The 72089-nt window shown below is 38.4% G+C and overlaps 2 long non-coding RNA genes across 2 annotated transcripts; both read right to left on the bottom strand.

Moving 5' to 3' along the window:
* Nucleotides 1-46330: 46330 nt before the first annotated feature.
* On the bottom strand, nt 46331-65946 carry LOC113918176. The gene is made up of 5 exons (XR_003518461.1): nt 65741-65946; nt 62863-62963; nt 60552-60674; nt 47668-47746; nt 46331-46831 (listed from the first exon to the last, which is right to left on the bottom strand). It is a non-coding gene; the product is annotated as an uncharacterized LOC113918176 (long non-coding RNA).
* A 306-nt stretch (nt 65947-66252) lies between these two features.
* Nucleotides 66253-71294, bottom strand: LOC113918178. Its single transcript, XR_003518463.1, has 3 exons — nt 71207-71294; nt 70775-70892; nt 66253-66295 (listed from the first exon to the last, which is right to left on the bottom strand). It is a non-coding gene; the product is annotated as an uncharacterized LOC113918178 (long non-coding RNA).
* Nucleotides 71295-72089: the final 795 nt, after the last annotated feature.

The raw sequence follows: 72089 nt of genomic DNA, 5'->3' as shown, positions 1-72089 counted from the left end.
GTATTGAGTATTTTCAGTTATGGCACGCTCCCTTCATTTAAGGACATATATTTATTATTTAAACTTTTCATGGAAAATTTCAAACATATACAAAAGACAAGAGAATCACACAATAAATCACCATGTACCCATCTGTCAGCCGCAACAGTTAAATCCATAGGTAATCTTGCTTGGTTTGCCCTTGACCTGTTTCTTCAACTTCAGATTACTTTGAACCCAATCCTATGCATCATATCATTTCACTTTTAATTTTTGCAGTTCTTTTGAATCACTAAAATATAAAGATTCTTTATAAAAATGTAACCACAATACCATATTAATGGCTTAAATACTATAATAATTTCTTAATTAACTAAACTACTTAACTATTTAATCAGTGCTCTAATGCCTCTGTTGTCTCATTTTTTTTTTAATATAGCTTTCTTATTCAAATCAGGAATCAAAAGATCTATGCTTTGGAAATAGTTGATACGTTTCCTAAGATTTCAAAAAGTTCTTTGATTTATAGGCTCTATCACCATTTTATTTTTCCTTGCAAATTATTTTTTGAGGAGTTCAGATTTTTTTCTTTTATTGTGAGACTTTCAGGCTGGATTTTGGGGCTTGCATTCCCATGGCAACATTGAACACATTTCTCTATCCCCTCGATTTCCTGTAGGGTGAAAGAGGCTTCAGCAGATACTGGTTCAACTTTTAGAAAGGACAGGATTTGAGGATATATTTATTTTTAATAAACACTCAAATGTCTTTCAGAGTCTAGTGTGATGAGAAAGATGGGGTGCTGAATAATATAATTTTAAGGGTGTATCTTAGAAGAAATGTGACTCAAGAATAAAAAAATTTGTTTACTCAGAAAGAGACCCATAAATACAAAGAACAAACTGGTGATTGAAGAGGGGAGAAAATGGGGAGAGTGGCAAAAGGGGTGAAGGGGAGTGACAGGTATAGGCTTCCAGTTATGGAATGAATAAATCATGGCGATGAAAGGCACAATATCAGGAATATACTCAGTAATAGTGTTATATGGAGATTGATGGTGGCTATACTTGTGGTGAGCATAGCATAACTTACAAACTTGTTGAATCACTGTGTTATACACCTGAAACTACTGTAATATTGTGTCAATTTTACTTCAATTAAAAAAAGATTTCTTTACTCATTTTACTCAAAAATATTCTCTCCAAGCAATTCTGAGAATAGTTGCAAAGACTTTTTTTCTAAGCAATAGCCGTATCATTGAAATAAATATAAAATGGTCCCAGGATAATGTTATCTTTTTGTGAGGTATGAAGTTCCCTGTATGTTTGAAAAATAGTTCTTATTGCTGTTGCTTTAATATATTTTATTACCCTGACTCTCAAGAACTTAAAACCTAGTTTGCAACACATTGTAGATACAATAAAACAATCAAAGAACACAAACTAATGCATGAGAAATTGTTATAAAATGTATTTGGAGGAGAGGATTTTCACCTCCCCCCCCAAAAAAAAGTATTTTCTATATTTGGGAAATATAAAATACTATAAAGAGCTTGATAATGAAGCCAAATTGGGAAACATATAGTCAGGGGCAGGAAGTGATATTTAAGGATAGAGTCATTTGATGACTTTGGACAGAAACAGAATGATAGGGAAAAAAACTGTTGGAATAATTTGATTTCCCAAAATTCAAATGCTTAAACAAGTTACACCTGTGCTTGATTTTAGATTTCTATAGGACAGACTTCAGACAGGTGCAATCCTGTTCTGTTCTGTTGAATGTAGCAAAATTATTAGCAAATAAGATTGCATAGGCTGTGGATACACAAATTGGTTGTGATTTTAATAACTTAAGAAAATGGTTAGGAAGTAATTGGTTAGGAAACATCATTGTATGTTCACAGAATAATAGAGTCATTTCCATTTATAGAATCAGAGTGTGTGAAAATGTGTTTATAGGAAGTTATGGGTGGATTAAGCTGATCAAAAAAAAAAATCAACAGAACTTCTCATCTAAAGACCTTTCTCTATTGAGATTTCTATTTAGGAATTTTCACATAACACATTCTGAAAATAACAAAATATGCCTTAACGAGACATGTTGATTAATGGAATACCAAATGTATCACATGGTAAAATATCAGGTGATTCTACAGTAAGACTCAGCTCGATGAGATGAGATGTATCAATGAATACAACTTAACTTGAAAATTGCCTAAAAGAGTTTTGTGTGGATAAAATACAAACCATGTTTGTGTTACCCCATTTCCCTCTCTCGTCATGGATACTATGAAACGCCCCTGGATTTTGTCCACACGACATCACCTTATATTGTGGTGCAATAAGAGTTCTGAGTATCAACCTACAGTAATCATGACATAAGAAGAAAGCATATGCATCTGTTTATGTGTGTATGTTTGTATAATTATTTGAGATGTAACTGTGACTATTAAATCTTATGCCCACTGAGAATTTACCTAAACTTTTCTTTCTGACATGTCATGTGGCAAAAAGAGATCAGGTGTTTAATTTACCCTCCTGACATTTGCTCAAACGTATTTTCCAGTGATCATGGCAATACATTTTAGCTAATGCATCTTGACCTACCAGCAGCTTTTAATACAGTTAATTTGACACTCTTATTTATTGAAATTCTTCTATCCTGACTTCCAGGATGCCACTTCTCACCTCCCTTTGCATTCTCTTTTTCCTGACTTCTCATCCCTCTGACTTCAAAACATCAAAGTGCCCCAGGGATTGAACAACCTTCAGATTTTTTCTTTATCACCAGTCATGCCCTTGGTGATCTCATTCAATCTAGTAACTTTATTTTTTTTAATGATTTTTTTTTTTTTTAATGTTGAGAGAGAGAGAGCACATGAGAGCAGGGGTAGGGAGGAGGGGCAGAGAGAATCTTAAGCAGACTCCAAGCCCAACAAAAGCCTGAGCTGAGGCTTATCATGGGGGTTTCTCATCATGGGGCCTCATTGCAGGGGCCTCATTCAGGTACTCAAGGGGGAGGGGCCTCGTCACAGGGGCTCCACCCAGGGCTCAATCTCAGGACCCTGAGATCATGACCTGAGCTGAAATCAGAAGTCGGAGGCTTAAGCAACTGAGCCACCCAAGTGCCCCAACAATCCAGCAACTTTCAATACCATTTGTATGCAAAGACTCTCAAGTTCAGACATCCAGCCCAGATGCTCCTCATAGTGCCTCTTTGGCACCTTTATTTGGTGCAACTGCATTCCTGGTTTCCAGCTCCCACCTGTCCCCCTGCATTGTTCTCCATCTAGTAAGTGTGGCACCATCTTTCCAATTGCTCAAAGGACCACTAGAGTCAGTCTTGGCTCTTTTTTTCCTCCCAAACCCTAAATCCAATCTCTCAGCAAATCCTTTTGGTTCTAGTTTCAAAGTATGTCTAGAACTATTTCTCTCCACTTCCTAGGCCCTAGTTTGGAACCATTCAGGTCCAAACCACAGTCATCTCTCACCTGGACTAATTCAGGAGCCTTCTTACTGGTATCCCTGGTTCACATTTTGGCTACCTCTCCTCTCACCCCATCCCAGTCTGTCCCCAGTTCAGGGGCCAGAGAGACACTTTTACAACTATATCCTGGCATGAAACTTGTCTGCTCACTTTTTTTTTATTATGTTATGTTGATCACCATACATTACATTATTCGTTTTTGATGTAGTGTTCCATGATTCATTGTTTGCATGTAACACCCAGTGCTCCATGCAGTACCTGCCCTCTTTAATACCCATCACCAGGCTAACCCAACCCCTCACCCCCCACCCCTCTAAAACCCTCATTTTGTTTCTCAGAGTCCATAGTCTCTCGTGGTTCCTCTCCCCCTCTGATTTTCCGCCCTTCATTCTTCCCTTCCTGCTATCTTCTTCTTCTTCTTCTTTTTTTTTTAACATATAATGTATTATTTGTTTCAGAGGTACAGGTCTGTGATTCAACAGCCTTACACAATTCACAGTGCTCAGCATAGCACATACCCTCCCCAATGTCTATCACCCAGCCACCCCATCCCTCCCACCCCCCACCACTCCAGCAACCCTCAGTTTGTTTCCTGAGATTAAGAATTCCTCATATCAGTGAGGTCATATGATACATGTCTTTCTCTGATTGACTTATTTCACTCAGCATAATACCCTCCAGTTCCATCCACGTCGTTGCAAATGGCAAGATGTCATTCCTTTTGATGGCTGCCTAATATTCCATTGTATATATATATATACCACATCTTCTTTATCCATTCATCTGCTGATGGACATCTTGGCTCTTTCCACAGTTTGGCTATTGTGGACATTGCTGCTATAAACATCGGGGTGCACGTACCCCTTCGGATCCCTACATTTGTATCTTTGGGGTAAATACCCAGTAGTGCAATTGCTGGATTGTATGGTAGCTCTAATTTCAACTGTTTGAGGAACCTCCATACTGTTTTCCAGAGTGGCTGCACCAGCTTGCATTCCCACCAACAGTGTAGGAGGGTTCCCCTTTCTCCGCATCCTCGCCAACATTTGTCATTTCCTGACTTGTTCATTTTAGCCATTCTGACAGGTGTGAGGTGGTATCTCATTGAAGTTTTGATTTGGATTTCCCTAAGGCCAAGCGATGTTGAGCACTTTTTCATGTGTCTGTTGGCCATTTGGATGTCATCAACCCAGAATAACATCATTCTGGAGGAGTGAGGAAAGAGATGAGCAGCAAGAAAATGGAGTTGGGAGCAGATGATGGGGGCTTCAAAGGCCTTGGTGAGAGCTTGGGATTTTACTGTGGGGGAGAAGGGAAGCTTCACAGTGTTTGAGTGGACCATACATTGTATTTCAGATGATGCTAGCAGCTCTAAGAAAATATAAAGCAGGGAAGTGGGGAGGAGGGAGTGCCGGGGAGAGACAATCGTAACATGATGCTGGCTGCATCAAGAACGTCTGAAAACTCATGAGGGAGCAAGCTGTGTGGAGGTCTGGGGGATTGTTCCAGGTAGAAAAAAAATAAGTATAAGGGCCCTGATTTTTGAACATAGCTTACTTATTCAAAGGTTTTTAAGGACAATGTTTCTTCAAACCAACCAGAAATCCAATCTTTTACCCCCGTAGAATGTAGGTTTCATTAGGCTACAGATTTTTTTAAAAAAATTTTCCCACTTCTGTATCCTTAGATTCTAGAAAAATACCTCACATGATACACATGTAATAACAAATTGTTGAATAAAGGAGCAGATGGCTCTAAAGTAAGGTGTAATTACATATACTAACCCAAACTTGAAAATTATATTCTGTGGTCTGATTCCATAATTAATGAAATCCCTGTCCATAGCCCAGGATGCCCTGGCTTTCCCGTGGCACTAGCTGAAGAGAACAGAGAATTGTCTGAGGACACATAACAGAATCCTTTCCTGCCCACCCCCATCCTCCCGGCCTGGATAAAGTGCCCTTTCTGTGCTATTGCTCTACTCTCTATTACACTTAATCTTAGCACTCATTATACTGAATGTACGTGTGCCTCTTCCTGCTACTGAGATTATAGGGTTTAATAAATAAATTCTTCTTTGCGCAAGAAAGAAAGATAGACACAGGAATCAAACAGGTGAAGATTTTAAAATGTCAGTTTTATTACTGCCTTTAAAAAAAAAGAGAAAAACACTGGAATGAGGGATATGGCTAATGTATTGGAGCAAATGGTCATGATATAATTCACCACTGAGTTAGATATATGGCACTCACTCTACTAGCTGTCACAGCTGGACAGTTATTGGCTCCTGCCTATGTGGAAAATGTCCCTTTTACCACATAACAGAGAGAAGATCTGTGTTCTTGCTTTTTGTAAGCAGAAAGATTATAATCTGGTGGTTCCAGAAGGGTAAATCCATGCATGCCCCGTACCCAATCCTAAGCCCTCCATCAGATAAACCACTTACCCTCCTCTGGGGAAGTTTGGTAAAAGGGTAGAATATATTCAAGATTGATCATTTTTCTCCTACTTGAAAATATGAAAACTAGAAGAAAATTGGCCTGTCTAACCTCTGATACCCACTGAACTATAAATCATAGATGCTTGTCTGTCCTGTTCTCCATTTAATCCTCGGTGCTTAAGACAGAGCCTGGTGTATGGAAAGTGAAAAAATAATTAGATAAACTAAATTGTTGAAAGATCATGTTCAAGAATTTGATATTATAGCCTTCCAAAAAATAAAATAAAATAAATAAATCAACCAAAATCATCCAGAGGAGGCAGGGAGATAGGATATATGCTTAAACTTCTTGCTTGGTTTCCGTTGGGCTCAGGAAAAATTGCCAGAACTTACTTTTTTATGTCTAGTTCAAAATTAATCACTAGTATAGAATTTCTTATCCATGCAGAGTAACCACACACTGAAGACAGTATCAGGACATATTCTCCTGTTCTGGACAAGTAGGAGCCAAAAATTGGCCAGAGGGTATGGAATGGGCCATCGGGATGATCCAGTACAGCACAGACAGAAGAGTTGTAGCATTCAACTGTGGAGCCATTCTAAAGGAACCAGGCAGAGGCACAAATCCAATTTTAAGACAACAATTTAAAAGCTAAGAATACTAAAACACAGCACAAGAGAGGAGGCAGGAAGAATAGGAGATGATGTCTGAAGAGAATCCCACTCAGATAATCGAGGGACGTATTGTTTGTGCCCTCAACCCTCCAGATTCTTACAATTGTAATTAGCAAAGATTTAAATCCATAGGCACTTGCTTCTCCGCAAGGAGGAAAAGATCCAAGAAAAAGATCTTTCTTCAACGGGTCTTTCTCTTCTTTCTTCAAGAAAAAGATCCACAAAGAAGGACGTGTTGTTTCAATTGAATGATTACTGACACACTGGAAATCATTTTACAGGTTTATGTGTGACCTCCTTTCTACCGTATGGGGTCTTATTTATGACAGAATGGCAGGGGTTGAGCTCTTAGCTTTTCTTCAGTTTTATTTTTCGTCTCCAGCATGTCTGCAACTAAGCATGTTGCGGAGTAATTAAGTAATAATCTCCTGGCGTTCTTGTCATTGGTATCCTCTGTGTAACGTAGATTCTGCTCTCCTGTCTCAGAGATTTTGAGTTTTTCTTTCAAATTTTCATAATCTTGACTATGATGCACTTCGATGTGGCTTTCCTTGCATTTATTCTGCTTGGGGTCTCTGAGCTTCGTGGGTAAGTGGGTCGATGTTTTCTGTCAAAGATGGAAAAATTTTAGCTCAATATTCCTTTAAGCTATGTGCCACCCCGTTGTATCACTCCTCTTCTGAAACTCAAATTACAGAAATGTTTCAACTCTTAAAACTGTCTCACAAATCACTGATGTTCTGTTTACTTTTTTCAGTCTTTCCCCCCAATCTGTGTTTTAGTTTCAATGAAGGCTACTTCCTGTTTTCAAATTTATTGATTCTTTTACCTGCTGTGTTCAGTCTGCTTCTAATATCATTCAGTATACTTTAAAAGTTTCCAATGGTACATTTTTAGATCTTTGATTTCAGTTGATTTTTCTTAACGTTTTAAAAATATCTCCTGGACTGTCCCCTCAATTCACTCATTCTTCAAGTCTTACTTTAACATACTTCTGACAGCTGTTTCAAATTCCTTGATTGATCATTTCACCATCTGGGTTATCTCTCAGTCTGTTTCCACTGACATTTTTCTGATTTTTGCGTTTTTTTTTTTTTTTAATTTGGTGCTTAGTAGTGTATCTAAAAGAATAATAAAGGTCTGGCTATGACACACAGACTTCTAAGGTGGTCCCCAATTATGTCTAATTTCTGGCATCCTTGCCCTTGTATAATGATCTCCTGTTGAGTATGGGCTTGACTTTGTGACTTGCTTCTAACCAACGGAATTTCTGAAGGTGATGGGGTAGCACCAGGAGAGGAGTGTGACTTCCATCTAGATAACTGAATTTATCTATTGAATTCTTGTCTTGCACACCCTGATGAAGCAAGCCGTCATTTAGAAAAGGCTGTTTGAGAAAGGCGCACGCACATGACAATGAACTGAAGATTATTTTGGTGTTTGGCAATATTCTAGACTCACATTCAATATTCAGCACACAGGTTCATCAACAGTTTGGGTGGTTTCTCCTTCTCTGAGCAGACAGTCCTTCTCCCATTCTCCCTGGTCGCCCTCCTCCAACATGAAAAACTGGATGCAAATATAAAACTATCCAGTGTTGCTTACCTATTTAGGAAAGGCTTGTCCCTATTGGAGTTTTGCTACTTTAGATTGATTTGTGCACGGAATTCTTCAGTGAGATTTTTAAATGTAATTTTTTGGGGTTTCTCTTTTGATTTTCACTGTGTCCGCAAGAATGAGGGTCTTTCATGTCTTTCTCCATTGTATCCAAAAGCAAAACACTCTTGTACTCATTCCTGAAATTGTAAATTCATTAAAGTAAGTTGATTCTCTTTTATCTACATTAGCTACGTACCTATACAATCACTAATTGAAGTAGATATTCAGAACGTTACGTTAAAATCTTAAGATTAACATATTCTGTTTGCTGGAATATGTGTTAGGTATAATGATCTATTCTAGCTCAGACTTTGTACTATGTTAGCCTAAATAAGGATGGAATGAAATTTATTTTTTCATTCTTTTAAAAAGCTCTAGAGAATCCAGCAGAGGCTTGTGACTGGGCTTTAAACATGGAAACTGGTCATAAAATATCTTTTGTCTGATTAGTTAATCTCACCTTCTATTTGTATAACAGGAATGAATCAAACAAAATAAACTGAACTACTATAATCTAGTTTCAGAGTTTTTAAGTACAGTACATTCTCAAATCAAATTGATAAAATCCATTTCTAAAATTTCTCTGTGGAATCATGAATTTATTGTGAAATCAACTTAAGATTTAAAGGATTTTCTCAGTTTCAGATATATATATTTATAAACAAGGAATAAGTTTTACATTTATTTATTGAGAGGCAAAGAAGTTGATTACCATTTTAGATGAAATATACTTATATATTTTCTTTCTTTAGTATAATATCTTAATACCCTTTGATCTGATGTAATTATGGTGAACTTTCTTCTGGAAAATAGTTTTATTGTAATTTTTTTTCTCCAAAGGACATGGTAAAAAGGTAGGGAAAGGTCATGATTATGTAACTTAAATTGGAAACTTTTATTTTTAAATCAAATAATTATATTCTAACAGTGGTCAGCGTTCAGAATAAAAACATTTCTGATAAAATATCACAATATGACATTGCTTTTTTCCCTGTATTTGAAATCATAAAAAGTACAGAAAATGAATAGCTATTTTGAAGATTCTAAACAAGAGAGGAGTACCCTCTTACAAATTATCGGATAATTTTACTTATTTTTCAATTGCAAATTAGAACTGAAGTCCTTATTAAGAAGCAGCAAGACAAACCAAAAAAAGGTACTCAGATTTGTCAATTTATAATAAAAAAGTGATAGAGTTTATAATATAAGTTTGCAAAACTTACATCAAAAAATCTATTCAAAAGATCAGTTAAACGGTATCATAAAACATGGAAGAAATTGGAGAAAGAGCAAAGAACTCTTTGAGAACAGATATTTCAGTTTCCTATGAATTCTGGAAGATTTACTAATAAAATTATTGGGGCCCATTTTATTATGATGTATGTTTGAACTAAGCTAACAATAAGAGGGAAACATTCACAGCATTTCAAAGGTCTTTGGCTGTTAAGTGATTTATTTATTTCTTTTTCATTATAATTTTTCACCAAGTGAAATAATTTATTAGGATTTTGTATGTATCAGAAAGCTTATAGAGAATACAAATATTGTTATCTTCTTATATGCATCATTCCCATAATGAAACTCAAAATGAATGCACCACACTTTTCACTTAGTTATTTAAATATTACGGAAAGGGAAAATCGCTATGCTGGTCTAACGTTGATACTCTGAGTTGAGCTCAGTTCGGAGTTAGCCCATTTGGCAACTTCATGAAATGGTCTGTAAGGCTTTAAACTAGGCAAGAATGGTTCATTATCTCTGGACCTCAGGTTGATAGCAAACTTTTCAGTCTTAGCCTTTTAACCTTCTCCAAATTTTAAAGGATATAATCACACTTCAAATTTTCTATACTCAAAAAGCACTCTAAATTCACATGCCAGGATTCAATACCTGGATAATTTTAGCCTTCCACCTACTTTTATTTGTGGGTCAAAGAGCCTTTTACTCTCATTGTTTTCTTCTTTTTTTTAATTCTAAAACTTCCCTTCAATCCACTTCCAAATAAAGACTAACCCCAGATTGACTTTGCAAAAGCTTCCGACTTTTCTTTTTTTAAAGATTTTATTTATTTGACAGAGAGAGAGAGACAGTGAGAGAGGGAACAGAAGCGGGGCGGGGAGTGGGAGAGGGAGAAGCAGGCTTCCTGCTAAGCAGGGAGTCCGATGCGGGGCTCGATCCCAGGACCCTGGGACCATGACCTGAGCCGAAGGCAGGCACTTAACGACTGAGCCACCCAGGTGCCCTGGCTTCCAACTTTTTAAAAGATGAATAAACATTACCTTTGATAACAAAACATCTGGATCACAAAACATCTGGGCAGTTTTAGAACAATGATTTAATTTCTAATACATCCAAAACATCTGCCTTCCTTAAAAAGTTAACCAGTAAAAAGAAAATGAGAAGCCAGAATACACATCTGCATGTCACAATAATAAAAGCAATAAAATGTTTTCAAATGTCTCAGCATGCATCCCTCCTGTATTTAAAATGAAGGCCTATAACACAGAAGCAGAAAACCTAGATTTTGGGACGCCTGAGTGGCTCAGTTGGTTAAGCAGCTTCCTTCAGCTCAGGTCATGATCCCAAAGTCCTGGAATCGAGCCCCACGTCCTGGGATCGAGGCCTGTGTCCTGGGATCAAGCCCTGCGTTGGGCTCCCTGTTCAGCGGGAGAGTCTGCTTCTCCCTCTCCCTCTGCCTGCCCTGCCTACTTGTGCTCTCTCTCTCTCTCTGTCAAATAAATAAATAAAATCTTAAAAAAAAAAAAGGAAAACCTAATTTTGCCACCGCGTATTAACAACCTTGAGGTAGAAAGCTACAATTCTTCTTGATGCCCCAAATTCTGATTTCATGTGTCCCACACATCAACAATAATGTAATATGCACTGATGAACTCAGAGGGCGATTTTCTTTCTAAATCAGTGGTGCCCTCAGATGCATTGTCTCTCCATTTTTGGTTCACATGGGCTACCTTTATCTTGTCCCATCAGCTTCCAATTGTAAAGACTCTCAAACTCCTAAAAAAATTATATGCTTCATTTTCTATCAGTATAGTTTTAAAAAGATGAAATCATATTCAATAAAAAGGACAGCCACTAAGGGATCCAAAATTTACAAACTGGTCATCTAAGAGGATTTTGTACTGATAAGACTTATGCATAACTTTTTGCTATGGAATAAGTATGGCATAAGTTTAATGCCTCAATTAGCAAGTTTGAAGCTTCCCCTGTTTGTCTTTTCTCTAGCTGGTAGATCCTTTCTCTATTACATACATTTAAGTCAGTGTGGTTTAATTTCAGCTAAACCCAACAGAAATATATTGAACATCCAATGCATGCCACAGCTACAGATAAGCCTGGTACTGTTCTTGTTTCAAAATTGCTTAATATTTAGCAAGAAACAAAATATGTATAAGGCAGATGTCAAGACTGACTTAAAAACTGTGGTGATTCATCAGCAAGAGAGAGCCTCTTCTCTGTACAGGTTGACAAGCTAAGACACTAATGGATTAATTCCCTGCCGAACACTACCATAAAACTTGGACATAATGCAAAAAGCAGCTCACTACCTCTGAAGATACTAGAGAGCAAACAGAAACAGATTCCCTCAGAAGTGCAAAATAACTCGAGGAAGAAAGATAGAAGTATGTCTACAAGGCTTTTCACCTTGAACTAAATTCAGTCCACACTGCTTACAGAGTGGCAACCAACACACATACCTTAAGACCCACGGTCTTCCTAACCTGAGGAACCAAAATACTGAAGCCAGAAAACCGTAAATGCTGAAGGGGGTTGATGGAGGATCCCAAAAGGGGAGATGATGTGAATTTTTAGTATTCTAAAACTCCTCTCTCTGATATCTATCACTTGACTTCTCAACATTCCATTTTTCTGAACACCTTATGGATGAAAGTAGGGGAGGATCTGTATTTAAAGCTGGTTTGCTATATCACACTTTGCAACTGGGGGCTGACGTCTCATATTCCAAGCAGTAATTTTCTTAAACATCAGCTTCTGAAAACAAAATTTAAGACTATCCTAGGAAAGATATAATTTTGTGAAGCTTTGGGATATAAACCTTAAGATAAACATGTTAGACGGGATGACTAAGAGTTTTACAATGCTACATAAACAGTCATTGACCAGTTCTGACCCCGTTTTCCTAATTTCTCCAGAATCCTGACAAAATACAATCGGAGACAAAAAGAAATCATTTCTCATCCGGCTCCCTGGTGATGTCTTGTCTGTCATGAATTACTTTATTAAAATGACACCATTCATTGTTATGAGGATTAAGATGACTTGAAATTAAAATTAACCTCCAAGAATCTGCTATTACTTATGTTTATAGGCACTGGAAATCCTAGGAGCTGGGAAACCCACACAATAATGCAGAATTTAAACCAACAAACATCTCTCTGAAGTTACGACTCAGATTTAAAGCTCCGTGGCTGACAGAAAATTTAATAGAATTGGTTTTCCGTAATCCATTACAGGCAAGGAGCAAGGGCCCAGAGCCTACTCTCTGCCCAAACACACCTGGTTCTGTAGCTCACGAGAGCTATCCATCCTCATTTGTACAGGTGGGGAAATGTACAAGACATGCCAGAACTAGAAGGTAATTTTCCAAACCATGATGGGAGTTTTGCGAGTCAAATACCTGTGTTTTAAGATTAAAATTTGGCATCTAGGAACCTCCTAGGATGTGAATGATTTCCCCCAGGTAAGGGAAGGTACAGGTATAGATGGGAGCAGACACTATTGCAAAAGGGCTAAGTGGACACATAGCAGGTATTCAGTAAATTTTTGATTATCGATCTATTCGTTGCACCAAAAGCATTCAAAGGAAAATGGAAAAGATACAATTTCACATGAAACAAACTCACTTTACCATAATATTTGCAAATAACTATAAGTTGCGTATATAATATGGGAACCTTATCTGCAGATTAGAAACTTTATAAAATAATCCTTTTATTAATTCTTCGTATAACTCTTCTGTGGCTTTTTTAAAATTTGCATTTATATTTGCACATGAGACCATTCCCTGTCACTACAGATTATAGAACATTTTAGATAGAGACAGGTAAGGGGTTTAGTTTTAGAAGGAAAAAAAAAAACCATATTACTTCAAATACCAATTATATTTTGAAATAATTTGTTTTAAAGGTAAGCTAGTTTTCCCTGGTGCCCTCTGTAAATGTTAGCAAAATAAATTAATTTTTTAAAATAAGAAACCCTCTCCTCCACTTCTTGACATCATTGCTACCCCAACTATACTGAAGAATATAATTTTCAGCATATTTTGAAGTGCCTATTTACATGAATTGATGCACTTAATCCTCCCAGGCATCGTATTGAGCACCTGCTCTGTGCCAGGCACCATATTAGGGTGTAAGAAATATGACATTAATTGTAAACCGTTTTTAACTATAAATTAAAAGATATGCCCAAGTGATTTTTAGGCAGCACTTTGTTAACCAATTATGAGAAAGCAATATGCTAATAATAAGTTGGAATTTATTTTGTACTAGTTTAAAATTCTTACAGGCCTGGCACCTACCAGGCTGAACTGCTAAATGTATCTGATACCTCCTGTCCTTCTCAGAGTCAGGTCTTCTCGGCCCACCTTCAAGTCCAGTTTTCCAGGGCATCGCCTTTGACAAAGTGTAACCTGATAACCTCCTCTCAGCTCTACCTGAATTTCTCACACCTGTTCTTGGGCTTCTCTGACTCAGCAGCAAGCACTCACACAAATGCAAGGGCCTTCATACCCCAAGGGGCAGGTTGTGAAGCAGTGTGCTCCTCTTGTGTCCCTTGGGTGAGCATTTGGTGAGACAGCTCCTCAGAAGCTCCAACCCTGACCCGCCCCCGCTGCCTTCATGGGGCCTGCTTGTGCCATACCCTGCACTGGCTGATCCTTCTTTCCTATTTCCCCTCATCCCACTCCCGCTCTCCTGGTTCCTAGGGTGACTTCTCCACATAAACTACTTCCCTGCAAACCATTGTCCCAGTCTCTGCTTTCCTAGGGGAACAAGGCTAGGACAGTGTGGTTTCACTAAAGTCACAACGTCCAGTGAGGCTCAGAGCTGCAAATCCGTACACTACTGCAAAAGTTCACCTCTTCTCCCAAAGCTTTCATTAATGTAGTCTTCTATTCACAACTTACCCAATAAAAACCTAAACTTCCTTCCTCATGTTAAAGGATGCCTGATAATCTGCACCTTCACCCCAGCCCCCTCCACGCCACCTTTTTGTTCAGCTAGAACCTTCTTCTAAATATATTCCCACCACCAGTCAAGCATATCCTGCCTTGACCTAGTCTCTAAACTCCCATGGCTTTCATAGCCTATATACCAAGTTTAAAACAATGGCATTGCTTCAAAGTCTTCTTATTTTGGGACTTTTTTTTTTTAACTCTCTCCAATTACATTTTAGCAACTTGAGGGTAGAGATACTAGTTATATTCTGCTTTTACATTTCACAGCACTGAGCAAAATGTCCTTAATAAATGTACACTGTTGATTGATTCACCTTCCAGCATACTTGACAGGATACTAAAAGCTATTCCAATATCAATTGGCCAAGAAAGATAGCCTAGGTTTTCCCCAAGGTAAGACTCATCACTCTGCTTTTGCGAAAGATCAAGGATACGACCAAGTCTGATAGAAATTAGCATGCACACACGCATGCACGCAGGCAAAAATAACTACGAAGCTTCTGCTTCAGGTTAAAACGTCCTTATTTTTTCACTAGAAGTTTTTAATCCGGGTCAGTAACTCAAATTGTTAGGGGGATATAACTTTTTAACTTTCTTGGGGAGTTCCGAGTACAAAGAAAACTGTATCTGTAAGGAATCACCGCCCATGGGTCAGGCCCAGCCTCTAGTTATAGGGCCATTACTAACCCCCTTGGGCAGGAGCTAGAACTTAGGAACATATCATGTAGTTTGGGGAATGATAGTTTCTAAAGTGCTGAAAGTCCCTGACAGGCTCAGACCACAAGGTCAGGATGGGTTTGCTTGCTGTAGCCCTGCAGTCATTGCCTTAGGCCAAGCCCTCATTACTCATTTCCTGGATTAGTATGTAAAACCACTTGGGGACTGTCCCTTGGATAAAATCCAGTCTCCTTATTATGACCTACAAGGTCCTTCCGTGTTTGTTCTCTGTATACTTCTCCAGTCCGATCTTTCACATGCCTCCACCCCTCCAGAACCTAAATTCCGATCATTCAGAATTCATTGCAATTTTCTCTTCTCTGCCTTTATATATTCTATTTCCTCATTCTGAAATGCACCACCTTCCTTCACTTGATTAACTCATTTTTGGTGTTCAGTGCTCAACTAAGTCACTATTTCCTCCAGGGAGAGACCCTTGATGATTCTATCCTAGTTTAACAATTCATCAATATGTGTCAATTATAATTTTACATATCACACCACATTGAATTTGGCTGTTTTTATGTACCTAAGTTTCCTGAAGGTTTGGACTAGTTCATATGTATATTGGTTTCCTCAACATATGATAAGCCCTCAATAACTTTTTAAAGAATAAATAAATTGACATTAAAAGATACTGAAATAAGAGCTAGTATGTCATTACTGTTAAAAAGAAAATTATAAAGCAAAGTTCTTAATTATAAAGAGAAATTTGGAGAAAAAAAGGGACTAAAATGAAGTGAAAAAAATACAGAACAACAATGTGGGGCTAAGGTGGCCACATGAATCCACGACTGGTGATCCCTCAGTTGGGCTGACCAGGATGTCCCAGGGAGGGACAAAAAAATCTCAGACCAGAGATTAAGATAAAAAGCTCCATACCTGTGGCTTGCTGTATGATTTACCCAACTGAAATTCCTTACACTGGGAAGCACCTCTTACATACTAATTGACTCAGTGATGACTGAACTTGGGTATTTGAACTACATTGACAGGTACACATTCTGGATCCGGCATTTACTTGCTGTATATGCTTAACTTTTCTGAATCTGTTTCCTCACCTTTAATGTAGGGTGACCTGCATATGTGGGCTGTAGTGAGAGATAAGAATGATGCATACAAAGAATGTAATGCAGATCTTAACAGAGTATTTAGGGAATAAATGGCAGCTGTATTAGTCAGGGTTCTCCAGAGAAGCAGAACCAATAGGATATATACACACACACACATATACTATACATAAGTGTATATATACACATATGTATATAACACTACACACACACACACACACACACACACACACACACACACACACCACCAGTGGAGACTCTGAAAAACTAGTGGTATAGTCTGAAGGCCTGAGAACCAGGAGCACCAAGGACAGCAGAAGATCAATTTCCCAGCTCAAGCAGTGGGTCAGAGAGACAAGTCAACCTTTCTTTCCCTTTTTGTTCTCTTCAGGCCCTCAGTGGTTTGCATCATGCCCACCCACATTGGGGAGGCCCAGTCCACAACTTCAATTCTAATGTCTTCTAGAAACACTGTCTTGGACACACCCAAAAATAACCTTTAAGCAGCAATCTGAGCATCCCCCAGCCCTGTCAAGTTGATACATAAAATTAACCAGCGCTATTAGCAGCAGGCGTAGTGGTGGTTATTGTTTTCACTTTCGTAGTAATAATAATAATCTTATCTAAAGAGAAAGTCCTTGATTCTTTGGGTGTCTGTAGCAGAACCAGCTGGAGGTAAAGGGGAGCAAGAACTCTTCTACTGAGGAGTCCACTCTGCATTTTCATCATTGGATCTTGGTCATTTCCTCCTTTCCCAAATGGTCTGGGTTAGCTCAAGCATACCAAACTGTTGTATTACAGTTGAAGGCAGAGAGACTCGAGCTACCCTGAGTTCTTCATTACCATATGACTAAGGAGATGCTTGAGTAATCCTCCTTCATGATGAGCATTCCAGTAATTGAGCATCTTCTCACCCCTCTATTTTGAGACCACCAGAAAAAGAGAGAGAGAGAGAGAGAAGTCACAGTAGACTGGATATAGAACTACTTGTTCATTTTTCTTCTACCATGTTTTACATTCTCTCTCAGCCAGCCTTCCTGCTGGCAGCCCCAGACACCTCTAAATCCCTGAGGCTGGGCAAGTGTATTTTTTAAATTGCCTGAAGAGCAAAATATTTTTAACATCACTTCCCATCTTTCTTTCCAAGCAGAGCATATGACTTAGAAACCACCCTCCCTCCTGCTGACTGCCATCCCTCCCTCATCTCAGGATAAATCGGCCACTTTAGTGTCGATCACCACTCCATTTATGTTGGGACTGCCAAATTAAAGGAACACACTTGATGTTTGTGGGCATCCAATTGGCTATTACTAACAAACATGAGATTCTTTTTGAGTTTGATGTGCTCTAAGAGTTTATACACAAAGCTTTGCCAGGATCCTTCTTGTAACTCTCCTTTAATCCAAGTTTGAAGCAAAATATAATAATGAGACATGAGGCTACTGAACAACATTCACTGTCTGATGGCAAAACTCATCAAAAGCCACAGGGCTCTTATGATGAACCAGTACTTTCCTTGACACCAAGACAATATGGGCATGACCTTCTCAAAGAACTAGTTGGAAATATACCTTATCAAAAAGCAGGATCAGATTATGCATCTGCCCACAGAGTATACACAAAATTCATTAGCATTGTGGGACAGCCAAGAAACACCAAACCAACTGCCTACACTAGCATCCATTTAATGATTAAAAAGGAAACACTGCGTTTTGGTGGTAATCCATCCTTACAGCTTTTCCAGCTACCTAATCCTAAACTAACAGCTAGCAAATTCCAAAAATATAAAAGAAACAAATTTCATCTTTAAATTTATGTAAGAGATCCTTTCCATTTTACTATGTTACCTTAGTAAACAGTAGAAATATTTAAAAATAAATATAAAAAGGATATCTTCCCAATGATGCATTTGAATGTAGTATGCATATTCACATAGAGAGGGTACTTTATGGAATTACACTCACTGCTGTACAAATTAAAGCTCAAAATAGGACAACATATTATCAAAGACTTATACTTATTACTCTATATAATTCATAATATAGCAGCTTTCAGGAAAATTACATGTTTCTATAAAAAGCCAACCCACAGTCTTTGCCTGAGATTATTCCTTTGACGCTGCATGTTGTTAAACTGAGGAACTTGGACCGTTAGAATACTATACCTGTAAAATCAAATACTGTTCTTGATGCTACCGCCCAACCAGGATCTTGAATAATCTTCTGATCCCCGATTCCATTTATAGCAATAATGTATATAGCAGCACATTTTTTTCCCTCATTAAGTATAATCATGATTATAATAACACTGACAAAAATATATACTTTTTTCTCATAAGGACATTTAGACATTTATAGATGCATATATTATCCCATGGTCTTGGTAAAATAGGTTGAAGCAAATTATTTATACTTTTCCCCTAGAGAAATGGAGGTAAAAGGATTTTCCTAAGGTTGGCCTTAGTATGACTACATCACGGGTTTTTATTTATCCACAGGTTAAATACTTATCATTTAGCTATCTGCTCCTCTCTCTATAATGTTAACATCTAATCAGAAATAATTTTTCATACACATAATACCTATACTTTTAATTTTTATGGTTCTCACCCATGGTTCCAAAACACCCTCAAATTACAATGAGCTTTTCTGACTTAATATCTACTAGTGTTTTTCCTAACCACTTTATAGTGCCCACTACTTTCATTTATCACAGTTTTTCAAGCCAAAGCCGTTCAGTTTGAGAGGCTCTCTGAGAGGCCTCTGATATGGAAGAGTGACTAAAAAAGGACGCTTAGAAAACCAGGAAAGTGTCCTTCTACATACTAAGTATGGAAATACACACAGTCACACGTTGGTGAAGGTAGCACACTGCTGCTATCACAATAACGGATAGTCTTTGGATTACATGGTGAGGAAAGCATTTTTAATTATATGACTGGCTAACACATGGCAGTTGGAAGAGCTCACTGTGGTTTACAGATAAAAAGTTCACCGTGCCTTTACCTAATTTTCTCTCCCCATCCTCTGACAACCTTTTTAATGGAATGTTGAGAATAGCAGGCTTCAGAAGTGAGTGAGCACATAGCAGGCTTAACTTCTCCTAATGACCTTTCAGTGCAAAGCAAAAGGTCGACGGTTAGTGTTACTCACAGCAAGGCTGACAAAACCTAAATGACAAAGCCTTACTGTTGGAGGTCACTCCTTAATTGACTTTCCTGACATTAATGCTTGTGATAACCCAGGCAACTAGTTTTAAAGTTGCAGTTCTCTCTTCAAAGCCCTTCTTATTATAGGTATTTGTCAAAGACACAGGTCACTGCTTACTCAGTTACATGGATAGTCTATAGAAATAAACCTCCAAATGTTGCTCATTCTTTCGTATTTTGGTACACTTAAACTAAATGGGAGTTTCAAGCTACATCACTAGAACTTTAGGTCCTTGACCTCCCTCAATGTATCAGTTGTGTTAATGCCCTGGGTATGTTCGCAGGGCCTTCTTGGTTCCTGGGCTTTTTCAGGGGGGTGCCATGGTGCTGTGGAATATGGACTGGGCACTCAGCTGATCAGTGCCCACTCTAACACTTACCAACTTAAAAATTGGCTTTCTTTGAGAAGCTGCTTTTAAACTCCAGGGCTGCCTAAAACTTTATATGGGAGTCTAGTAGACAAGGGTCCTGTCACTCACACTGTTGGAGTCTCAAGTCATCTAATTTATACATTTGGGATTTGTATCAGTGATCTGTAATTGCAGCTGCACTGGGATTAAAGTTCCAACATGTTGGTCCTCTGTCACCTTCAGATGAATTATAACAACTCGAACATTCAGTAGCCGCTGGATGTTCATATTAGATTGAAACACTTTGCTCTCCACCACTCTTTCCAATTCGGCACACATTTTTAAAGTACTTTGGACAATCCAGGGCATGCTCATCAGGCTTTCCCAATCAGGGCATCTTTCTTTCTTACGCCCCACAGAAGAAAGAGCTATCCCATAAGTTCAAGTTCAAAGAATCATATAACCTTAGGCTAGGTAACACAGTCACATACTTCAACTATGTTACTCACTGACCCTTCACATCAACTGTGCCCCTGCCAAGGGGTCTGCTAGACCTGGACTGCCCAACAGGGAGTCACTAGCCACATGTAGATGTTTACATTTAAATTAATGAAAATAAATAAAATAAAATAGCTATCCAGTTCTTCGGTTGTATTAGCCATATTTAAAGTGCTCACAAGCTGCTACACGTGGCTAGTGGCTCCCATACGGGGAGTAAAAAAAAGTATAGAGCATTTCTGTCGTTATGGAAAATTCTATTAAACAGTGCCAATTTAAGCTTTATCTTTATAGTAAACTCACTACCTCCTAAGAATATCTACGATATTTTAAAATACTATTTCATTAAGAATTTTTTCCATATGTGTAATCCAACTTCTACCCATTTCTCCGAGCTTCATTCCCTAACATGAGCCTGCAAATTGTATGCCCTTCTACATGGTATTCTTTCAAATATTTCAAGAAAGTTGTCATGGGCCTCCCTCTTCCATTGTGTGTCCTCCCACATGGCTATCTCCTGTATTTTAGGTACATGATAAAATTTGATGACTTGACCCTAAAATTTGATGAGCTAAGTCAAGTTTGCAAACCCAGGTGACAAATATATAAAGGCATAAATATTCTACATGAAAAGAAATAATTATGTTTCCTCCAAATCGTCCCTCTCCCATTCTCATTGCCAGGCATAAAATGGGTAATCAATACATATTGGTTAAGTTAATAAATGAATAAACTTAACCAGGGCATGTTGTTCAAGGCTTGCTTTTCATGTGTAATCTTCTTCATGGAGTAAATTCAAAAATCTGGTTATAAAATAATAATATGCATTATAGATATTATAACCTTGACTATATCCAAGAAAAAGACAACCAAGATGCTACCATTTAGAGATAACTATTAATCTTTCTGTTGCTTAGGTTTTTTAAACAAAGGTGGAGTATATATTCATATTTGATATATTTCCATATATTGTGGGCATTGTTCCATGTCATCGAGGAAACTTCTAATGTCTTCTATTTCTTTATTAGCTGTATGGTATTAGATTATTTTATATTACTTCATTTTGGATGATTTAATATTTACTTTGTGGACTGAATTGTGTCCCCTCCAAACTCAGATGTTGAATGCTTAACCCCCAGTACCTCAGAATGGGACTGTATTTGGAGATAGGGCCTTTAAAAGGGTAATTAAGTTAAAATGGGATCCTTGGTGTGGACCCTGAACAATATGACTTGTGTTCTTATAAGGAGTGGAGATTGGGATACAGACCATGCAGTGGAGGGCTAACCCTTGAGGACACAGTGAGGAGGCAGCATCTGCAAATCCGCAAGTCAACGAGACGGACCTCGGAAAAACTAAACCTGCTGATATCTTGATTTTGAACTAGCTTCTAGAATTTTGAGAAAATTCCGGTTTTTTAAGCCACCCAATCTGATAATTTCTTACGGCAACCCTAGTAAACTAATATACTTTATTTCCAATTTTTCATTTTATAAATAAGTTGTGTGCACATCTCTGATTAATTTCTCACACAAACTTTTTACAAAAAATTGTTTTTGAAAATTCATGAAAAAAATCTTTAATATATATCTTTAAATTTTCTCATTAAAAGCTATACTTTGCAAACATGCAGAATTTGTCCCAATGCAATAAGTGAAGAAAAAAATGTATATTTCTTTATGTATTTAATTTTGCATTTAAAAAAATTCAAGTGAAGTAGAACTTTTTTTTCAAGTAGTTATTGGCCATTGTCTTCTGTGGCAGTGTGATGTGCGAACTTTATAGTCTTTTTGGGTGGGGGGAGGGGCAGCGGGAGAGGGAGATAAAGAATCTTAAGCAGGCTCCACACCCAGCACGGGTGGGGCTCGATCTCACAACCCTGAGATCATGACCTGAACTGAAGTCAAGAGTCAGATGCATAACTGACTGAGCCACCCAGGTGCCCCTCAAACTTTATAGTCTTAATGCACATGTAAATACATACTGATTAGTTCTGTGTGTGTATTTGAACGTATATATTTATATATGATATATGTTCTCTGTCCTTGCTTTTATCACAACACTATTTTGTTATTGACTTGTATGGTACATTTAGTTCATTTTCACTATTTTATACTATTATTTTATATGACTGTATCTCAATTATTCATCCATTCTCTTATCAATGGATTTTTAGGCTATTTGTTTTTAATTTTTTTTTATTATCAACATAACTCTTATAAGCATACTCATCTCTTTACACCATGGGCAAAATTTCACCAAGGGATATGTCAATAAGTGAAATTACTGGATTTATGAGTTGGAAGGGTCAGCAAAATACAATGGTTGAGAGGATGAACTCTGAAGCCAGACTGCCTGAATTCAGTGCTGGTTGTACCAGTCAGGTGTTGTTTGATCTTGGCCAAGGTACCCAACCTCTTTGTGTCAGTTCCTTCATATATAAAATGATTAAAATTACGTACAAACCTTACAATTCTAAAGATAAAGTTAGTATTTGTACAGTTAGGAAAATAATGGGGACATAGTAAACACTCCACAATGTTTATTATATTTCCAAAAATATGAGATAATAATAAACTATTTTCTAAAGTGGTCATATGAATTGATACTTCCACAGTGGTACATATGAGTTCATGCACGATACTGTTGGATATATGTCCAAGATAAAGGCAGATGGCAAGAGTTTTCACTAGTGCTGTTGCGTAGTACTCAATTGTATCCATTTGTCTCGGTTTCATCATTCTCCTTTCAAAGGACTTTTAGACTGGTCTCAATCTAATGTTGCTATCATAAATATATCACTGCTGTGAACATTCCTGTGTGTGATTCCTGGTGTTCACTGACAAAAGCTTCCCCCTGGTGTATGCAAAATACAAATATCTCAAAGACAAGAATGTACCTGAAATTTCAGAGTAAATCAATTACCAAGACCTAGATGATGTAGCTATATGTAAGGTTTAGACTCTAATATCCAATTCCTGAAGATTTCTAGAATTTCACCGCCCCCACCAAAAAATCAGTCTTGATACATACAATATTCCCAAGACATTAAAAACCAATTAGTTTTCTCTCCTTAGAAGGGATTCAGTTGTGGCTGAATTCTGGAAAGGGATAAAGGGTTTGAAAAGAACTTCAGAAATGGAGGAATAAGTGCCACAGCATGCCCATAGTAAATGATAGATAGATAGATAGATAGATAGATAGATAGATAGATAGATAGATAGATAGATGATAGTCGCCTGGGTGGCTCAGTCGGTTAAGTCTTAGGCTCAGGTCATGATTCCAGGGTCCTGGGATCGAGCCCCACATTGGGCTCCCTGCTCTACGGGGAGCCTGCTTCTCCCTCTTCCTCTGCCTGCTTCTCCCTCTGTTTGTCCTCTCTCCCTCTCTCTCTGTCAAATAAATAAATAAAATCTTTAAAAAAAAGATAGATAGATGGATAGATAGATCCTTTATAGATAAATATGTTCAATAGCCTCAGTATTGCAGAGCTGCATTTGCCCTCCACCAGCCATAGCTTCTGATCATTGGACAGCAGTACAAAAGCACTACGGAATAAAGCAAATATTCTAAGCTTATTCCAGAAGGTGTGGGTAAGGTACATGCAGCATCTGAGATTGAGAATCAAAAAGATATTGTTGTCTGCCTTCCCTCCCTGCTGGGATGACACCAATCATCCTCAATATCTTGCCCTTTTATTTAGTCACTTCTTTAGTATTCAACTCTAATAATATGTAACCACAACCTGTCATTATAATCAAAGGACAAAATCAAACATAAAAATGTGAAGAGAGGTTACATAAAAAAAGAATCCATTTGCTCATCACAGAACCCTGGCAGCTGCCTTAGTTCACATTTGGCTCCATCATCCCATTGGCTCTTCCTCAGCCCTGGGGCTCTCATCCTTTCCTCTGCAATGACCAGCGGCATTGGCTTCTTCCACCTTGTCACCTGCAAGGTGGGGAAAGAACATTCACAGGTACAAATGACCTTTCAAGTAATCACTAACTCGAAAAAAACCAAGATGGTAAGAATCTCCACTGGATTAGAGACTAAAATATGTCTTGCAAATTAATTCATACCTAGGCAGAAACAAAGCCAGGTTAAAAATGTCAATGTTACGTTCTTATAAATATGATGAAACTGTAACACAAAGTGAGTCCTCCTTTACAAAGTGCTTAAACTCACTGCTTTCAAATTTCCAATAGTTACAATGCTAGAAGGTTTTTTATTATTATTATGTTCAGTTAGCCACTGTATAGTACATCATTAGAAGTTGTTTTAAGAGATAAGCTCACTCAGTTCATGTTAACATGGCTTAAAGCAATATGGAAAAGTGAAACGAGCAGTAGAATGGAAATCAGGAGGCATGACTCATCTTTTCCAGGCTGTGTTACTTTGTCACTAAATTCTCTGATTTTATATTCTCGCTTTGGTAATAATAAGCATGCAACCCAATAATTATTTTCACTCCATAACCTGAACACTTGCCTCCTTGATCCCTGAAGGAGGGCAAACGGACAGTAGGCAGGAATGCTCCTCTCCACATTAACCAGAGCTAGTTTGATCTGTTCCACCTATTGGATTAGATGATCTCTAAGGTGTTTTGCATGGTCTCTAAATCACCTCAGAAAACATAGCTATTGTTCTCAACCCTGGCAGCAAATTGGAATCTTCTTGGGAGCTAAAGCAATCCCAGTGCCCAGAACACATCCTCAGAGATTGTGACTTAATTGGCCATGGTGGGGCCGTGCCAGCAATATTTAAAATCTCCCCAGGGGATTCTTTGCAACTGGGGTCAAGAAACACTGCTCCCAGGGTTTATGAACACATGACTGGATTGGGACTCCTCCTGCTTTGTCCTTTTACATTTGTCCTCATGCCAAACACCCAAAATTATTCAGTCGGCAAGAAATGGGGCAGCAGACTTGAAAGAAATTGAATAAATATTTCCTCTATTTTTTAATCTCTCTGGCTAGACTTTTCACGGACATAGATTGTTATAAAGTGAATTTGAGCAACAGCAGATGCTGGTGTATTCCACACCACTGAGATGGTGAACAAGGGACTGACTGTCTGGGAAAAGCTACACTAGGATGAATAGATTCAATGAACTTCAGTGCACTTGCTGGAAATTTGGTGAGCCTTTCAGAAAACCTGCAGACTTCCTAAATCAATACCCCAGAGCAGGTTTCAGCAATAACCATGCCAATTTTTCCCACTATGTGTGGGTGAAGCAACAAGAATCCATGTATTTGTGGCAGTTCTAGTCTCATTCAATATACACCTAGTCTGCCCCTGGTTCAACAGCTATGGCCACTCAGCAGACTCCTGTTGGCTCTTTTCAGCTCCAAACTTTGTGACCTCGAAAATCTGTCTTCGGTAGATACACAGCAGCCTGTTCATCAGCTCTTCTATCATTCTTTCCAAGGCATGAATATACATTCATATTTTACAAAGATGTTCTTTGCAAAATTTGCATCAGAGAGCTGAGTTAAATCCATTTCTGTTGCCAAAAATGCAAAAAATTTATTAATCTGTTTCAGACAAAAGTGAGAAAAAACATGAAAATTTCTTTGTAATATGAATGTACCTATTATCAAAACAAGCTTGATTAAATGAAAAGTTGGGTTTTTATTACAGTATGACAGCATACTGATAAGTGATGAATGGGAATAATAATTTATTAATTATTTATATATGATGATATATTAATTATGCATAACCTTATGTATCTAATCTGAAAAATAGCTTAATAAAAGTAGATCGATGATAGCTAAAGATTGATAGATACTCATAAATGGGGTGAAATGGCAGATAATATTAAAATTGAATAGTTTGGCAATGGCAAAAACCAGAATTACATCAGACACCAATGCAAACATCATTACTTTACATCAGGAGCTACTTTGGGGCAGTGATTGGGCCTGGTTCAAGGCTGCTAAATACAATGTCAATTTTTTTACTTAACATCTCGGTGCTCAAATTTCAGGGTAAATTGTTGAGGGTGGAGGAAAAAGTGGTTTGTCCTGTTTATTTGAGAATATAAGTAGGAGGAAAAAAAGCATTAAAATGTAACACCTAAATATAACAATAATAATGGTTATTATCTCAAACCACTATGTGTCAGGCATTAATAGATGCTTCACATACTTGATCTCATTGAATCATGGAAGATGTATATTATTATCCTTGTGTTACAGGTGAAGAAACTGCCTCTTAGATGTGAAATAACTAGCTCAAGAGCATAGGATTCTTAAATGACAGAGATAAATTCAATGACATAATTATTAGAATGCATTGCAATTGATATACAAAGCCAGGAACTGTTCTTCACAAATGACACCAATATCCACCCAGCTAGATACATGGAAGCCATCCTGGTCTCACACCCATGTCTAATTAGGCCATCAAGTCCAACCATTTCCCCTATAAATAGTTCTCATATCTTTTTCTTAATTTCTATCTCACTTACATGCATAAATTCAAGCCCTTATCAATTCTCACCTAGATTATTCTCACCATTCTTTTATCCATTCTTTTCATTGCTATGAGAAAGATCTATCTAAAAAACTAGTATGATCAGTTACATTCCTGTGATTCTATAGGATATATACTATATACTATAATCCAGCGACTCCACTCCTGTGGATATACCCAACAGAAAAGCACACATGTGTTCACCAAGTGACTATACTAGAATGAGCATAACAACTCTATACAAAATAGCCAAAAATTAGAGACTACCTAAATGTCTACCTTTAGGATGGATGAAAACATTGTGGCATATTCACACAAAGCAGTATTATATACCAATGTGAAAAAACAAACTAAACTATCTAGCAATTAAAATGTTTATATGTATAAACATTCGAAAGAAATTCAAAACATGTAAAACTACTAATGATATGTTGGCTAATTGGATTTAAATTAATAAGAAACATGTAAAACTAAGCTACGCTTTTGGAAGTCAATGTGATTACTCATGGGAATTGGTGATGGTGTGAGGGAGAGAGTGATGGTAATGTCCCCTTTTTCTATCTAGGTTCTGATTACATGTATGTGTTCATGTGAATTACTACAAAGAGAATTAACACTTATAAATGTTTACTTTTCTTTATGTGTGTTATATGTCAGTAAAAAATAAAAAGATTGAAAGAACAAATTAATAAGTATTAATCATGCTCCATTGCCTTTCATCTTTTGCTTCTCTCCTATATATAACTATATTAGTCAATTAATCTGTTTCTCCATAGAAATAGAACCAATAGGGATGTATAGAGAAAAAGAAATTTATTTCAAAGAATTGACTCATGCAATTATGGAGCCTTGGCAAATCCCAAATCTGGAGGGTAGACTAGCAGGCTGGAGACCAGGAAAGAGGTGCCATTCAAGTCCAAAGATGGTTTGTGGTAGAATCCCCTCTTCTTCAAGGGAGGTCAGTCTTTTTTTTTTTTAATTAAGGCCTTCAACTGATTGGACAGGGCCCACCCACATTGTGGAGAGTAATCTGCTTTGCTCAGTCTGCTGGTTTAAATGTTAATCATATCTAAAAAGTACCTTCAAAGAAACATCTAGAATAATGTCTGGCCAAAAATCTGGGTACCGTGGCCTAGTCAAGTTGACACATCAAATAAACTATCTCAGTACCTGCTCTCCTCTAAGCCATATTAAATTCCTTGGAATTCCTCAAATGTATCCATCACTGCAATATCTTTTCATTAGCACATTTTTCCTCCCTAGGAATTTCTCCTAAAGCCTTTGCTTTATCACTTTCTTATTCCCTTTCTCTGCTTCATTTATTTCCACTCATTCTTCAAGTCATGGTTCAGGCATTACTGACAGCCTTTCTGACCAGCCACCTTTTGTTTAGTCTTACCTCTGCTATAAAACACAGAGCAATAGTCCATTGGTTGGTTTAGTTCTCTCTTTCTCCCTCTAGAACACTGAGTTTTGTAGATACCAAGATAACACATCCATCCTTAAGTAAAATTAAAGTCACCTAGGGAGAGTTACCTTGGGCTCCAGCATGCTATGCAGACACGGAAGATGATTAGATCTGATTAAATGAAGGTGAAGGGGTATATAAATAGAATTTGTACCTTGTAATACAGAATCTAGGCACTATTACTGCTGTACAGAGTTTGGACTCGCCACCACCCTGGACTTGCCTTTGCCATTTCTAGTTCACAATACAGCCAATATCTGAGGTTATCCTCATACAATTACCAAAACCATCGCTGGATTCAGTCATCAGTAAAATCAAACACAAATATTCCAATCACCTGTTTGGAAGATGATCATATGAATTGTTACTCAAAATAATTGATTACACCATTGAAGTTTCAATTTAAACTTCCTGTTACTCCAGCATGTGTCATCCAGTTAAGCTGGGAAGTAATTGGCATAAATCCATATTACTGGAATTTTTATATCCAAGATGGAATTATGTCACAGGTTAAGAATAGATGGAACAACCACTCTCTCGAGGATATTTTTTTCCCCAAACGGTGGTAACTACTGGTTTGTACCCCATTCATTCCTCACAATTTCTGAGCAAATTAAGGTGCCTTAGGTCCTCCTGTCCCTCTCTTAGAACCTTGTTAATGATATCTTTGTTTATATATTTAATATAAAATGTAGTCCATAGGCATTAATGAGGAATTTGTTCAAAAAGTCAAAAGGTCATATTTAATAGCGATATTGCTTTTGTAAATTGCTGCTTCATGCAAATTATGGTCTGCTCTGAAAATGCCCAAACGGAAGAAAATATTTATTTGCTTGCTGAATAAAATCTAATATTTCACTGCTTAAAAATTCAGCTCGTTAACAGTTTTTAAATCCATTTACTTGTATAAATTAATTTAAACTTTTCAAAATCCAAGAAGGTGTTTACCAAAAAAGAATTCTGTACTCCAACACCCTTAATGAATGCTACCTGCCACCACATATCAACTCGATGAGATACACAGCACATATTTCTTCTTAAAATCTTTGATAAGTCCTGGTGTAATGAAATCTGTTTAACCTGCTATTTTCTACACTTATCCTCACCACAGAATTCCCCAATTTTTAGCCCAAATAAACCATTATATTCATTTATTCACTTTTAAAATTCTATCACTGTTAAGTAGCACTAATTTCCACTAATTTTTATTAACTGCTATAATGGACTTCCTCTATGCAGAGCATTCACCTAAGCATGGACAATATGGAGAGGGATAAAGCATGAATCCTAAACACAGGTGCAATAAATAGTAGGAGGGAGAAAGAAGATGCATGATAATACAGCAAGATGCAGAGTCAAACAGACTTGAGTTTATGCTTCAACTCCACCACTTAAGAATTTTGCAACCTTGGACACAATTCTTAAACTATTTTTATCATCTGTAAAATGAGGATAATAATGTGTACTTCATATCACTGTAGTAGGGCTTAGGTGTCAGGTATCACATATTTAATATAGTACATGGTACATATAGTAAGTGCTCAATAAATGACACTGATAATGATAGTAATGATAATGGTAGTAAAATGGAGGAAGAGGACAATTGGATGGAGGCAAAGGATAACATAAGAGATTTTGTTAAAAATCAAATTAATTATGTAATTATTCTGATCAACTGTGGAAAAGATCAACTAAGATGGATGAAATACACTAACCAAAAGAGCAAAGTTAGAAGTTATGCAGACATTTATGGTTCTATTCACATTCTGCCATATACATCTTTTCCTATCTGAATGCAGTGTTAATGCTAATAATTTCCAATTACTACAGTTTTTACTTTTATTACCATTATATAATTTGTGACATGATGTGAGCCTTGAAATAAGCAGGTATTGCAATTTTATTTCTATTTTATAGATTTAGAAGCTCCAGAGAAGAAAATAGCCAGTCAGAAACACAGAATCTCCTAGTCCTTGACAAGGGCTCATCTATTAGACTTCCCTAATTCCAGGATCTAGTTCTAGCCCTAGAACACAGCTATGTTATTATACCTGATTCTCCTATCTATGGACAAAATGGCATGACTTTCAAACGATTTGATGACAAAATTTGCTTTAAAGCATTATAGCTAATTAGTTTTGTAAATAGTAAGAATATCTACAGAAGTCAGCAAATGTTTTCTAAAAAGAGCTAGATAGTAAATATTTTAAGCTTTGCAGACCATATGGTTTCTGTCACAAATACTGAACTCTGCCATTTTAGCAAAAGAGCAGACACACACGCACACTTGCGTGCACACACACACACACACACACACCACAGGCTGTTGTTATTATCATCTTAAGCTTTTTAAAAAATGGTTTAACTGTACAATGCCTTTATTTCTTTCAAGGAATATGTTGCTGGTATATTGTTGCTTTTTTTAAAGTTAATGAGTATTCACTATCCCTATGACTGCATGAATGATTTTCCCTTGTTTTAGTTTCAGTTGTTTTATTATAATACATCTGGGGGTGCTTTTTTATATTTGTCCTTCCTGGGATTTGCCAAACTTCTTACATTGTGGGTTGATGTCTTTTGTTAGTTTTGGAAAATTCTTGAGCATTCTTTCTTCAAAAATAACTTCTTGCCATTTTCTTTTTATCTCTTCTCCATCTAGTATTCTACTTACACATATGTTGGACCTTTTCACATATTCTATAGTCTCTTATCTTTTCTTGTTTTTTTTTCTACCTTTTAATCCCTCTTTAAGTTTGATACTTTCTCTGTCCTGTATTTCTGTTTTCTCATATTCTCTTATATCAAATGTGCAGTTACATCACTTTTTTAAAATCAGTGCCTAATAATAATAATAAACGGATAATTTATGGATCTGTTTATACTGTCTGTTTTTCTCTCTTGGTTTTCAGTCTATTTTGTCTTCCTTCCTGGAATGCATGGCTATTTTGAATACATGATAAAAGGAGAAGAGAGAAAATGGAATGAGGAACAGTAGGGACTTTGGGTTTTTTTTATCTTCCTTCAAAGGGAATTTAATTTTGTTTTGGAAGGCACATCGAGTATGATCTGAAACTTTGGAAAATATAGATTAAGACTCAGAGATATGTTAACCAAACAAAAAACAAGCAAAGTTAATTATACACTAACTCCCTAGCCATCACTAGATGAGGTTGCTTTGGGAGAGTTGAATATTCAGAGCTCACAGTTTTCCCACACATAAGACAAATGCATTCCCTTAGGAAGACAAAAACTCTCAGGCAGAAAGCCACATATATTTTCAACACATAAAAGTGAGTGTCACACCAAAGTTTTATGTAATGACTTATATCCAAGATCTTGGGTTGTCAAGTTCTTTCTATTTGGAATCTACTTCCTTCCTGGACCTTCAAAACCTTATTGTTTTCTTATGCCTTATAATATCTATTTCATGTATTTATTCCAACTTTAATAATTTTCTTGGTAGGAAAGAAAAATTGCAGCCAGAATAGCCAGAAGTAGAAGCCAGCTACTCCTTTAATTTAAAACATAAACAGTGAATCAGAAGCTTCAGAACACCAAATATTTTGAAATCAGATAGCACACTTCTAGGTAACACATGGATTAGAGAAGGAATCAAAAGGAAAATTAGAAAGTGTTTTGAGTCGAATGAGAAAGAAAAGGAATTGAAATTTGTAGAATGCAGTTAAAGCATTGCTTAGAGGGAAAATTATAGCACCAAATGATGATATGACAGAAGAAGAAACATTTCAAATCAATCCTTAAAATTAGAAAATTAAAGCTTAAGAAAAAAGCAAAAGAAACATCAGAGGATAAATTAATGAAATAGCAGAAAAACAATAGACAATACAATAAAACAAAGAAATAAAAAACTGGTTCTTTGAGAAGATCAGTAAAACTGATAAATATCCAGGCTGGGCAAATAGAAAAAATAAAAAATACATATTACAAATATCAGGAATAAGAGAGATGAGACATCACTACAGATTCTACATATACTGAAAAGAAAATCAGGAGATTTCACATAAAGCACAACTTTATGCTAATAAATTTAACAACTTACAAGAAATGGAAAAATTCTTTTAAATACAAAATCAGAAAATAAACCAAATAGCCTCCTATCTACTAAACAGATTTATTTTACAGCAAAAAAAAAACAAACAAACTTGTCCACAAAGAAAACTCTGGGCTCAGACGACCTTATTAATGATTCTACTAAATAGTTAAGAAGGAAACAATAGGAATTCTACAATGAGAACAGCAACCTCTGATACCCAAAGCAGACAGAGACAGTAAGAAGGAAAACTGTAAGACCAGTATTTTTAATGTGTATAAGTATTTAAATTATTTTTTAAAATTTAGTAAATCAAATCCTGCAATATATAAATCATGTCCAAGTGGGGGTTATTCTGAGAATGCAAACTTGGTTTAACATTTAAAAATTAGTCAATAATTAACTCATCATATTTACAAACCAACAACAACAACAAAAAAAAAAACCATTTGATCTTTCATGAAATACAGAAAAAGCATTTGACAAAATCCAACATCCATTCCTGATAAAAACTCTCAGCAAAAGGGAATACAAGGAACCCTCCCCAACTTAGTATGGATATCCTAAAAAAACATGCAGCTAGGGGCAACCAGTTGGCTAAGCATCCGCCTTTGGCTCAGGCTCTGATCTCAGGGAACTGGGGTGGAGCCTGGTCAGGGCTCCTTGCTCAGCGAGGAGCCTGCTTCTCCCTCTCCCTCTGCCCCTGTCCGCCACTCGTGCTCGCTCTCTCTCTCTCAGATAAATAAAAGATTTAAAAACAAAAACCATGCAGCTAATACCATACTTAATCTTGAAACATTAACTACTTTCCCCCTAGGATGAGGAAAAATAAAAGAATATTTTTTCTTACCATTCTATTCAGCATGGTCCTAGCCAGTGCAATAAGGCAGAGACAGAAAGACAAAGAGACGGATGAACAGACATAGATAAATGGCATCCAGGTTGGAAAGAAAAAATAAAATTGTCTTTATTTACAGACAAGATGATTGTCTATGTAGAAAATTCTATGGAATGTACAAAAACACTACTAGAACTAATAAGTGAGTTTATCAAGTTTGCAGAATAAAAATGTTAGTGTAAGAAATCAATTATTTTCCAACATATTAGTTAAAAATTGGAAATTTCAGTTTTAAATATCATTTACAACAGCATCAAAAATCTATGAAATACTTAAGGATAAATCAAACAAAATATGTTTAAGACCTGTACACTGTAAATATAATATACAGCTGAGAGAAATTAAAGAAATAAAGAGATCTATACCATGTTCATGTGTCAGAAAACTCAATATTTTTATAACCAATTTTTGACAAATTGATCTATAGATGCAACACAATTCCTTCCCAAACCACAGCATTTTCTAAGAAATTGGCTAGTTTTAAAATTCATGTGGCATTGCAAAAGGCAGAGAATAATTAAAACAACTTTAAAAGGATTTTCTGGTTTTAAGATTTCTTCAAGTTATATAATTAAGACTGTAGAATTGGCATAAAAATAGACAAATAGATCAGTGGAACAAAATAGAGTCCAGAAATAGTCACAGTACTATATAGAAAACTGATTCTTGACAAAGGCAAGTTCAATTCAGTGGAGAATGAATAACCTTTCAATAAACAGTGCTTGAACTACTGGATATGCTTATGCCAAAATGAAAACAAACAAGCAAAACAAGATTAAAACCAAAAACAACAGAAAAAACTTTAATCTATACCTATACATAAAAAATAAACTCAAAAATAAACCTAAATGTAAAACTTAAAACTATAAAACTTCTGAAAGAAGACACAGAAGAAAGTTTCTATGAATTTGGATTAGGTTCAGATTTTTTCCAAATGACATCAAAAGTATCATTGACAGAGGTCAATAATACCTAAATTAGATTTCTTCAAAATGAAAACTTCTGTTTTCTGAAAGGCACAGTTAACAGAATGAAAATGCAAGCCACAGACTGGGAGAAAGTATTTGCAAATGATATATCTGCTAAAGGACTTGTGTCCAGAGTATATTTATAAAATCTCCAAACTTAACAATAAGAAAACAGATGTCTCAATAAAAAATGAATCAAAGATTTGAACAGACACTTCACCAAAGAAGATATGTGGATCGCAAAAAGCACAATGAAAAGATGTTCATTTCTCATTAAGGAAATGCGAATTAAAGCCAAAGTAATATACCACTGCACACTTATTAGAATGGCTAAAATTAAAACACTGATCATACCAAGTATTGGCAAGAATATGGAGGAACTGGAGCTACCATATATTACTGGTAGGGCTATAAAATGGTTTTATCACTTTGGGAAACAGTTTGACAGTTTCTTAAAAAGTTAGGCATACATTTAGCATACGATCTTGGCATTCCAACTCTAGATCTTTATCCAAGAGAAATAAAGGAATATCCATACAGCTTTAAAAATGAATGAATGCTCATAGCATTCACGTATCTGTAATTGTAGTTGCAATACTTATGTATGTATAATTTATAAAAACTAGAAATAACTCAAATATCTGTCACAGGTGAATAGATGAACAAAGTGTTGTATATTGGTACTATGAAATACTAATCAGTGATAAACAGAATGAACTGTTTATATATGCAATAACATAGATGAATCTCAAAATAATTACACTGAATGACAGAAAAAATTCTAAAATATGCAAGTGTTAGATCAGTTGTTGCCAGAAGACAGAGAGATAAGAAGATCAGAAGCGGAGATGACAAAATGGCATGAGGGAACATTTGCAGGTGATGGATAGGTTGACTATCTTGATTGTACTCGTGGTTTCATGGGTGTCTAAACTTATAAAATTGAATGTTTTAAATGTGTGAAGTTCATTTTGTATCTATTATTCCTCACCAAAACTGCTTCATGAATGGATTAACAAAATGTGGTGTATATATGTATTATACATACAAACACACACACACACACACACACATATAGAATATTATTCAACCTTGAAAAGGAAGGACATTTTGACACACACTACACCATGGATGAATCTTGAGGACATTATGCTAAGAAATATAAGCCAGTCACCAAAAGATAAATACTGTATCATTTTACTTATATGTGGTATCTAGAGTCGTCAGATTCATAGAAACAGAAAGTAGAATGGTGGTTGCCAGGGCTGAGGAAAGGGGCAAATGGAGAGTTATTGTTTAATGGGTACAGAGTTTCAGTTTTGTAAGATGAGGAAGTTCTGGAGACTGGTTGTACAACAATGTGAATATACTTAACACTACTGAACTATACACTTAGAAATGGCTAAGGTAATAAATTTTATGTTATGTGGTATTTTGTACCAAAATTACAAAAAACTGCCTTAAGAACAGTTGAGGGAGTTCAGGGCATCAATTCACTCATCCTTGGGGACAGATGTGAGGCTCTGCCTGCCACACTCACCATGGGTCTGCAGTGACCACCCGTGGAGGCATGATGGGAAGTAACCTCGTTCGAGGCAGTTGCCATGGGATAGACTTTTTCTAGTCTTTAATATAAGCGTTAACAAATAAAGGATGAACCATTTCTGTGCAAAGAAAACCTTTTCACCAATGTTGCTAGGATGACTTATATTTTGTACAAAGCCCCATGCCATCCACCTCATTGTCACATTTATTCATTCTGTCTTTCCCAAGGAAAGAGAAAAAGTAGGTGCATAGTGAAAGTCAAGAGAGGGATCCTTAGACTCAAAATGAGGGCTTTTACCCAAGATCAGACCAAGAACCAAGGAGAATTATGATCTGGACCGTAAATGCCAAAATTTAAGAAGGGAGAGGATATTGTAGGTGTAGGAAACAGAATGGTCAAATCACAGTTTTAAAATAAGAATAACAAAAAATACAATATTTTTTTTTCACATATTTACATTAGTAGTTTTGCAGCTTTTCAGATCTCTGCTGAAATGTCATCTCATCAGGCAGGACTCCTGATGCCACACTGCATGATGTTATCCCTCAACCCTCTTGTTCTATCGCGTTACCCAATTTTATTTTTTTCCCTGGAGCATTGTCAGTACCTGACATTACATTATACAATAATGGAGTGTTTATTTATTTACTCTGTTGCCCATAGTAAAATAATATCCATGAGCATAGAGACATTGTCCAAATGTCTTATTCATACCATGTCCTCAGAGCCTGAAACAATGCCTGGCATATAGAACAGACTGAAAAAAAAGTATATATTTGTTGAATGACTGGAGTAGCAACAAGCCATTGGATTTGTGTATCTCTTTTGCTACCACTGTGCTGTGATGAGGGGCTTAGGAGCCAATCAGTGAACTAAATTCTATCCTGCCATTTCTCACCCCAAACCCAGAGCATCTCGTGGATCACAAACACTATCTAACATGATCATTCGGAGTCAAGACCATACCTCATTTTTGTTCTTTTTTATGTGCTCTATATCCCAGGCAGGTGAAAAAGTCCCTTAAAACTCACATCCTAGGAAGATTCCCCATGATAGGCTCTCTGGATATTCTTGTAAAGAAGAAAGGAAATCAGTAGAAAATAATTAAATTTGCATCTCTGGACCAGCAGACTTGCTTTATTTTCTATCATAAATGTAGCTCCTGGAAAAAAAATTATTAGAATTTATGCAGGTCACTACCAAGAAACTTTACACTGAGTAAAATTCTTAGATAAAATAAAAAGAGTCTTCATTAGTATAGCCAGGGAGCTGACAACACTCTATAGAGCTTGGGTATAGATAGAGATACCATATCTGCTGGCTGGATTTGATGAATCACTGCACAAACAGGCACCAGGCACCCTCTCCTTGGCTTTCCTGTGTCCCATCCCTGGGGTCTCTCCTCAACTCTGGACCAGCAAGGGTGATTGTCCCGGCCCCAAGACTTCCAGGTAGATCTGGAGGTGAAAAACTTATGTGGGTCCTGTTATCATGAGTCCAATAGTGATATCTTGGTCCCATATAATTTTAATATTATCTGTAGTCATCTCTATAAACTGCAGAGGAGGAAAGTTCTGGAACAAATGTTACTAACTCAGCTGAGTAGAAAGCAATTAGAACGAACATGGGCTTATACCATTTCACGGCCACACCTCAAAATGCAGCTAACCTGTAATTAACCACAGCTCACCATGCTCAGTCCTCCCCTAGTAATACCAGTGCCAGAGATTTAAAATGCCTTAAGAGACGACAACGAAAAGGAGGAATGATAAAAATCAATTTATGCTGCAAAATGCATCTCCTGTGCAGGTATCACAGAATGCAGGAGCTGGAAGGAATCTAATTAATGAGATGCTTAGATCTGGATCCAATGACGAGAAGAAAGGGAGGTTCTGGAGGCTAAATGGTTTCCCCCTTTCTGGAAGGAGACAGAGCTACAATAAACCTGTGTCCCCAAACCCCCATTTCAGTACTTTTTCTACAAGTGTACCAAGAGCATTCTGGATTTGTGGTGTTTAAACATTTTTATCTTTGCAGCAGAAACCCTTCCTCAAGCAAATTCCAACATGAGGCCTGACGCTGGCAACAGAGGGTAGAGTAGATGACCCAGTGAGTGAATTGGGGAGCTATACCTCCAGGGCCCCAATTTTGCTTTTCCTATCCACAGTTGAAGATTGGGAGGAATGTCTAAGAAAGAATTGTGAAGTTGTTGAAATCTGTCTTGAGTGCCCACAACATCACTGTTGTACTTCCCTTTCCTCTCTCTAGGAGTCTGGCCTGTCCCTGTTCTAATGACTTGAGTCCCTCAGCACACTCATGCTCTCTTTCCTTTGCAGCTGAAAGTAGTCACTGAAACATTTGACTTAAAACTTTTCACACCAATATTTATCCAGTCACAGTTCAATTGGCTTTATAAGACTTTATTTTCTCTTTAATCGTGAGATATAAGCTCCCCTCCCATTGAACCTTTGCAACAATTGGGAACAGGTTAGGGTAATCATTTGGGCAACAGAGGTCTGGACTGCTGGGTGAAGCAGAGCTAACTAGCTTCAGTTATTGTAGGCATCCTGGGTAGCATTCAAGACATGTTCTATAGTATTTTTTCAGCTCTCCATGCCTGGGTTGTAAAGCTCACTCTACTAGTTACTTACCATGCAGCTTAAGTAAATTGCTTAACTTTTCTTAGTATCAATATTGTAATCTGCCAATTACGTTTAAGAATTCTACTTCAAAGTCCCCTGGCTGGCTCAGTCGGTAGAGCATGCGACTCTTGATCTCGGCGTCGTGAGTTCAAGCCCCGCGTTGGGTAGAGAGTTTACTAAAAATAAAATAAAATAAAATTACATACAAAAAAAAAAAGAATTCTACCTCAGGATCCTGTTAAGAAACATTAAAAGTGATAAAGATTATGGTATATCTTGCAGTTCTTAGGGCAGCAAACATTGATTCCATTCTCAACTCTCTTCTCCCCTTTGGAGGAGGTTGATCGAGGTGTAATAGGGCTGTGACTTCTGATGATCTAGTCCTAGCAGCTGGTGGGAGGGAAGGTGTCACTGGCTTTCGGCGCTGGAACCTATTCTTCCCAAACAAAAGCTCATCCACCCTTCCCGGCCCTTCCCAGACCTTCCCAGACTTTGCTCCTGCTCCTGCTTTGCCTTCTAGCGCAGAGTGGTTCATTCATTCAACAAATGCATGGTTCTAGTTCTGGTTACACCCCGCCCCCAACACACACACGTGCACAAATAAAACACAGGTTCATCCCCCAAGAAATCTACAGTTCAGTTATGATTCTGAACAGGAAAAAGCTCTACACTTTTCCCTTAACCATACCTATGTAAGGGTTTCATAAATACAGAGGGGGCCGGGGGGTCGTCAATTAGTAGGAGGTCACAGTATTACAGTAGAATTATATCAACAATCACAGAGTTGTCTATAAAAGAGGTGGGTGCATATCACGCTCATCTTAGTTTAATGAACAGCAGCAGCATACAGATCATTCTGTAAAGAGGACATTCATTCTTATCTTTTTGTGGTCTAAAGTAACTTTGCAGAAATTGAAAAGAAAAAACTACAGTAGATGGAAGCCCGTGACAAAGGCAGTAGGATTCCGGCGTCCAGAGCAGACAAATCAAGCTATGAGTTTTCCTGTCTCAGTCATAAATTACCTGAAAAAAGGGGTGCCTATCAGTCTCCTACCTGGTACCTTCTCCCCTTCCCCGGCTCTGCTTTGTTCCATGGGAAACATTTCCGAGGCGCTTCTGCCCCCAAGCTTCTGGGTAAACGGAGCCAGTTGGAAGGCGGTGGCCAAGGACTGAAGGACAGAAGAAGGTAAGCTGAGGTATTTCTCCCCCTTCTCCACATCTCGCCGTGTCTTTGGCAGTGGCTATGGCTCCTCCCTGACAGCATCACTCCTGTTGTACCGGCCAACTGTGTTCCAGTTGCTGTGGGACCACAGTCCACCTCCTCCTCCTCCGGCTAGCAGGTGCTAGGAGCTTCCTGCAGCTGCTAAGCCTCTCGGTTGTCTTGCTGTCTGCTCTTTAGCTTCCTAGAGATTCTGTCATCTGTATCACTAGTTCCTCATATTAAATTTCTTCAGTTTCAAATGTTTACAGTGATAGCTGTGTTCCTGTTTTGACTTTGCCTTATACAGAGGGCTCGTCCTAATGCAAATATACCATCCATTCAGATGTGCACTGTGTGTGTCTAGATCTGTAGAAACAAAAACTAACTTATACATGACATCCAACATTAACTGGCATGCACTAGCTGTAAATGTGCACTGCTTGTAAATTAACTGGTCATGGTATTAGGGGAAATAACATAAAAGGTACTTCAAATATGGAAAATTCATAGTAATTATACACATTTTATGATTTAAAAAAACATTTATATCCGTCACTGTTTTTGACAGTAAGACACATTATACATGCGTCGGAATGTCCAAAGTTCAAAGTTTCATTTCACAAAGTGTATAAACCAAACATCGATACTCCGCCTCACTCGTCATGAGTTATACTATGTAATTGCCTGCTTGTCCCTCTCCCTACTCCTCCCACCGCTCCCACTGTCTCTCAAAAATAAATTAAAACAAATCTTTAAAGTTTATCTTTCCCTCTCTCTCTGCTCCTCCCCATGCTCGCTCACTCTCTCTGAAATAAACAAATAAATCTTAAAAAAAAAAAAGAACACAAATAATGCTAACATATACCAATGTTTTGAAAAGAAAAGAAGGCTACCACAATGACTTCAAAGTTTCCAGTCAGGATGCCTAGAGAAATAGTCATACCACGTACAGAAATAGTTAAGGCTCATGGAGTCTGAGATAACAGCAAATGACTCCAATGAAATACCCAGGAAGATGGGAAATTTCAAGCCTATAAAACCTTCAGACTGGATTGAGGATTTGCCAAAGATACATTAAACTTAATTATAGGTGTATCACATTCTTATCCAGCAAATTAGTTTGTCAAATACCTTAGATGGAAGAAAAAAAATTCATATAAAAATGTCCATTAAAAATGGTTTCTAATGCACCAATGAGGGGAAAGCTCAATATTTTGATTTGTTCATCTAATTGACAGTAATGAATACTGATTTTGCTCAGATAAGGTGAAGAAATTTAGGATTTCCAGAGCAGTAACCAAGTAAGATTTGTTGGCTTCATCCCTTCATCCATAATCTTCTACACAAAAGTCTCTTTTGGAGGAAATTTACACTTCTTCCTCTTCGTGCCTTTATAAAAGACTGGAGCGCATTTCACTACTTTCCCTTTGGCAGATTTAATTTTATTTTGTAATTAACAATAACTAGTTTGGGAATTATACTGTGGTGTCTTTTGGTTTTGAATTTTCATTGAGTCTTTTTATGAAAAATGACAAACTCCTCAGAGGGACCACTGCAGTTTGTTGCCATGGATAATTGTCTCTAAATAAACTCAGGGTACTTAAGTGGATATGAACAGATGGAAATAAGTTGATGGAAGTTGACTATTGTGCCTCTTGGCTCCTGTTTATTTGTCATCAGCAGCACATCTTTTTGTCTTGTCATGCCTGGCATTTTACACCCTTGAACTTTTAACAATGTCATCTGGATTCCTCCTCAGAACCTGCATAAAAGTGAGCTCCAGGTAGAGCCCTCTACCAACCTGACCAGAGCCACAGTAGGGACCAGGGGCCTAATCACAGTTCCCGAAGCCCTATATTGGTACAACGGCCTAACCCTGTCCATGTTCAACTAACCTCAGTTGGAGATGCAAGCCAGCTCTGTTTAGCATCACCATTTCTCTGCCTTGACTTTATACACAGGGAAAATAAAGCCAGGGGCAAGAAGATGATTCAGCTTAGCATCCAGGTGCTCACTGAACTAATTCCATGATTAGTTACTGAGTGCCAGCCACAGCCAAGCCACTGTTCTGGACACTGGGCAGACCATAGTGACAAGGCACAGGCTCTGCACTGGTGGAGTTCACAACTCAGTAGGAGAGAGAGACAAGTCATCAGGAAATTAAAATGCAGCGTGATAAGCATAAGGTCAGAGTAATACAGGAGCTCATAGGAGGGGCACTTAATGCAGTCTTGATGAGTGGCAATATAGTTTCCTAAAGAAGGAACACCTTCATTTTAACTTGAAAGATGAGTAAATGGTTGGTCAGGAAAATAACTCTCTACCAAACTTAATGGCTATCCAATTAAGCTTGGTCCTTGGGTATTTCAGTTTAAACCAATCAATGTTTCTAACACTGTGATAGAACTTTCAGGAGGATACCAGAGAAATAAAAATACCAAGATGCCTGCCCTGAAAAGATTGCAATTTTGTTGGAGAAAATGGAATCAAACCAATCAAAACCAATGAAGGGATAATACAGAAGAATATTTTATTGCAAACAAAGACACCTGGTATAAATAATATTGTTGTGGGAGAAATCCTCAGAGTTGTTTTCAACAGCCTTCAGTAAGAAGGTGGAACTAAGCTGAGGCTTGAAAGATGGGTGGGCAAGACAGCTGAGAATCTGCATCTTCTTCTGATATCACAGATCTCATCTCAAATTCTGGATAGGTTCGACTATAACGTTAATTCCGAATACTTTCTTTTTTTTTGGATTGGTTCTTTGGAAAGCCATTTTTTTCCTCAAATCAATGTTTATGCATTGAATTGTGTTTCTTAAAAAGATAAGTTGAAGCCCTAACCCTTGGTACTTGTGAACGTGACCTTATTTACAACAGGGTCTGTGCAGATGTAATCAGGTTAAGATGAGATCGTACTGAATTCTAGTATATCCTAATTCAATGTGACTGGTGTCCTCGTAAGAAGAGACACAGAGACATGCACAGAAGGAAGAGGATGTGAAGACACACAGGGAGAATGTCGTGTGACAGCAGAGGCAGATGTTAGAATCATGTGTCTACACGCCAAGGAACACCAAGGATTGGCTGCAGGACCAGAAGCTAAGAAAAAAGCATGGAACAGACTCTCCCCTAGAGCCATCAGAAAGAGCATGGTCCTACTGACGTCTTGATTTCAGACTTCTAGCTTCCAGAATTATGAGAGAATAAATTTCTGTTGTTTTAAGCCACCCAGTTTGTGGTACTTGTTTATGGCAGCATGGGGAAACTCATACAGGAAGTAAACATGGCCCCTGAATGGAATTTGGCATTTGTGAGCACTATACATGAAAAGTATCTTTAGGATTGTTTGAAATATCAAATGACGTGGGAAGACAAAGAATTCAGCAGTAGGATTCAGTTGAAGATCACTCGGAGCGGCCGCTGCCGACAGTGAGCTTCGGTGGGCAGGGTCAGACCCCCCACGGCACCGGGCTCACATATGAGGATGGAACCAAAGACAGCCAGCCACCGCCATTGCTGCTTGCTTCTCGGGGGTTCTGCCCTTCCTCTCCTGGGAATATCATTTTAGAATAAAAAGCCATAATATTTAAGTGTTACTATTTTGCTCAATGCCTACCAAAACTGAAATAGTATTTTGTGCAGTTTTGGTTAGTTGACCCATTTTACAACATCGCATGGTTATTTTGCAGCGTATTTTGAAAACGAGAAACGAAGAGCTGGCGTGGACAGGTCTTATATAATGCATGATGTTTGTAAGTACTATCAGTAAAGTATGGCTCATTATTTTCATGAAGATCTCCTGGGGCTGGGAGAGCGGCAGCGGCCGGGCAGTGCAAGAGGAAGGTCTGCTCCGCTGTGGAGGACGTGAAGGAGGAGGCCAACAGGGGACCCACGAGTTTGCCAGTGCCTGCTTCTGCAAAAGTGGAAATGAAGCCAAAAAAGGCAGCAGGCAAGGATGAATCTTCAGACAAAAAAGCACGAACAACAGGGAAAAGGGGAGCAGAGGGAAAACAGGCAGAGTGGCTAACCAAAAAACTAAAAAAGACTTACCTGCAGAAGATGGAGAAGCTAAAAAGGAGAGTCCAGTCTCTGATGAAGCGGGAAGGAAGAAGCCAAATCTGATTAACGTCATACACCATGACTTACCAGTGGTCCCTGGCTCAGGAATATTTTTATCAACTGTTTTGTAAATGCAAGCTTTTAGTAGCTCTAGAAACATTTTTAAGAAGTAGAGAATCCTGTCTCCTCCCTTATTTTAGTGTAAAAGCTTTTTTTTTCTCTTTTTTTAAGAGGTGAAATCATTGGCTGGTTGTTTATTTTGCGATACAACCAGAAAATTGTAAGATATGGAATACCAGAAGTTTTGATTGTCTTGGGTGTCAGCTCAACATTCCATAGAGGGGGTAGTTTTTTAGCCTGTCCTACAAAGCATACTAAATGGCAATTCAGAGTCAGTCGTGGATGTAATATGCCTTGAATATTTTAAATTACTTTTATTCCTGTGTTGTTTTTGGTAGATTATTTCCTAAAGAAAACCACTCCTTGATCTTGGCTCTCCCTGTGAGAATTTTGTGCACTCTGTAACATCTTTGGGCAGTGGCCTGCTTTTCCTAGTAACTTTGTTAATGTGCTGGAAAAGGTTGAAAATTTGAATATGTAGTGTACACGATATTAAATTGTGAATTAGTGGGACTTATGATACAACAGCGTATCAACACTTGCACTTGAAGGTATTCGTACTTGATATCCTGGTAAGGAAGATTTGCCTCCAGATTTTAAGCTAGATAGTCACTGGAATAAGAATGGAAAAGAATCACAGCTACACGGTTTTTTGGATGTTCAGCACGTATGTTAAAAATTCTGCACAAATTGAAATGTCTGTGTACCTATCCACAGAATGACCAATAACATCTCAATTATGAAAGAAAACAAACAAACAAAAAAGATCTGAAATTTATTTCAATGCCTGCGAAATTAGCTAAATGAGCCAAGTAAGATGGAAGAGACCATTAATACAGGGGTAATAAATAATCAATATGTGGGAGAATATTCAGATTTGTTAGTTCATGAAAGTAAAAGTAAACTTTGGAATAAGTTTAAAGTATTAGCAATTTTTTTTGAAAAAAAAAATAGAACACTACATGTTTAGGAAGTGTACATTTGTATTGATGGTGGTATTGTAAACACCTTTCCAGCTCTACTTTAAAAATACATGTGGAATCTGACCACTTTCCATAAACATCTCAGCCACCACCTTGGTCCAAGGCACTGCCATCTCTTACCTGCATTATTGTAACACTTCCTAACTGGTCTCCCTGCCTGTATTCTTACCCCACCAGAGTCAACACAGTAGCAAGACTGAATCGGCTAACAAATCAATCCATTATCACTTCTCTGTTTAAAACTCTCCAGTAAGGGCGCCTAACCTCAGTTGGTTAAGCAGTTCCCTTCAGCTTAGGTCATGATCCCAGGGTCCTGGGATGGAGCCCCACCTCGGGCTTCCTGCTCAACGGGGGTCTGCTTCTCCCTCTCCCTCTGCCCCTCCCCTGCTTGTGCTCTGTCTCTCTCTCTCTCTCTCTCAAATAAATAAACTCTCTTAAAAAAATAAAAAATAAAACTCTCCAATATCTCCCTATTTCATCTAGAGTGAAAGAAACTCAGAGGCCTTACCCAATTTGTCAAAGCCATATAAGATCCTGGACTCTGTTACCTGTCTGATCTTCTCTAGCACTGTTCCATTCACATGGACGGTTCGCTCTTCCTAAGATCACAACTGTGCTGGGCATGTTTCTGCCCCAAGGACAGATATTCCAGACTTTTCCCTCACCTTTTCAAGTCTTTGTTCAAATGTCACCTTCTTATAGGGCCTCTTAGACCATCCTGTTATGACATCTGCCACCCTCTACATTCTCCAGGCTCTTCCCTGCTTAATTTTTCTCCAATGCACTCATCACTTTCAAGCATACAACATAATTTGCTCATTTATTTCCTGTGTTTTTTCCTTGTGGATATAAGGTCCATGAGGGCAGGAATTTCCATCTGTTGATGCCTATACTTTATTGCCTAGAATAGTGCCTGGGATATAGTAGGCACTCAATTAATATTTATTCAGTGATGGGATAAGCTATTTATCTTAGCATTATTTAAAAGAGCAAAATATTAAACAACCTACAGTTTCAACAAAAGAATAGCTAAATGAATAATGATACTTTTCAATAGAATATCAAATACCCATTACAATAATTATATTAACTGCATCCTTTGTATAAATGTTTACGATAAGAGGGGGGTAGCACCTGGGTGGCTCAGTTGGTTAAGCCTCTGACTCTTGATTTAGACTCAGGCCATGATCTCAGGGTCTGCACTGTGCATGAAGCCTGCTTAAGATTCTCTCTCTCTCCCTCTGCTCCTCCCCTGCATGTGTGCATATGCATACTCTCAAAAAAAAAAAAGAGAGATAAATGTTTATAATCATTTTAAAAGTAGAAAACAAAACAATCAGGGCAACTACATCAAACTGCCTGTGAATATGTTAGTATGATGGGTATGTTTTGGGTTTTTAAGTAATAATGGTACATTTTGGGTTTTTAAATAATAATGTTTAATGTCTTGGTGACCATAAAATGTTTTAAAGTGAAATTGAGCTGTATTGGAATACTGAAAACAGAACTAGAGTTGTATTTTTAGCTAGTTGGATTCATTGTCACTTTTTGGAATTTAAAATAATAAAAAAATTCCAACTTTATTCTGATGATTAAAACTAAGAGCTTCATTTTTGAGAGCAGAAAATTAATTGATTTATTCAAAATACATTGATGAAATAAAACTTCTCTGTCCTGGGATAGTGAGTTAAACTACTTACTATAAAGTTTAATTTTACTCTGTAAATGATGAACGTAGAGTTTTCCTATTGATACAAAAGTAGGAAGGTGTCATTAACTTGACACCTTTGACATAGTTGATAGTCTATTTATATTCTTTGAATTTAAATTAGCTTAGGGAAATTTAGGATTTTAAAATATCTTGATGTAGAACCATATGTAATAAAGCCTGAACAGTAACAAAGGAGCTCAGGGCTTTAGAAGAAACCCTGCTCATGAAGAAAAAGTTTCCCATCATGGAGAAAGGTTGATACACTTCCAGGTAAATTGATGTCTCACACCCAGGTGGAGATATTTTTTGGCTTTGCTACAATTACTGCCATATCCTCAACCTTCTCCAAAAGCCAGCCACGCCACCAGTCTTGTAGTAATGGCACTGCAGAACCAGGGGCATCCTTGGAGCAACATAGGGCAGAGAACAGAAAACAATCATAGGAGGCACCCTGGACCTGTTGTTGTGCATACTACCACACATCTGAGGAAGGTGACCCTGGGACAGGGAAGAACTAGGGACCCTGGACCTCCTCCCTTGTGGGAAGAGATGATGGGACACTTCAATCACATACAGCTCCTTTCTGATCTTTAAGGTTATATCTTATTATGGCTAACACAAATTCATGCGACAGCACATGGCAGTTAGTTTTTTATACACATACAAAATGAATAAAAAGAAGTGAGTAATTGGAGTGCCTGGGTGACTCAGTTGGTTGAGTGTCAGACTTGATTTAGGCTCAGGTCATGATCTCAGGGTTGTGAGATCGAGCCCTATGTCAGAGTCCATGCTGGGTGTGGAACCTGCTTGGGATTCTCCTTCTCCCTCAGCTCTTCCCCCACCTTTCCTTCTCTAAAAAAAATTTTAAAAAACAAGTGAGTAATTAATATAATTAAATGTGTGAAAGAATAAATGAGAAAATGAGAAAGAAAAGAAAAGAGGAGGGAACAAAAAGCAAAGAACGTGAAAATCAATAAAAAGAAAAGAATAAGAAATGACTGTAGAATATTGGAATGAAATGGTTAGATAAAAAAGAATTAGGGGAAGGGAAGAAAATTGAACTAAGCTGGGTATCTGGGAATGGAAGTCAAAGGGGACAAAAGAAAAGCCCAGGGGTGCCTGGCTGGCTCGGTAGATAAAGCATACGACTCTTGATCTCAGGGTTATGAGTTCAAGTCTCACACTGGGCATACAGCTTACTTAAAAAAAAAAAAAAAAAGTCCAGTTGTTGGAAGATACCTAGTTCCCCAAATAGCACGTCCAGGTTTCCTCAAAATTCTGGAAGAGTCGCATATGCAGAGGGAAGGATGTCTTCAGCCTGGAGGAGATTGGAGAGACGCCAATGAGAAGATAAACAAAAACATTGCTTTTAAAGGTATCCAGTGATATTTGTTCTCTTGACACTTTGTATATTTGGAATCAATTTTGCTGAAAAGATATTTCACTAATATTATGTTATGCACTGTGCAACAAAACACTATTTCATATTTCAAAAATCACATTTCATCCTGTGGCAAATATCAAAGAATTCATCAGCTCTTTTATGAAGGGCATTATTATTTTTGCATTTAAAGGCTAATTAATATTTAAACTGACTCATTTTAGGGGCACCTGGGTGGCTCAGGCAATTGAGCGCTCAGGTCATGATCTGAGGGTCCTAAGATTGAGCCCTATGTTGGGCTCTGTGCTCAGCAGGGGATCTGCTAGAGATTCTCTCCCTCCCTCTCCCTCTGCCCCTCCCCCTAAAATAAATAAATAAATCTTTAAAAATAAATAAATAAATAAACTGACTCGTTTTAAAGAGGTTACATCCTTCGATAGAAGTTAAAAGTCTTGTCCTAAAAAAAATTCTTGGGGCCCCTGGGTGGCTCAGTCAGTTAAGTATCTGCCTCGGGTCATGATCCCAGGATCCTGGGATTGAGCCCCACCTTGGGCTCTCTGCTCAGCGGGAAGCCTGCTTCTCCCTCTCCCTCTGCAGCTCCCCCTGCTTGTGCTCTCTCTCTCTGTCAAATAAATAAATAAAATCTTTAAAAAAAATTCTTGAGATTGGTTGCATAACATTGTGATCGCACTTAATCCCAATGAACTGTATAGTTTATTTTTTTTAATTTTTTAAAAAGATTTTATTTATTTATTTAACAGACAGAGAGAGCACAAGCAGGGGAGGGGCAGAAGAAGAGGGAGAAGCAGACTCCCCGCTGAGCGGGGAGCCCAATGCTGGACTCCATCCCAGGACCCTGGAATCATGACCTGAGCCAAAGGCAGACGCTTAACAGACTGAGCCACTCAGGTGCCCTGAACTGTACACTTTAAAATGTCTGAGATGGTACATTCTGTTATGTATATTTTATAGAAAATTTTTCAAGTTAAAAAAAATAAAGTATCTTAGATTATAGGCCAAGATGGTAATGGTTCAGGGAGCAAGCACTTGCTTATATTATAATAAACTTGATATAAATTTAAATTGCAAAATCTGAACACCTATCCCAAAGCAACGCTTTTACATTTGTAAATACCTTAAAATTAGGCAACGTGGGGAATTGTGAATGTAATAAGATAGTTGCCTAGGAGATCAAATTCTGTAAACTAAAACAGAGCCTGCATCTAGAAGCCACTAACTTCTGGCAGCTTGATAAATAAGTGTCCGCGAGACTCCAAACCTTAAAAATTCTTGATTTTTGCTGTTTAACTCTGATACCCAAATGCTGCAAATCATGTGCATGCATATTTTATATTCTGCTATCTATTCCCAGGTTCTTTTATTCCCTTTTGCTAACCTATAACATCCATGCATCTCCTATTTCTCTTCTCAAGGGCCCAGGCAAGTACCTATGGTTCTTTGCTTCTCTCTGCCTTCATCAACAGTTGGATCTGAGTCTCACTTCTCTGTTGTTTAAAAACATGTCAGCAGTCAAATACTTAACTGGCAAAATGCGGCAGAAGCTTAATTGTGGAGAAAAAAATGATATGCTGAACTTCAGAGCAAATCAGTACATTATGTTGACTGAGAACATAGGGAAATTCTCCTTTATAGAGCCCCACCCCAGGACAAATGAGTTTTTTTTTTTTTTTTAAGGTTTTATTTATTTATTTGACAGTGAGAGAGGGAACACAAGCAGGGGCAGAGGGAGAGGGAGAAGCAGGCTCCCCGCTGAGCAGGGAGCCCGATGCGATGCGTGTGGGGCTGGATCCCAGGACCCTGGGATCATGACCTGAGCCGAAGGCAGACGCTCAACCAAGTGAGCCACCCGGGCGCCCCAGGACAATTGAGATCCTGATGCTACCTACACATAAGGGCATGAAAAAGTTCAGTGCCGGTAAGGGAGAATTTCACATCATGAGAGGGCATGTTGGACAGATTTATATAGAAAATGGGCACTTGTCAGCCCTCCCTCTCTCCCTTTCAGGCAACCCTGCCCTAACTAGCCCAGGGAGCAGTAATAGATGCACCCATCTGAGAAAGGGCAGAGGCCTGAGCACCTCAGGCCTTCGCTATCACATAGATTATAAAGGGCAGACACTTGAACTTTTTGCTGGTTTTTATGTGATGGAAACATTTAAATTTTAAGTACTTACGTTTGCCCTCTCTCAGCCTTTTAAGAAATGTAAGCCCACGAGTATCTCATTTATATTTAGCTGAGTGAGCTGGTTGCAAGTAAAAGAAGCTAAATCCAGCCTGGCCCTCTTTATTACAAAAGCTGCCAATCCCAATGTCGAAGACGGGGCTAAATGGGGACCACTAACTGTTGGAAAGCACGGAGTGAGAAGTGCCATATGGGAAGAAAGTCTAGGGTCACCAGATTTTCTGGTTTGCCGAGGGAAACAGGGATATCTGGATTTTAACATGACATATTCTGACTTTCAAAGGTTGGCAACTAATTCAGATGTTTCAGCACTCTGTGAAGGCCTAACTCCACATACCCATGGGCTATATTCAGCCTGCAGGTCCTTCAGGGGTGACCTGACTTTACATACCAAAGACTGAGCAGCCAGAGGAGGGGCTGGGAGGGAAAGATAAGAAAGGGCTTTAGGTATCTGTTCTATGGAATGGAAATTTGGAAAGAAAGGGAGGCTTAAGGAGAAATTTTAGGAATGTTTTCGGGGCCATGAGTGGTATAACTGCATTTGTAAACTGAAACACCTCCAGTGCTTTTAAAACTGGACTTGTACTTTTTTGTTTTCCTTCTGGATGTGGTAACACGCTAATGTTGGCTATAAAGTAAAAGGAAACCAGCCTGGCTATATAGGCTTACATTTATAAATGATTAATATTGTATAGCCAAGTTTTTGTGAAAAGATCATATTGGATTCATGTCAGAATTTATGATAAAACCACAGCTCTCTGGGATTTAATAAGGCCTTCAAAGCCATTCAAATACAGCATAAAGGTGTAATGCATCGCGAGGCGATTACCATTTCCAGCCAGCGGATCAACCCAACACAGGGGGTAAGTGCAAAAAGATGGACTAAAACGATTCCAAGGTACCTGCCTGTTTTCTGATCTCCACCAGACACACGCGTGTGTGTGCACACACATGTATGTACATGTGTATCACCGAAAAAGTATTTGCAAAAGATTCTTCCACTGAGTCTTCAATTTCCCTCCGTACAGGGGCAGAAACCTTTATGGTCTAATCGACCGACTGGAATAGATTTTAAAAGCAGTCCTTAAATAGAGTGTCGTCATAGAAGACCACAACTGACACTGTCAGCTATTTTATTCATTTAAATGCAGTTTTTAAATTTAGTTCTAGCAGGCTCCATAACACTATAAATGTTACTTGTAAAACTCTGCAATCTACATTATGTTAAACGAGAGAATGTCGTTTAAAGAGGACAGGCTTTGAAGTTAGCAAGACTGAGGTTCGATGGTGACCCTACCACTTAACAACTGTGTGGCATCCGTATCTTATTTAACCTATCTGAGAAAGGCATTCCAGCTCTCTGAAATGGGGCTACTACTCCCTACCTGATAAAGTTGTTAAAATACATTAACGTTACATATTAAACATTAAACAACATGTTCAAATGAGATTCGTAAAGCATCTAACAGAGTGGAAACAATGAAATTTATTCTACCATTTCCTCTTAAAAATTAAGCAATTGCTTAAATCCAACTACACTGATTTCTAGAATCATCCTTGGGTAGCTGTGAGCCACCCAGTTTTCCCTAGGGGCAACTGCTAATTCAGGAAGAGAGAGCTACAGGCTACTAAGCTGATCAGAACTAACAGGACCAAGGGGACAAAAATAAAAATAAAGATTGGACTCCGGGGCCTGCACAAGTGAAGATCTTTTAAAAGCTGCAAGCTTCAGGTTGGAACAATGAAGGACGGCCCATTAAGTAGGAATGAACCAGAAATAGATCAGCCCTTGCTGTAACTAAAGCCCATCACTGAATTAACTCTGAAAATAGGTTAAGGGAATTTTAGCTTTCTCTTGTCCCAAACAGATTGCCTATATATATATCTCCTCTATGGGTGTGGGTATCATTATTCTAGTTTGCAAAGTATTTCTACAGTTTTTCACATATACCATCCAGCACTCAATCAAAAATCAGAATCCTATGGAAGAAAAAAAGCAGAGAGTAGCAATGATCTACAAGGGCTTGAGAGATAAAGTTAAGATACTTGGGAACAGTTTGATCCTTTCTGGTCTTGCTTTTAAGCAGGGCTGCTTCATGGGCATGTGACCTGATCAAGCACGCAGGGCCCAGGGCTTAACAGAGGTCTAGGCTTAGGTTAGCACTCTACGCTCACCAATTTGAAAGTCTTAATGATTTTGAACATGGGACCTGGCATTTCCATTTTTCACTGTGTTCCACAAATTATGTAATTGCTTTTAAGGTGTGTTAGGTGGGACCAAAGCAACGTACTACACCCCAGTACCCTGGGAATCATCAAATTTTCCAGTCAAATTTTCCAATCAGGCAGGATGCCCTCCCATGTGAGTACTAGGTATTGCTCCCTCTAATATACTCAGATGGTTATTTCTCTCGCCTCAGGTAGTTTACTTACATGCATGTGCTGATCAGTATTCTTCTGTGTACTCAAAGGGAACTTTCAAGATTCCCAGAGTTTTTTCTCTATGCAACTCTCTCCCGTGCTCACCCTTACAGACTCAGGGAATCTACCTGGGCTCCCCCCCAACACCCCATCATGGCCTGTAAACTCCCAAGGGTCATCGTAGGGCCACCTTGTGTGTTTCCCCTCTTACAGGAATCACGATCACGGTCCTTCATTGCCTATGTCCAGAGTCTTGAAAACAGTTACATATCTTGTCCAGTTTTGTCATTATTTCAGGTGGAATGATTTACCCCATCCTGTTAGTCCAGCTTGGTTCCAAGCAGGAGTCCATAGTATTTTTTATAATAGCCCCCCAAATCGAAACATCCCCGATGTTCATCAGCAGTAAATGCATAAATAAACTGTGGTATGTTCCTGAAATGAAATACTATTACTGAAATAAAAATAAATGAAATATAATCACATTCAGCAATAAGGAGGGCTCTCACAGTGTTGAACAAAAGAAATCAGACATAAAATAATGTATGGTGTCTGACTCCAAAAACAAACAAAACTAAACAACTCGATCAGAAGTCGGGATAGTGGTTATCTGCAAAACGAGGGGAGGATGGCTCGTGATCGAAAGGGCACTCAAAGGGGCTCTGTGCCCCGGCAGTGTTATTTTTCTTGACTTGGGTGATGGTTAGGAAGTGATTTCTTTGTGTTAATTACGACTGTACAATGTGTGGCGCACTTTTCTGTATTCATGATCAAGTACAGCACGGATAATATGAAAGTAACAGTAAAAGGAAACACGTGACAAGCAACGATAGTATGTATTATTTTCACAAAATTCAGAATCCCAATGAGCACATTTGGAAAACATTTTTGTCAAGAGGTGTGTAACACCTTTGCCAGGAATATTCTTTAATTCCTGAGATGAAAGCTGTAAAATGACTTATTGAAGCAGGGTGGTTTTTGACATTGATATACATTGTTATGAAGTATGTTATGTGGCAAGAAATCCCTCTGCTGAAACAAGCCCCATTTCACCAAATTGTTTCCTTGTTTATGGAGATTTTCAAGTGTATTTATTTGCAATCATTTCCATTAAAATATTTAGTAAATGACTAATACCTTATTTCTGGATTATTAGGTGGTTTGACAGTCCCTTTGAAGTTCACAGGTACTGCTAAGATTGTAATTTTGTAGCCAATTCAGCTCCAGATGCCCAGATCCATCCACATCTGCAGCTTATGTGGCCGGGCTGGTGGCTAATAGAGAACATCGGCTCTGGCTTTATCCTGCTATCAAATCATATGTGATAATGTCATAACCAGTAAGTTTTGTTTTCAAATATGTGTTTGTACTGACTTGACAGTGAACCTAAAAGGTGAAATAGATAGGAAGAATAAGAGAAATTCTAAATTCTCACCCTTCAGGAGTTTTGATATTATCAATTTGCCTTTGTCGCCTATAAAGAAAATCATACAAAAATAAGTCTCTTTTTCTATTCCCATTATCCTTCGCATAGAGAAGATGAAAACAGATCCTACATGAGCAAATTAGTGACAATACTAACTCAAGTATTTTGAACTTGAAAAGATGAGATATTTGGGTTTGTATTATTTGGGGTTTTCAAAGAGATACTGTGTCATCCCCCCTGTATTTCCACCACAGAGAGTGAAGCCATTCGAGGTGACAGTAAAGGGAGAGTATTTGAAGCTAGAAACTCAGAATTGGACTATTTAGCACACCTCTGCTGGTTGTGTTACCTTAATTAAATAGCCAAATTTGTTTAATTTGGTTATCATTCCTTCCATCTATGAAATGATGAAAATATTGACAACTGTCTCACTGTGCCTTATGGTTATAAGCTGAGATGAGATGTTCTGTGCCTGAAAATGTGTGAACAGCACCTATTCAACAAGCCCCTTATTTTACAAAGGTGTAAACTGAGACTCAGAGAAGTTAAGCGACCTGCCCAAGGTCATGACTGATCAAATCCCTGACATCTGTGTTCCCTTTGCCTGAGTAAATTGAATCCCTCCTTCACATTCCGTCCCTATGCTGTTCTGCCCGTGCCCTGTGGTCCTCAGCTCCTGAGCTCAGAGAGTACGGGGTCCTGCATGGTGTGGTGGAGGAGGCCTTCTGATGAGAAGGCAAGGGTCACTGCAGCACAGTTTGAATTTTCATTAAATAATGCGGCTGGATCGATGCCGGCAAACATTATATTCATTCTGAGTCTTCACAGCCTTTAATCATAACTGACTTATCATGAGCAAAATCTCTTCAACCACATTCTGTCACACAATTTACTCATATTTGCCTGATGTGATTCTCAACAATAACAGTTAAACAGCCTATTTTTTTAAATAGACAGTAGGATTTTATTTATTTATTTATTTATTTATTTATTTATTTATTTATTTATATTTGGGTATAATTGACATACAATGTTACATTAGTTTCAGGTGAATGACATAGTGATTCAACAACTCTGTACCTTATGCTGTGTTCACAAGTATACTTATGGTAGAATTTGAATTACAGCTTCTGAATGCCCATTGGGGTTTAGATCTACCGGAAGCTCCATCCCAGCCTTCTATCCCAAGAGTCCTTTTTTCTCTTTTTTTAAAGATTTTATATATTTATTTGACAGAGAGAGACACAGTGAGAGAGGGAACACAAGCAAGGGGCGTGGGAGAGGGAGAAGCAGGCTCTCTGCCGAGCAGGGAGCCCGATGCGGGGCTTGATCCCAGGACCCTGGGATCATGACCTGAGCCGAAGGCAGAGGCTTAACGACTGAGCCACCTAGGCGCCCCCCAAGAATCTTTTCTTATTCAAAGTAAACTCACCTCACAAATGCTGCCCCCCCCACCCCCGCACACTTCCCTTCCCCTCACATGCGGAAATACTTTAGGGTAATGAATTAAGGCCTCTAGGTAGAATGAAAAGAAGATCAGTGTTGATTAAAAATATATATGTAAGCTCTTTACAAGTTATGAAGTGTTGCATAAATTTAAGCATCTATTGAAATGGGGAAAGAAATCTATTGATTTGGATTATAAGACATTGGGTTGAGCATCTACTTCTATACTATAGGCAATGGGAGGTAAAAAAGAATTAAAGTCTCATAAGGGAAAGGCTCTAACTTCGTAGAACTCTTAATCTCACTACGGAGAAATGTGTATGTCCATAAAATATCGGCAATACTAGGCATTTTATGATTAAAGATGGAATTACTTAGAATAGGAGCTTAAGGAGTTATGGGCTGGAGGAAATGGAACTTGAACTGGAATGATGCTGGCGGGGGCTCTGTTCTCTGACTCATGGAGAAAGTGTGACTTACAATAAGAGAATATGAGACCCACAGCCCGAGAAAAGCAGAGAGGAAAGACGGCAACACAGAGGGAAGTCTGACAGTGGTCAAGTCCCCTGCTCTAATCCCCAGAGCTGCCTCTGTCCCCACCTCCTTTTTTCCCCTCATTGCTTATGCTCCCATAAGATTTTTTGGTTGGGTTTTAGTAACCAAGAGTGCTGAGCTGGGTTTTGGTAGCCAGGAGTGCTGTTCTTCATATACTTGCTCACCCCAAAATTTCTAACATTATGTCCACCATTTTTTCTCCTTCTACAGAAACCTAACCTCAAAAAGGTAAACTCTTTGCTGTTTTTTTCTGTGCCCAAAGCTATAACATGTCCTTTTGACTTATCAAGTAAAAGGAGAGAAGAAGCAATAGTCAATTCTTAAACAAAATGAAAGAGAATGTAGACACAGATATGTGTTCTTCGAGGCTTTCTTTTTTATTCCCCACAGTCAGAGTCTGGTCAGGAAAACCATTGCTCTTTTTGAGTAAGAATTTCAAATTTCTCAAATTGATGATGTCATGACCTCCCAAACGAAAATACCATTCCCTCCAGGCTGCCTGCTGGGAACGGAAGTCATACAGACAAAGGGTGACTCAACATAGACAACTTCCAATGAAATAACTATAAAATCACTTCAGAAATATGTGCTGAGTCCTTATTACAACCTGCACTTGAGGATTCTGTGACTCTGTGGAGTTTGAGACTTCTGTAGTTAGCTAACTCATTGGCAGGACATACTTATCTATAGCCATAGCCCTAAATCCTCCTTGGTAATAATAGGGCCATGATCTTCAGGTTGTGATGGTCTCAACTGAGTCCTTAAAGTCCCAAGCCCATTAAAACAGAAGTGTTCTCTCTGCAAGAGCTAAGGCAAATAGAGCTAAGAGGCCCTACCTTTTATTAATTCCCATCTCAGTGATGGAGTTACTAGACTTCAACAACACGTTTCTTCCATCTATGCCCCCTTCCCACCACTAAAATTAGAAAATGAAATTCATGTTTTTCTCATGCGGCTTTGGAAAAATAGGTTATAGAAATTAAGAAATATGAATGCCTTTCCCTATTAAGAGTAAAGAAAGGGAGCGAACAGTGATTACTTCTTCTAATCCTTCTTGTGTGGGGTCTGTCTGAGAGTGTATCATCCTGAACTCAGTTGCTGATCCCCAGGGAAACGATCAGCAATGGCATCCCGTAAAGATTTGCTCTATTTAAGTGGCAAAAATCCTGATTAGAGGAAAATTTTTATGTCTAAATATAATAATTTGACTTAATTATTTTTTGAAGGAAAATTATGAACTGAGTGATGTGTGGAAATGAAAAAGTCTGAAACATGGTCTCTACCCTCAAACATAATATAACTGGGAGAAAGGAAAAAGTCGAACATGCAAAATTTCTAAGGGATAATAAAAGATAGTGTATAATTTGCTTCATGGAAAAGCTTAATACATAATCACGAATAAATACTGGCAATACACATTTTATAATTTTTAACTTCTCTGGGTTTCAGTGAATTCACTGATAAGATGCCAACAATGACTCACCCAAAGTCAGGATTAAATGGGATAAGGTATAAAGTGCTGATGATGTTTTGATGTGCAGCAGATCCTCAATATGTATACAATTATTACTCTCAACTTTTTTAATAGACTGTACTGTTACGTCTTTCCTACAGGCTAAGCAACTGAGTGTGAAAAATCTAAGTCTGTTAAGGTAAGATTATTGTTCAATAGAGTAAAGATTATTGCACTGGGCAATCTATGTTAATAGAAATAAGATATAAACTTAGAAACTTAAATATAGCCAAAGAAACTTCTGGCTGTAGGGAAGAGAACAGTGTTTAAGCTGATCTATATTTCAGGGCTTAAATAACCTGCAATAAGTCCGTTAACTCATCAGAAACAGATTAACTATAATATGCTTAAAACAAGTCTGGAGTTCAATAAATATTTGTTGTGGGAACAAAACCAAGAACAAGGATGGGAAAAGAGACCTCTATGAATGTGGAACCTATGATTTGAGGGGCTCTTTGAATTTCAGTCCAGGCAAATAGCAAATGTAGCCCCTCACAATTTATTCCTTGGGTTCCCCCAAGGAAACACAGGAACTAAGAAAAGAAAATGTGCTAATTTAGCAAACATGGCTTCAGGATTAATAACCCCGTTCACCTTCGAAACAGGTTGACAAACCTAAGACACCTATATAAAAATTCTAGCCTCATCACTGTGTGCGTGTGGGGCTGCAGAGCCCAGGCAGTAGATACAAGGCTTGCTTCAGTCACTCAACAGGCAGAGGAGGCCTTAGATTTGTATGTATAAAGATACATATGAGAGGAGCTATTGGAAATGGAATGAGAGGTGACAGTTCAAGTGTAATCATTATTTTAAGCTCAGTGAGGCAGAATTGAATAACAAGACTGGTACTTGTCATTTTAGAGGTTTGTCTTTGCAAGATTTTGTTGGATTTGCAACATTGTTTGCCACAACATAAGTGATTCTTACCAGTTGAGCACTAATCTGAACTACAGATCAAAGGTACAGACTTAACCATGGATTTTCCTCTCATTATCTTTGTTAAATGAAATTAGAAACCTTGATTGCAATGCTTGGAAAAATACATGAAGGAGTATTTTTAAATATTATGTTTGGATGAAACAAGATTTTAAAAATATACCTCTGGTATTGTTCTATAATCATTTAATTTAGGAGAGTTCAACTTTACTTGTTTACTTACTTTTTATTTTGCCTCTAAGTAAGTAACAAAAAATAAAATAAAATAGATAAGGAAGTGAGAAAAAATGTAAATAGTACAGATAATTCTGTTCACCATTACACCCATGCAATCTGCACTATTTAAATAAAGTAAAACAAAAACTATGAAATAGTGTGTATGTGTTTGTGTGGCTTGCTTATCTCAGTGATCCAATGTATAGTCCAAGATCCCCAGGTTGGTCGGATAGTAAGGGCCCCGAGATGGAATGGGATCAAGCTAAAACCAAGTCAAGTAGGGCAGTGCTGTGGGTAGTAGCTCTGCAAACTGGAGGTAGACCTCTAACAGCTGCCCGACCCTTTGGAGGAGATATAGTCACAGACATCTTGTTGCTTCTCTGAGCTAAACTTTCAGGTATCTGAAGCAAACTCCAACCTGCCAAGTGGCAGCAATTTATCCTCATATAGAAGAGGTACAGGGCGCCTGGGTGGCTCAGTTGGTTAAGTGTCTGCCTTCAGCTCAGGTCATGATCCCAGGGTCCTGGGATCCAGGCCCGCATGGGGCTCCCTGCTCCACGGGGAGTCCGCCTCTCCCTCTGCCTCTCCTCCTGCTCGTGCTCTCTCTGTCTCAAATAAATAAATAAAATCTTTTTAAAAAGATGATTTAAAAAAAAAGAAGACAAGGTACCAAGTCTTGTAAAATTAGTACCTTTTTTCTTTTTCTTCTTTTAGTACCTTTTTTCTTAAAACAATATTTTTAATTAAATAATGGACAAATGCCAAAGAAGTTACTAAATTCCTTTTATCTAGTTAAAATGTTTAGAACATCAATTAACCTACTACATAGAAGTCTCAAGTTTTAGAATCAAACAAATACGGATTTTAATCCCTGCCTTTCCACTTAGTAGATATGAGACTTTTGCGATTTGTATCAAATCAGTGAGCTTTGGTTTCTTCACCTCTTCATCAAGGATAAAAAATAGCTAGCTTGAAGATTTGCTGAGAGTATGAAATGAGATAATACATGTACCTACTTAGGATTCTGTCTGCCAAGAAGTAAGTACTCAATAGAGGTAACTATAATTATTATTTATACCTCTCTTAAAATACGTATTTTTAAACTTTGTTTCTAGATCTCATCTGAAGCTACTACAAGTTGTGGCAGAGACACAAACTTTCACATCCTCAACTTCAATTACCAAGGAACTAATTACGTATTTCTAGACCTACATGGTACATCACATTTGCTTACTACCATCTTAAATTTTAAAGGTATTACATTAACATGAGCAAAACACCATAGATTTCTAACAAGTTTACTGTAATCACACACTTGAGCCCTATGTAAATATAGGTAAATATGTAAATGATGCATTATTATCCTAAAGGGAAAAATAAGAAGTGATAGATTGACTTTTCAAGTACTTGTTTATTTTCAAATAACAAAAAATTTAAGCCACAATATTTAAATAACTAAAAAAAAAAAAAAAAAGGCCAAATCATTCAATCATTAAATATCACGCTGGATACTATTAGACAAAACCCAAGGACGTATTTTCAAGTCATAAATATTAATAAGCCAGGTTTGACTTCATATTTTAACATGATTGAATCAGCCAGATGCTCTTCCATTGATTTCTGTTATTTTGATCTGCACAGGTATTCATTCTACCATAAAAATGCCTTCAAAGATTGTGAAAATATCACTAGAAATTGAAAGATAGAAATAAATGGAATGCAGAATGATTCCTGATCCTTTTATTGCCTCACACCTACTTTGGCAGTATTAATAATCCCAACCAGATGTCAACATTTAATTTTGAGAAGGTATGTGAAACAGTAGGTCAGGTAAAGGACCCACTGAAGGATCAAATGATATTCAGTCTCCATCACTGTACTGTCCTTGTCTCTCTCCAGCAAGCATAGAAAATCAAAACCCTGGCTAAACATCCATACACAGTATGAAGGGAAAGGATGTCATTATGGTACTTGTTAAAATGCAACATGACTTTCAAAACTTTGTGTTAAAAGATGCAGTAATTACCTGTGAAGCATGTCTCCTATGTCTGGTTTTTCTTGTTCCTTTATGTGCAGGAATTCTACCTCTCTGTGCAGGCCCTTGAGTGTGTTTATCTTCTTTAATACCTCTCTCTCTTTCTCTCTCTATCTAGACAAGTTAATAAGGGAAAAACAAACAGAAGTACAGTAACATGTATATCTCACATACACATGGGGGACCCTCAGGGAAATGAGTGACTCTCAAGGCAGTGGCTTAGAATTCAGGCTCAACTACTATCTTCAGCTAAATCAAAGAAAGGAGGCCAGTTATGGAAAGGTGATCAGGAAAATATATTGCAAACAAGAGTCAGGCTGTTCATGCAAATTTAAGTGGTGCCTTCTTTGACTCTAAGCTTGTCTTGTGATTTACCCTCATCCTTCTCTTCTTGGTATCCTTACAAATGGGAGATGGCCTTACAACAGACTAGCTTCTGCTCTGTTTGCAGAGTTCTCCTGCATCCGCTCTCTCTCAAAATATTCCTTATGCCAAAAAGGTATATTTGGGGGTGGCATACTCTAGTCCCCTCCAGTCAGAGTTTGGGTTGGCCTATTCTGGTCTCCTACATTTTCATGAGATAAGAATCAAGACATGACAGAAGGAAAAAGGCAGTAACCATAAGAAAAAGTATTGATTACAAGTGGGATAAGGACCAAAAACAAATGGTTACAAACAGAAACAAATACACATTACAGGGACTCAATATATAGTTATGGAATGGATATTTCATTTTAATCTCACTAGTAACCCAGTAGAATATGTATTTTTCTTCCTCATAAATAAACAAAAAATCGATGTTGGAATAGATTGTATAAATTGTCCCACAGCAGGAAAGTAGCAAATTGGAATGAAAATTAACATTGATTTGGAAACAAAGCACACATTTCTTGCCATGATGTCACACCTGCCTTCCCACTGGTCTCTTTCTGTATATGGATAGTTCTTTCTCTCTCTCCATGTTGAATTGTCTCTTTCTATCTCCTTTGTCTCGGACTCCCTTAAAAAAAAAAAAAATACCACTGTGCACATTTTTGAAAATTTGCTGTGATTATTGAGTAACATTTTTTGTTCTTTGGTTCTTAATTTTAAAAGGGATTGAAGGGCATAGAGGAAAATGTTGAATTTCTTTTACGAAATAGAGTAAGGCCAAGACCCTACAATTTTTCTTTCTCCCCTGTGGATCAGGTCAATGAGGAAAAAAAAATAATTTTCTATCCCTCCCTCTAACCTAAAACAATGTCTCATATTTTACTGCTACTAGCACCTCAAATCAAAGCCCTTCATGTTTGAATGTTTATACTGAAGTCACTAACAATATAAAAGGAAATATGACAGATGTAGGAACAGACAAGATAAAGCCATTTTTAGCTAATTACATTTTTAAGTGGACATTTATTTTTAAGTCCATTCTGCTACATCTATCCCAGTCACCCCAAAGGCAAAGGGAACAGGAATTAAAAAGGGAGTGGGAGAGACCAGGGGAGAGAGAGCAGAGGAAAGCTAAGGTCAGCTGAGGATTGGCGGGAAGAGGGGCCAAGAACGGACTTGGGAAAATAATGCTTTAAGGAGGATTCAGATATATACTTTTGTTTTCCTCAAAAAGATGTAAGGGGAGAACACAGAGCCCCAAAGTATCATAAGTCTCCTGCCTCCACAGAAAATCCATTTCTGTTGGCGGAGCATCCTCTTTACCATCTACCCTTGGTGACTAAGGTCTGCACATCTGAGCCTGACTTCAGGTGTCCTTTCCTGCTTCCTCTACTTCCCACATATGAGGGATACATGAAAGGATGAAAACCATAGAGACAGTTCAGCTCCCCTCTACATTCTAGTTTGTAAGTCTTCCCTTCACTTCTTCCTTCAAAACTGAATTGAGAACTCACCTCTTTCCAGAAGTTTTCCTTGATGAGGCACACTCCATTCTAATCTCCCTTGCATTCATATAATCCATTTGTGCTAGATAATTTAAAATGTTTTAATATAGTATCATAACACCAGCAGGGCATTTAGAGTAGAATTTAAGTTCCTTTCTGGTAATCTTTCTTGTTTTAATCAAATAAGGACTGGAGAGGTTAGGCAGCTTGGAATAGTCACACAGCAAATTGAAGGAAAATTTACATCACCCAATCCTCATCTGAGGACTCATTCTACTATATTACATTGTTTGACTCATTTATTCTTTTGAAATAATTAACAGCTGTGCTGTATTTTGGAGATTTGAAAAGAATCCTTCAGTCATTATTAAGCTTCTTGCATTTAAATCACCCCCACTCCACTAGGTATAAAATGTCATACTTACTGTAAAATTCCATGTTTCAAGTATAATAATATTTTCGAATTTTTGAGAAAACTAGCATCCACAAAGCCCAAAATTCCAATAACACTGTTTCCTCCGAAATCCTGTTAGAGGAAAATATTCAAGACATATCTTTGTCTTAGATAAAATACACACACATACAGAATTAAAGGACCTTATACCCTCCCCAATCTGGAAAAATCCTAAACTGAAATACTCCTTACCTTGACTGTGCAAAAAGACTCTGTTCTCAGCCCTTTGATAACAACAATAGCTCTACCAAAATTTATAGAGCACTTCCGTGTGCTGCTAGGCACTGTGCTAGTCTTTGGAGGGAAGAAAAAGGAAGAGAGATGGGGGTGAGAGTGAGAGAAGAAGGCGGAGGAGAAAGAGAGATGTAGATTTGCTGGTTAGTGGAACAGAGGGGCATATAATCAGATTTTTCATAAAATACGAAAAGCGACAGCACTGAGTCATGCTAAGGTACCGTCTGTGACATAGATGTATATCAGTAGAGTGCTCAATCCAATCTGAGTGGTGAGGGAGAGGGGCATTCTGGAGGTTTGCCAAGAAGAAGTCTTAAAGGATAAGTGAGAGCAAGAAAAGTAGGAAGGGCATTCCAGGCCAAGCAAAGAACTGCAATAATGTGTCATATGCAGGGAGCCATAAGCGATTTGAAGTTACTGGAATGTAGCATGTAACATGAAGAGCAGTGGGAAAAGAGTTTGAGGAAGAGATATGGGCGAGTTCTAGAATTCCCTTCCTTAGTGTGGAATTGATGGGAAGTAATATCTGCACTCATCTCTTAGTTACCTTATAATTATTATAAAATAGAGCTGTTTATATTTTCCCAGCCTTCCATCACCACTGCCACTTTTCATAAAAAATTTAAGTGAACATATATGAAGCGTAAGCTAATCTTCAGATTCTTTCAAAGGGAGCTGTCATTAAGACGCATGCATTAAATGTTCTTAAATGGAAGACTTAACTCAGAAAGATATGAAAATACAAGTGAATATTCCTAAGAGCAGAAGTGAGTATTTATTAAGTCTCCCACATGGAGAAACCAATTTCAACCTAGGAAACATAATGGAAAATACTTCTTTTTTTTTTTTAAAGATTTTATTTATTTATTTGAGAGAGAGAGACAGCAATAGCGAGAGCGAGAGAGAGAGAGAGCAAGTGGGGAGGAGAAGCAGGATCCCCACTGAGCAAGGAGCCAGACCGGGGACTCGATCCCAGGACCTTGGGATCATGACCTGAGCCAAAGGCAGACGCTTAACTGACTGAGCCACCCAGGCACACAGTAAATGCTTCTTTGGGTCACAAGTGGAATGTGGCAATGTCATGCTTTTTCAGTTGCTTTTTTAAATAAACGAAGAGCAGCTAAAGCTTTTGAGAAGTATAGAGGTCCCCCCCAAATTATGAAGCAGCCTTGCAGCACTGGAGTCCTCTGTTCTTGATCCCCTTCCAAGCTTAATGACTGTTTTCAGTCTTTGTAAAATGTGAAATCAACAAAACCCAAATCAAACTACTCCACAGCAAGCGCCTGATCTCAAGGGGTCTACAATTTCTTTTCACTCAACTAAGATGGCTCCTTTCAAATCCTCTATTCCATTCAACGCATGCACTCTCAAGCTACCTAATGTGTTTACTTCTTGGCTTTCCTGAGGAACATGCCCGGCTCTGGGCATGCTGGGATAACTAGATACATTTTTCTTTCAAAAAGCCACCTTTCTCTAAGCTCCAAGGTTTATCCCAATCAGCATCCATCCACTTTTGAGTATTTGTGTATGTTTAGGGCTGCCCTGGGATGGTAAGACACGCCAACGAAAGAAGGAATCCCGGCCTGGCTCGCACTGAGTTCATGATCAGTTTCGGGGAGACAAGACTAACATACATGCAACCACTGGAAACAATTAGAGATAGTGTATAATTAGGTGCTGAATGTAATACTGACTGTAAGTGCACAATTCTTCACTAATTACCAATTGCTTTAAGGAATTAATACTTAACTTCGGGGATTTCAATCACGATTTCTCTATAAGCATTAATTCTTGTAACCAGCAATTCGATTCATTTCAAAGGGTTACAAACATACCCTAGTTTTAGTGCATTATCAGCATTGTTCTTAGAATTTTGTTTTTTTCCATTAAGCAATTAATTTAAATCCTGATTGTTCTGACCTCTAGGGCCTTTGCCAGGGTGGGGGAGGTGCTTACTCCTCAGACATAATTTAATTTTTCAAATTTTTTTTTGGGGGGAGGGGCTGGTGCAGGATTCTGAGCCCTGAGGGGAAGAAATCTGCTTTCTCTCCAGAAGCGGGGAAACAGGATATTCTTGGTCCCTCATAGGCTCACTCTCTCCACCACTGCTGGGCTTCTTGGCTTTACCCTGTTTTTCTTAATTCTCTTTTATTTCTTGTCCTTTCCCTCTTCCTGCTTCCCCTGCTTTGGTTCTCTTCCCCACCCCCCTTCTCCTACCTTGTGTTGGTCTGACAGGACCATGTGCAGAGAAAGTTTCTTTTCCTTCCTGCTGGCATCCCTTAGGATGATGGGGAATGTTAACCCTGTCTCTCCCGCCAACATGTTGGAGATGGGCCCAGGAAGGATTACAGCCTCTGAGAACAAACTCATTTCATCTTTTGAGTCAGCCAGCAGGTGTGCTAGAAGGATTGCAAACATATTTTTCAAATGTGCTTCCAGACAGAGACCTCACTGGCTCCTCACACCTGCCCTGAGCTTTCCTGGCCATCTTCATGGACCTGCATGCAAGGCTCTGGCAAACAGCCACAGACAGGCATAACCACATCCAAACCTGTTTTTGGCTTCCCTCTAACCAGGAAAGAACTGGCCACTAATGTGTGTGACGTGACACTTACCTCCGTATCTGCGTGTGGTAGAAGGCAAGTGCAAGTTACTTCACGTCCCTCAGTTCCAATTCCTCCTAAGGAAGAGACATCTACACAATGGCTTGCTGTGGGAATTAACCAGCATGGTGTGAAGAGCTGGATTTTCTGGCTTCAAGTCCCAGTTTTTCCTCTTCCTAGCTGGGGGGACCAAAGCAAGTTGTGTAACTTTTCTGTGTTTCAAGTTCCTCTTCTGTGAGACAGAAAGAAGAAGAGTAGTTACCTCACAGACTTTGTATCTCAGGATTAAATGAGTTGAATCATGTAATACATATACAAGACAGTCAGTGGATATTAGTGTTTATTAAAGTAACTCACACATAGTAGACACTCGGTAAATGTAACCAAATTCGTGGAGGGTAAACTACCACGGTGTCAACTAGGAAATGTGACTTCTTGTAGTCAGAGCTAGACAAATCTCAGCCCTGCACTACCATTCAAAGGCATTGTACTTACCGTCAGTAGAAGAATATGTTCTGTGATCTGATCAATGTCACAATGTGCACTGCAGGATTCCTGAATAGAGCACTGAAAACATTAAAAGGTGGTCAAAATAGGACGACAACAGGTGCTGCCATCAAAAGCACTTTTGCAGGGGACAGTGCTCTGTGAGCTCTTACACAGACTATACTAGTAGGAAATTTGGATTGGGTGAAAACAAAAATACCCCAGAATGCCCTAACAAATTTAGAAGGTGGACGAGGGGCCAAATGGATGGAGAAAGGCTCTGCCATTGTGCTACCTTCTGCAGGTCAATAGAAAATTAAATTGGGGAAATGGATGAATGAAGATAGCTTTTCTACCTAGAAGGAGGGTTCAAGAGTGGTTTTGACTATGAGCACATTATTAGATGGACCACACTGGTGGTAGGGAGCTAAAAATACAACTCCCAGCAAGTCTCCCTCCCTTGAATTACTAAAGTTTAGAGGAGCAACTTCTTTACAAAGTTAAACTCCTCAAGACCTAAATGACTCAGATGACGATGGTGGGGGTAATGAGGCTGATATGATGGCTGATGTGTATCAAGTGCTTGCTATACGTCAGGCACTGTCCAAAACAGATCACATATATTATCTCAACGAATCCACCCATATGACCTCATTTAATCCTATCACAACCTCATGGGCAGAACCTATACTTATTTCCATTTTACTAAAGAAGAAACTGTTCAGAGTTAAGGATCAAGCAGCCAGAAGGGTAGGTAATCCCTACTAGTAAGAAGGCAGACAAGGCAAATCCCAAAGCACTTTGCAATGAACTTTGAAAGCAATTGAGTTAGGTCAGATTTTGTCAGTAGCAGGAGTTACCCATAATATAAAAATCTGAACACTCATTAATTTTTATGGTAGTGATACTGATCTGAAATACCAACTACCTCCTTATTTGCAAAGTCATATAGTTCTGCTCCTAGGAGCCAGACTAAGAAAACTCACGCCCCACCACAAACATCCAGTTTCATTTGTGCTGCACTAGATCCTTCCAGTCCAATTTTAAACCAGGAACCCTTTCGCAATAGACAAGATCAGAATACAATGTAATCATTCCTTTCTTTCATAAAAGAACAAGTGACCAGGCTACTGGCCAGTTTACACAACAGGTACCATGGCCTTCAAATTCCTCACTGCCTTCTGGTTATCAAGGAAGTTAATTATTATCAAACTCCTAGCACTCAAAAGGAGGACAAAAGTCACCTTTCTCCAAAGCCCTTGCTGGGTAAAATAATCTAGGAGAAAAATGACAGTCTTATTCTGACCAAAACTCTCGATGCTCTAGAATAACAGATAAATTTAGGAAACCAGATAAAACTTATAAGAAAAGTTGCTACATGGGGCTTGGAGTGGGGAGAAAGGACATGGTAGAGAGTAAATTACTTAGGAACCACAAAGAAAGATAATTCAGAGTAGATGATCAGCTATTTCTAAGGCCAAATGATAGAGCTTGAGTAGTGTACTTTAGAACATTGCTTAATGAAGAGCTAATCTAATAAGATCGATTGCTCTCTTTCCGTGCCTAGAATCTTAAAAGCTACCCAGGCAGTGACTGAAGGAGAAATGCCCATAAAAGATCTGGATGCTTCGGAATTAATGTCTTTTTTTATTTTTTTTCATGCCCGGAACTAGTGGAGAGCATAGACTAGGGCATGACGCATCTGTCGACATATGCAAGGATATGATGGGGGAGGGAAAAAGGAGAGGGAAAGGGAGTGGATGATAAAATAATGCATTTCAAAGAAAAGCCAATAGTCAGAATATTTTTTACTTTATAGAATCATTTGAAGAGTTTAAACTCATATTTGCATGGGATTTTGGAAAAACTGATTTTTTTTTTCCTAAAGCCTAATGGATAGTGAATTGTGATTTCACAAAGATTAAAGTAAAAGTAACCATGGTGGCCTATATCATTCTCACAGATGGCTCTCTTGGCTCTGAACATATGGACTGATGTGGATTTAATAGATTGCAAGGGAATTCTAATTTATAAGCCCAATTGGTTCAGATGAATTAGGGAAAAAAACAAAAAACAAAAAACTAAAAAACGACCTAGGCAGAAATATCTCTCAATGTAGTTGAGCCAAAAAAGGAAGGAACTTTGTGGTGAAGCTGATAACATATATAAAGATTTTACTATAAAGTACTGATTCCATAAGCCACACTCAAAGAAAAAAGAAAGGAAAAGAAAAATCATTTTAATTCACGAACAGAAGCATATCATAACATACAGGAACAGCACAATAGTGTCACATATAACTTACAATTCCAAAGCGTGATAAATCATTGTTTTCTGGCAAAAAGAGCCCCAGAGTGTGGACTGGGTTTGCAACAAGCCCAGTTGCCTGAATGACATGGAAAGTGTATGCATCCCATACCAGACTCCTCGAGCAAAAGGAAATGCCTCTTTTAAAATCGATGACTTCACGTTATCTCCTTTTGCAACGGTGATTACATTCGGGTTTATACATTATGAGTGCGAGGAAGCTGGAATTTACTGCCTGAACAATAGATCAAAGCAAATCAGTATCAAATTAGTTGATACAGTGAAGGGCTGTTTATCTGAATGACTTGGTTTATGGAACATCAAGGAACAAGAAACCTTTGACTTAAGCTTTTTGAAAGAAAAGAAGAGGGAAACTATACCAAGTGCAGTTTATTGGTAGAAGGGAAATCGACTACATCTAGTCTTTTCTCTTGCAAAATAGTTCCCTTTCTACCTTGGTACTCAACTTCTTAATCTGAGAATCCATTTCCCCTCTCTGCGTATGTTTCTCTGGAGGCTGCATATTCATTTTCTGGATATTAGATACCCTATTTACCACAGCCTGGAGCCGGGAGACAGTTTCTGTGCAGGGTTGTTCTCCTCCCCTTTCGGTTAAGAATTTTATAGTGAAAATTACTGATAAAGGAAGTGAGTGACAGACCCCTGTTGGGCAGCCAGTGATCACTACACATTTAGATTTTGTATTATTATTATTTAGCATATTAAGTGCCCGGTCTATCATCATCGTGGGTGACTTCTCAGGGGGTAGCAGAGCATTCAGCTTTAGGAGGACAGAGTTTAATATTAGGTTGAAAATGGTTAACAACAGGCTGAAGGTCTAACAAAAACACATTTAGAAAGTCAACCAAAGGGATTTTTATTTTAATGAAAAAGAATAATGAAAAGCCCTCTGCAGGGAGAGCCAATTTGACAAGGTTATTTAAACATATATGTGGGTTTTAATGTTTCAAAAGAGGTTTTTAAAAATAATGGGATTTAATCTAATTTGTGAGTTTGGACCTGAGTCTCTGGGTGGCTAGAAGATAGCCTTGGAAAGCAAGACTTTTGTCAAGTGAGAGTTTAAGATAGATGCTAGGATGCTTGAGTTGGATGGGGACTTAGAGATTATCTAACCTGACTACTTCATTCGCAGGACAAGACATGGAAGCCCAGAAATGTGAAACGAGTTCCCCACGGCCATGCAGCTAAGTGACAGAGCTACACTGAGAGTAACCATATTATGAGCACTTACACACACTAAGTCTGTTAGTAACTTTACATTCTGTATCTATAATCCTCACAATGGACCGTGAGCAAGGATTGTCAGTTTATAGATAAAGAAATGAAAACTCGGAGGAAATACATAATTTACCACAAAGGTCACACAGCCCGAACAAGGTGAAGTGCAGACTGAACGTGTATGGTCCTCGGGGGTGTATTAACTGCTTACCTGCAGCAGAAGGTGGAGCCCTCTGCGGCTCTCCACAAGCTCCAGTAGACTGAGCTTCAGCAGATCTAGCCAGATTGTCTACCAAACCAGTCCCGTTTCAAGTTACTGCCAAGCTCTTGACTTCATATCTTCAACCTACTCTGGTTTCCAATTCAGCCCTAACTCTCTGGATATTAGAATCTCTTCCCTTCGGCTCCTGCCCAGGGTGACTCCCATCCCTTTCCTCCTCCAGGTCCAGATCCTGAGACCCCAGCTCAGGCCAGTGCCCCTGGCTCAGAATCAACTAAAGGGCAGGTCAGAGGGAAATAAAATCTACCCAATCCAAATGGGGGATGTAATTAGAAAATGAAGTAGAGGCCTAAGCCACTGTCAGGGGCTGGTCAGGTCTTCAGCCATGACACCCCTGATAGGTTAAGAACTAAAGAGAAAGGGCCAAGGCTAGTTTTTCAAAGTGAGTTACTAAGGAAAAGAGAAAGAGGGAGATAGAAGTACACAAGGAAGGGAATCAGGGAGAAGGGAGGGATCTGAGACAGATCTGGCAACCCAGGGACTCAGTTATCAATTCTATCACCAGAGCCTAGGCTTAGTAATAGAACATAATCCTAAACCCTGTCACAGAGTGGGGCAGAAGCTCCCACTCTGAGGAGGGCAGCTTCAGAGAAATGGCAGCAGGGAGCCTTTTATGGCCCCAGTGGTGAGGGGCTGGGGCAGGTAGAGTCAGGGGATCCGGGGCATGGTTTGGCACACTGCCCCCCACCCCTCCCATGGTGGCAGGGAGGGACAGGAGCTGGGGAGTACCTTACCTTTATAGATCTCAGTTGTTTTTGTGATTGACTTAGTCTACTGACTTAGCGGCTTGGTCTTTTATTCTGGTTATAGCTCATCTCTTGCTTCCAGGCAGGTTCTTATTTCCTGCAGACACTGAACAAGTCATGGTAGAGTTACCATGGCCCCTGAGCCCCTTTCCTGGTCAATGTGGTAACCGTGTGCTAGATATGGCCTCCCACTCCTCCTTCCTTTGTATTAATGGGGGATACCCTGAGGAAACTCTGGGCATTCTTAATCATTGCATTTAGCTGCAGAAAAGCCTAGTGTTCCCTGTGGTTCTGTGGATAATGCTCTCTGGAGACCCCGCTCTGACTCTTCTTTCATATTGCAACGTTGGATTGAGTATCATCTCTCTCATCACTTGAAAAGGCATGGGGACAGCAGGCAGCATGTCAGGTGTGGATTACCTGATCTGGTTCAGATTCAAGCAGATCTGGCCCATGATGCGTCGCTCACTGTGCCATCCCCGTCCTGGCAGAACCCATGTGATTGCCTCTCCGTCTGCAGGTGAGACCGGTTGCAGACGGTCAGTGCTGAGAGGACCAACTTCCCTACTTTCTTTCCTTATCAGTGCCATCTGTGTGGGGAGAATCATGGTTTTTGAATTTTCCTCTGTTATATCCTGGGCCCATCCTTTACTATCGCTATTATTATTGCAAGAGCCTTTTAATCTCCTTCAGCCTGTTTTGTTATCTCTTAAACTGTGTATGTGTCAAGACGTTGTTGTGAAGAATGAATGAAGTTTTTTTTGTAGCTGTGTTTCCAGCTCTGAGGTTCCCTGGTGTGTTAGTGTCACTAATAAGTCAGGGTTCTCCAGGAAAACAGAGCCAGTAGGATATATATACACATCATATTTCTTAATTTACTATAAGGAATTGGCTTACATGATTATGGAGGCTAGTGAGCCCCAAGATGTGCAAAGTGAGTCAGCAAGCAGGAGATTCAGGAGAGCTGACAGTGTGGTTCCAGTCTGCGTCCAAAGGCCTGGAACCCAGAGAGACGATGGCGGGGTTCCAGTCCCAAAGCTGGCAGTCTCGAGGTCCAGGAAGAGATGGGGTTCCAATTCAAGTCTGAAGGCAGGGAAAAGCCGATGCCCTGGTTCAAAGGCAGTCAGGCAGAAAAGATTTTCAGTTGCTCAGAGGAAGGTCAGTGTTTTTATTCTATTCAGGGTTTGAACTGATTAGATGAAGCTTACCCACGTTGGGGAGGGCTAACTGCTTTACTCAGTCTACCTACTTCAGCATTAATCTCACCCAGAAACATCCTCACAGAAACACTCAGAATAATGTT

This window comes from Zalophus californianus, chromosome 1, assembly GCF_009762305.2.
Source record: "Zalophus californianus isolate mZalCal1 chromosome 1, mZalCal1.pri.v2, whole genome shotgun sequence".
Taxonomy (NCBI): domain Eukaryota; kingdom Metazoa; phylum Chordata; class Mammalia; order Carnivora; family Otariidae; genus Zalophus; species Zalophus californianus.
Note: the sequence above shows the minus strand (reverse complement) of the source record. Positions and strands in the feature narration are given on the sequence as shown.